This window comes from Triticum dicoccoides, chromosome 5A (genome assembly GCF_002162155.2).
Source record: "Triticum dicoccoides isolate Atlit2015 ecotype Zavitan chromosome 5A, WEW_v2.0, whole genome shotgun sequence".
In the NCBI taxonomy this organism is placed as follows: Eukaryota; Viridiplantae; Streptophyta; class Magnoliopsida; order Poales; family Poaceae; genus Triticum; species Triticum dicoccoides.
Genome location: NC_041388.1, coordinates 606589011 through 606659163, shown reverse-complemented (window position 1 = coordinate 606659163; position 70153 = coordinate 606589011). Strand labels below are relative to the sequence as shown.

Below are 70153 nucleotides of genomic sequence, written 5' to 3'. Positions count from 1 at the left end.
CGTCGGCAATCTGCAGGTGGCACACCTGGGAGGTCACCGTGCCGAGCTGCACGGAGTGAGTGGTGGCCGGCCTTGGAGTGTGGCGAGCGAGCGAGAGGGCCGGTCCCATGTCAATGTCGTCGTCGATGCCACTGCCAGCGCCCGCCTGGTCGGTGAAGCTGAGCGGCTTGTCCAAGGCGGCCGCTGCCGCCCTATCCACTGCCGCCGCCCTCGTGTCCACCCTCGGCGGAGGCGGCAGCTCCCTGACAACCCCGTCGAAGAAAGCGACCACCGGGTCATCGTCCTGCGCGTTGCCCGAAGCCTGGGGCAGAGGCCAGGGTGGCGCGAGCAGCGGGTTGGAGGAAGTCGCAGGCGTGCGCGAGGAGGACACACCGAGGGAGCGGCTTGAGCCAGCGGCGCCCTCTGGGGGCGTGGTCGGAGCACATGTTCTTGGAGGGGCCGTGTCCGCGGCTGCGACGGCGCTCAGGAGCGGGGGGTGGCGTGGCTGGCTCCATGTCGCAGCTTCGCCCGAGGAGCATGTCCCTCCATGACCTCCGTTGGACGCCACTGTCATCGCTGTTGTGGCTGCGCCTGTGGCCCACCGATGGCATGCCCTTGCAGCCTGAGGACGCGACTTGCGCAGGCGGGCGCAAGCGCAGCCCCAGGTCCTGCGCCGGCCTGCCGTCCTGCACGCCAGCCACCCAGCCCCCCGCGTGGGGGTAACGCGGATACGGACGATCATCGTTGGAGGAGGACGGGAGGCCGCTTTGCCTGCAGTGGGAGGAGCGCAAGGACAGGGGCGCCCAGTCTTCAACCCGGTCGATGTGCACCAGCACATCCCAGCGCAGCAGGTTCGACAGCGGCGCGACGGCCCGACTAGGGGGCGAGAAGCATATCATCTCCTCCACCCGGCCGGCACCTCTGGCGTGCTTCCACAGGGTTCGCTTGGCGGGGATGTGGTGCAGCTGCCACACCCACACCCATACGGCAAACATCTTCGTGTCCGCGCGCTTGAATGTACGGCTGTCGAGACGGTCGATGATGACCGCGTCGCCCAGCGCGTCCTTCGCGCCCTCCAGGGTCCAGAGCTGCATCGACAGCTTCTCCATGATGACGCGAACATGCAGCATCCATGTGTCATGGATGGCGTGCTTGTCCTCCCTCCATGGCTCCAGCAGGAAGGAGACGCCATCCACCATGATCGAGCCCCTCCGAACGGCGAGGTCCTTGTGGGTCGGCATGGTGAAGTGGATGAAGAAGTCTTCTGGGTCGTGGCTGGTGACGCGGAGGAGGTGCGCGGTACCCACTCGATGGCGATGAAGCGAGGACTTCAACAGCGCTGGCGGAGATGACAGCAAAAAAAGCCCAACGGACATAATAGACCAATGGAGGCGAGAAGCCGAGTTTTGCACTATCCAAAATCAACTTGTCTAAAAAATTGAAGTACAGTACACACGACATGTAATAGAAATGCTACTGCTCCCCGCTACGGAATTTTCACCACACGATATGTGCTTAAAAGTACTATACCTGCCACATCACTAACTAGAATACCTCAAACGATTCAAATACTGCAAGCGTACTAAGAGCTCAAACTTGGTAATTACACCAGATTTTCTCTGTCCGTTGTCCCTTGATTGTAACTATTTTCAAGTTAAGTGTCTCATGTCTGTCACCACTGCAGTGTTTTTACTTCAGTGCCTCCTGTGCCTTCAATGTCGTGCCTCATGTGCGTACTTCCACGTGCCTCGCATGACACTTATGAAGGAAATATGCCCTAGAGGCAATAATAAAGTTATTGTTTATTTCCTTATATCATGATAAATGTTTATTATTCATGCTAGAATTGTATTAACCGGAAACATAATACATGTGTGAATACATAGACAAACAGAGTGTCACTAGTATGCCTCTACTTGACTAGCTCGTTAATCAAAGATGGTTATGTTTCCTAACCATAAACAAAGAGTTGTTATTTGATTAACGGGATCACATCATTAGGTGAATGATCTGATTGACATGACCCATTTCATTAGCTTAGCACCCGATCGTTTAGTATGTTGCTATTGCTTTCTTCATGACTTATACATGTTCCTATGACTATGAGATTATGCAACTCCCGTTTGCCGGAGGAACACTTTGTGTGCTACCAAACGTCACAACGTAAATGGGTGATTATAAAGGTGCTCTACAGGTGTCTCCAAAGGTAGATGTTGGGTTGGCATATTTCGAGATTAGGATTTGTCACTCCGATTGTCGGAGAGGTATCTCTGGGCCCTCTCGGTAATGCACATCACATAAGCCTTGCAAGCATTACAACTAATGAGTTAGTTGCAAGATGATGTATTATGGAACGAGTAAAGAGACTTGCCGGTAACGAGATTGAACTAGGTATTGGGTACCGACGATCGAATCTCGGGCAAGTAACATACCGATGACAAAGGGAACAACATATGTTGTTATGCGGTCTGACCGATAAAGATCTTCATAGAATATGTAGGAGACAATATGGGCATCCAGGTCCCGCTATTGGTTATTGACCGGGGATTTGTCTCAGCCATGTCTACATTGTTCTCGAACCATAGGGTCCGCACGCTTAACGTTACGATGACAGTTATTATGAGTTTATACATTTTGATGTACCGAAGTTAGTTCGGAGTCCCGGATGTGATCACGGACATGACGAGGAGTCTCGAAATGGTCGAGACATAAAGATTGATATATTGGACGACTATATTCGAACACCGGAAGCGTTCCGGAGAAGTTTCGGATAAAACCGGAGCACCGGGGGGTTACCGGAACCCCCCGGGGGTTTAATGGGCCTCATGGGCCTAAAGTGGAGAAGAGGAAGGGGCTGCCAGGGCAGGCCGCGCGCCCCCTCTCCCCCTAGTCCGAATTGGACAAGGAGGGAGGGGCGGCGCCCCCCCTTTCCTTCTCTCCTTCCACCTCTCCTAGTTGGACAAGGAACGGGAGGGGAGTCCTACTCCCGGTAGGAGTAGGACTCCTCTTGTGCGCCTCCTCTAGGCCGGCCGCACCCTCCCCCCTTGGATCCTTTATATACGGAGGCAGGGGGCACCCTAGAACACACAAGTTGATCTTCATGATCGTTCCTTAGCCGTGTGCGGTGCCCCCCTCCACCATATTCCACCTCGGTCATATCGTTGCAGTGCTTAAGCGAAGCCCTGCGTCGGTAGAACATCATCATCGTCACCACGCCGTTGTGCTGACGAAACTCATCCCCGAAGCTTTGCTGGATCGGATCCCGGGGAACGTCATCGAGCTGTACGTGTGCTAAGAACTCGGAGGTGCCGGAGTAACGGTGCTTGGATCGGTTGGATCGGAAAGACGTACGACTACTTCCTCTACGTTGTGTTAATGCTTCCGCGTCGGTCTACGAGGGTACGTAGACAACACTCTCCCCTCTCATTGCTATGCATCACCATGATCTTGCGTGTGCGTAGGAAATTTTTTGAAATTACTACATTCCCCAACAACTTACCGTGACTCCTACGGGGCCCGTCGTGCCACACCCACGTCACTTCAGAACCATGGTTCTCTAACCGAGAAATCGGACCCATGCCTCTGCCGACACACTTTTGTGCATCCAGAGAGTGCACACCCGTGACTTGAGAAAACACACGTACGTGCCTGTTGTGGATTCACCATTTTTGCCTTCTATAACTGCACCCACATGCCTCACGTACCTAACGTAATAACATGCACCGTGAATCTTACATGGTCCCACTGCCACGCCCGCGTCGCTCCTGAGACTTCACAACCGTGCCTCTTTAACCGAGCATCCTGGCACGTGCGTCTGCCATTGCACTCTTTTTGCATCCGCAAGGTTGATACCCGTGCCTCGAGAAGAAGCATGTCCGTGCCTGTGTTCGCTGCATTTCCTTGCCTCTGATGCTTACATCCACGTGCCTCACGCAACACTTGCATGTCCCGTGGTTCTCTAACTGCATGTAGAACCCACAATTCAGTGCCTCCTGTGCCTGCGTCTATGTGCCTGTAGAACCTGCACTTCCGTGCCTCGTATGCCTGCATCCACATTCCTGTAGAGAGGCTACACTACAGCACTACCACGCGACTTCACAAACGTGGTGCCTTCATTTCTGTGCCTTATGTCCCTGAACCACGTGCCTCACGTGACACTTGCCGAGACTCTTACATACCCTGTAGTGCCACACCCACGTGACTTAACAGCCGTGGTTCTCTAACCGAGTAGTCGGACCCATGCCTCGCTGCCAGACTTTTTGTGCATATAGAGAGTGCACACCGGTGACTTGAGAAAACACACGTATGTGCCTGTTGTTGATTCACCTTTTCTGCCTTCCGTGCCTGAACCCACGTGCCTCACGTGCCTAAAGTAACATGCACCATGACTCTTACATGATCCCACTGCCACGCCCGTGTTGCTCCTGAGACTTCACAACCGTGCCTCTTTAACCAAGAATTCTAACACATGCCTCTCTCGAGACTCTTACGTGCCCCGTAGTGCCACACCCATGTGACTTCACAACCGTGGTTCTCTAACCGAGTACTCGGACCCATGCCTCTGCCACCACACTATTGTGCATCCACAATGTTGATACCCATGCATCGAGAAGTCGCAACCCCGTGCCTTGCGTACCTGGATCCAGGTGCCTCTCTCACATGACACTTGCCATGACTCTTACATGCCACATGGTGTCGCACAACCTTAACTCTGCACACTTCCAAACCGTGACCTTGTAACTATGTATTCGGAGCTCACCTCTGCTACTCCGTCCACGTGCCTCTCGATGCTTGTGATGCCTTCATTTCTGTAGAGACTTCCATTTCGTGCCTCCGGCCCCTGTTGTAACACACGCCAGTGGCTCTAGAGACTGCAAACTTGTGCCTCTCTAACTGCGTATTCCGACCCATGCCACTCCTGCCACACCTCAAGAAGCCGCGCTTGTGTGCACAACTAAATTGTACTTAGCGTAAAAAGACCGCTTTGTATTTTGTTGTTTTTAGAGTAAAAAGCAACATTACTACTTCAAAATCACATGATTGTTGAATAAACATAGTACTTAGCAAGCTAAATAACTTGTTCAATCACATAAACAAACTACAACTTGACATAAGCAAACTTGTTTAACTTTATATAGATGACATTAGAAACTGCTTCGTTCTAACAGAAGTAAACTACGAACCTGAAAGAATAGAAAGGACAACCATAAACACAAGCAACTCCACGACCAATTTTCTATGTTTTCGTCATCACTAGTAGCCGTAGTAAGGATTGTCATAATTCTTCTCTGCTTCTTTTACACTCTCCAGACCTTCTCTAATGTTTTCAATTCTCTTCCACGACTCGTAGGTGGCGTACAAATCTATCGCTGCATACTCGATGAGGTAATTTGGCAGTGGGCTGATCCCCCACAGTTTATGGTCTTCAACCCTGTCAATCTTATCCTTCATCTGTTCGTAGAATGGGTGGATCACGCTCCCTACAACATCAGACAAAGAGTGCTACCTCTTTCTTCCCTTGAACGGAATTCTCCATTTGCGCTGGATGTCGATGTACTTGTCGGGGTTGATCTCCAAACCAGAACTTCACAGCATCTCTTTGTCACCTTCAATACTGAAGTCGGCAAAGGTGTAGAACCTGTCCTCCTTCAGGAACGGGCGCAGGCTCTTGGGCCTGCAGGGGGATGACACATTTAAGGTGAATCCATCAAGTATCGATCAAGTACATGCTTATATAGTACATATAATTCATGGACGAAAAAATTTCAGAAACTGCTATGCAGAGTTCAGAAATAAAATACAAGCACGGCATGTTATTTTTATTTTTGGTATTTACGCTTGAATCAATGACCTATCTACTTCTTAGCCACATTAACACATCAATTCAAGAAACTGAACTACACTAGAACATCAAATATAGAAACTACACTAGAACAGAAAGTACACTAGAACATCAAGTTCAGAAAATAATCTCGTACATCAAATTCATAAATTAATCTAGTGCATCAAATACATAAACTGATCTGGTGAGTCAAGTCAAAATCTATTATGTTGCATCTACTTCAGAAACTTCACTGATACATCAAGTCAATAAACCAATTTAATCAAATCTCAGGGTAAAAAGATAATTAAACAGAAGCATGGAGAGGTTGAAACTGTAGGATGGTTCACCATTTTGTTGCCGCGGTGATGTGGTATACCAGACAGAGTTCCTCCACGCATAACTGTAGAACCGCTGCCCTCTGCGAAGGTTCGTCCTCCCTAGTATACTCGACATCAACACCGATATACTAAGGGTACAAGCCGCATACCCTCTTCAGGATCCTGCTGATCATCTTGTTGGCTTCGTCAGGATTGCTGGTGCATACGACATCCAACTTTTCCTTGCCGTGGATGTCAACCTCCTTGAGGTGCACTTTGTAGTCGTGCTTCTAACCGTGGACCTGAATGTCGTCGACCTTGGTGCTCTGGTCGGACGTCTCACCACGGGGACGCTTGGCAGATGGTTCCTCCGCCATTACGCTCCTCCAGCGATGGCCGCCTTGACACAGAGATTGTGAGGAGATGCTAGTTGAGATGGAACGGCAATAGTGTTTTTGGAATTGAGCGGCTATGGAAGCGCAGTTGCCCTTTTGTGCCAAGGTCTGGGTCGGGGAGGAGGCGACTGGACGCGGCCTCGTCGTGGTAGTGAGGGTGGAAGACATGCGCTCGCCGTTGCTGTGCGTCAAGGCAACCGCCGAGTGGCAGTGCTCGCGGTTGCCGAGAAAAAGCAACCGTCAAATCGTCCGATTAAGCACGTAAAAATGTTTTTGCATAAACCATTTAAGCACACACTGCAACACCTCCTTTTGTTCAGATACTAAGCACATACTATGTTGAACTGCTCACACCTTTCCCAACGCACGCCGCTACTACCACACGACCAATGTTGCACAGACTTCACACATGTGGACCCACAACCGATACTTTCTGAGTACTATTCGCACCGAAGCCTCTACTACCAAACTTCCCGACGCATCACTCTCACGTGCCCGTGGTGACACACGCTCGTAACTCTAAAGACTTCACAACCGTGACTCTCTGAGTAAGTCTCCGAATGCATGCCCCTGCCACCACACATTTGTGCATCCACAGAGTTGATACCAGTGCCTCTATAATTCAAACGTTAGTGCCTGTAGAGCCTACTGTTCCGTGCCTCACACGTCTATTAAGATGATATAGCGAACGAACAAAAAACAAAGTCAGGCGGCATGAATCTTGATGCTAAAATCAGACCGTCGAAGATTACAGACGGTTCCATCATTTCTATCTCTCCCACCTCCACTACTCTCTTGCTTCCTCTCTTCCACACTAAATCTCGAAACATTCCACCACTCACACAAGTTCTCCTCCTAGGTTCAGTACACGGGCCCAAATTCTAAGTAGAGTTCACCTCACAAAACAACCGCCACCACGCTTCGCCAACCACCCTCCCACTTCGAGATACACACCGTCAAATTGTGCGCCCAACAACACAAAGTACCCACTCGACGGCGATGAAGCGAGGACTTCAACACCGCCGGCGGAGATGACAACAAAAAAATACGAACAGACAGAATAGACCAATGGAGGTGAGAAGCCGAGTTTTGCACTGTCCAGAATCAACTTGTCTAAAAAATTGAAGTACCGTACACACCACATGTAATAGAAATGCTACTGCTCCCCGCTACGGAATTTTCACCACACGATATGTGCTTAAAAGTACTATACCTGCCACATCACTAACTAGAATACCTCAAACGATTCAAATACTGCGAGCATACTAAGAGCTCAAACTTGGTAATTACACCAGATTTTCTCTGTCCGTTGTCCCTTGATTGTAACTATTTTCAAGTTAAGTGCCTCATGTCCGTCACCACTGCAGTGTCTTTACCTCAGTGCCTCCTGTACCAGCATTCGTGCCTCCTGCGCCTTCAATGCCATGCCTCATGTCCGTACTTCCACGTGCCTTGTGTGACACTTTCTATGACTCCTACGGGGCCCGTCGTGCCACACCCACGTCACTTCAGAACCGTGGTTCTCTAACCGAGAAATCGGACCCATGCCTCTGCCGACACACTTTTGTGCATCCAGAGAGTGCACACCCGTGACTTGAGAAAACACACGTACGTGCCTATTGTGGATTCACCATTTTTGCCTTCTGTAACTGCACCCACGTGCCTCACGTGCCTAACGTAATAATATGCACCGTGAATCTTACATGGTCCCACTGCCACGCCCGCGTCGCTCCTGAGACTTCACAACCGTGCCTCTTTAACCGAGCATCCTGGCACGTGTGTCTGCCACTGCACTCTTTTTGCATCCGCAAGGTTGATACCCGTGCCTCGAGAAGAAGCATGTATGTGCCTGTGTTCGCTGCATTTCCTTGCCTCCGATGCTTACATCCACGTGCCTCACGCAACACTTGTATGTACCGTGGTTCTCTAACTGCCTATAGAACCCACAATTCAATGCCTCCTGTGCCTGCGTCTACGTGCCTGTAGAACCTGCACTTCCGTGCCTCGTATGCCTGCATCCACATGCCTATAGAGAGGCTACACTTCAGCACTACCACGTGACTTCACAAACATGGTGCCTTCATTTTTGTGCCTTACGTCCCTGCACCCACGTGCCTCACGTGAAACTTGTCGAGACTCTTACATACCCCATAGTGCCACACCCACGTGACTTAACAGGCGTGGTTCTCTAACCGAGTAGTCGGACCCATGCCTATGCTGCCAGACTTTTTGTGCATACAGAGAGTGCACACCAGTGACTTGAGAAAACACACGTACGTGTCTGTTGTGGATTCACCTTTTCTGCCTTCCGTGCCTGAACCCACGTGCCTAACGAAACATATGTCGTGACTATTATATGGTCCCACTGCCACGCCCGCGTCGCTCTTGAAACTTCACAACCATGCGTCTTTAACCGAGCATTCTAACACATACCTCTGCCACCGCACTGCCTGTAGAACCTACACTTCCGTGCCTCCTGTGCCTGCATCTACGTGCCTGTAGAACCTGCACTTCCGTGCCTCATGTGCCTGCATCCACATACCTGTAGAGAGGCTCCACTTTAGCACTACCAGTCTCAACACTAAAAAAATAATAATACTGTAGCACACAAAAAAACCCAAGCCAAGCATAACGAATCTTGATGCTCAAACGGACGGTTGAAGATTAGAGACGGTTCGATGGTTTCCATCTCTCCCTCTTCTACTAGCTTGCTTCCCCTTCCGCAAAGTAAATCTCGAAATCTTCATCACTCCCGCACGCTCTCCTCCTTCCTTCTGCACACAAACACAAATTTGAAATCGAGTTCGCGTCACCGGACAACCGCCACCCCCTTCGCCAACCACCCTCAAATCCGACATACACATAGCCACACACTGCCTGCGACAACACCAATAACCCCGCCGGCTGCGGCGACCGACGGCGAGGACTTCAACAGTGGCGGCGGAAATCGCAACAAAAAAAGTGCAACGACACAATAAGGGGATGGAAGCAAAGAACACCACACAAGTAATTGAAGGTAATTATCATTCTATCCCACTCCATTCCACCGGGTAGATCGTAGTGATTTTTCCACTTCCAGGAACAGCAACCCTAGCCACCGCTACCAAGGAGTTTTCCAATAACCTAAATTAATTTGCCTAACAAATTGAACTAGCGCAAAGATGAGATTTAATAGAAATGCTACAGCTCTCCGCCCTGGAATTTTCGCCATACGATTTGCGCTCAAAGGTAAAGAACCTGAAACATCAGTAACTAGAATATGTTGATAGATCCAAACCCCGCAAGCATCCTGAGAGGCCAAACCTCATAACCGTACGAGATTTTCTACATCCCTTGTCTCATCAATGTAACCGTTTTTCAAATTAAGTGCCTCTGGTGTGAAAAACCGTGAACAAAGAATAGGTGTACCATTTTCGGCCTTAAGTTATGAGATTCACTTCGTGGTTGGGCTTTTGTCTCTGTTTTGCATTTTGTTCATGTCATGCATTTCATATCATGTCCTCACGTGCATCGCATTTGCATACGTGTTCATCTCTTGCATCCAAGCATTTTCCCCGTTGTCCATTTTGCAATCCGACACTCCTACGTGCACCGGTGCACCCCTTTCGTCTCTTTTCGTGAGCAGGTGTTAAACATTCTCGGAATGGACCGAGATTTGCCAAGCGGCCTTGGTACACCGCCGGTAGACTTCCTGTCAAATTTTGTGCCATTTGGAGTTCGTTTGATACTCCAACGGTTAACCGAGTAACCCGGAAGGCCTCTTTTGGGTTGCAGCCCAACACCCCTCCAAAATGGCCCAATAACCCTTCCAACCCACTCACATGTCCTCCATCGTCGGATCTCGATCGCGTGGGCGAAAACTACACCCCATTTGGACACTCCTACCTCCTCCTAGCTATATATATGTGCCCTCCCCGAAATCCTCGCGCAGATGAAACCCTAAAAATCGCCCCCGACGCCACCGAACGAAATCGCCGCCGCCCCGCAACCATTGGCATCGCGCCACGTGGCATCCCCGCCCCGCCAGCCACCGCGACCCGCCGATGCCCATCGCCGGCCCCCATGGGCCCGCGCGTCCGCCGCCCGCCGCCCATTTCTCCTCCGCCACGCCTTCGCCGGCCGCCGCCTCTCGCCTGCACCGGCCACCTCCACCGCCGCCGCCGACACACTTCGCCGCGCCGCCGTCTCGCCTTCTCCTCCGCCCGACGCCACCGCGCCGCCCTCGTCGCCGGCGAGCGCTCCAGTGACCGGATCCGGGGCCGCCATCGTCTTCCCCACCTCTGGCCTCCTTCCCCGTCTCCTCCGGCGACGAACTCCGGCGAGGATCCGACAAACCTCGGGAAGAGCACCGAACCCTAGATCTGTTCACTCGAGGTCCAAATTTCCCAAAGTCCCTTTTCTGCATATTTTATGGCTATATTCATTGCATCCTAACTCCATGACCATAGATCTGTTTCATGCGCATGATATATCAAAATGTTCATTGTGAGATTCTCTTCATTTCATTGCATTGTGGCATGTTTGTTTGAGTCCATCTTGATGCCCAAATCATGGATGCAAGAGTGCTATAAAATGTTTGCTCCTGTTGTTTATCAGTTTAGGGTGATTTGTCATTTTTTGCCACATTTGTTGGGTGCTTCATATGAACATGAGCTCTACATGTGTTTTGATCAATGCCATGTCATCTTTACAGGGGTTCTTGCCATGAATTTTTGTGATCAATGTGGTGACTAGAACAAGCATGCAAAGTAGCCTTCGTGTTATTGCTGATTTCAGGGACTTAGGATTTTACAAAGTCATTTTCCTATTGTTATTTTTATCCCATGTAACCATGATGCTATAGTGAGATCCATGCTTGTTTTGAGTTGCTTCAGTAAGTATGATTTGGACATATGGTTGTGTTCTATCCATCCATGCCCCTGTTTGCAATTATGGAGTGCCCTAGCATGTTTTGATCTTGCTCTACTTTTGCTATAAAATGTTCCTGGAAGATTGTTTACATGTTATTCAATTTTGCCATGGTTGTTGTAGTTGATACATGCATGTTATGAACTTGCTCTTGCCATGGTTAGCTTCATGAACATGTCATCTTGCTGTAGGTATGCTTGTTTTGTCATGCAAGGCCTTGTGATGAGTGTTTTGAGCTCGCAAAGATGCCTTCATAATGTTGTTTATGCCTTGCTCAGTTTTCTGCTAAGTCTGAAACTGTTAATAAAACTTGCTATGTTTACATGGGTGCCATCATATCTTTTGTGCCTTTTTGGCTCATGATCAGTAAGATACTTTTATTCTATGCATTTAGTAGATTCATGCCATGCCTTTGTTTTCTATGATATGTTCCTGTAGCATGTTGTTTGCTTCCTCTAAACATGGCTTCCTGATGTTATTTTTTGGCATGTTATTATTTTCACCAAGTCTGTGAAGCTGTTATCTTTTGCACTTTTGCCATGCTTGTTTGAACCTGCTCCTGTGTGATTTAGCCATAGCTCAGTGTTCATGTTTTGTCAAGCATCTTGAGTAGATAACTACCATATGCTTTGTTGCTATGTTGGAGTGCAGTAGCTTAGTTTCTTGTTGCATTCTAAATGGCATCGTGCTGTTAATCGCAGAGTTGTGCAATTCTTGTTTTGCTCGCCATTTGCAAACCGTGCCTCCGATTCTGGTGATCTTTATATTGATTTCGACCGAAATCATCTCATCTTTCCAGCGGCACACTTGGTTTTCCAAGTTGATGCCTGGTTCAATCTTTCCCTTGCAAAGCACGCATATGCATTGCATATCACATCTCATATATCATGCCATGTTTTGCATCATGTTGCTTGCGCATTGCACCGTGATTGATTGTTGGTCCTTTGCTTGTGTTCTTGCTTTGGTAGAGCCAGGATTCGAGTACGTGATCGAGGAACCTGTTGAGTACGCTTACGAAGATCAAGCTTTCGTCAACTCTGAGAACATTGCAGGCAAGATGACCATACCCTCGAAATCACTTCTATCTTTGCTTGCTTAGTTGTTCGCTCTATTGCTATGCCGCGATACCTACCACTTGCTACATGCCTCCCATATTGCCATGTCAAGCCTCTAACCCACCTTTCCTAGCAAACCGTTGTTTGGCTATGTTACCGCTTTTGCTCAGCCCCTCTTATAGCATTGATAGTTGCAAGTGAAGATGGAGTTTGTTCCTTGTTGGAACATGGATATTGTTTTGGGATATCATTATTATCTCTTATTAACTTTAATGCATCTATATACTTGGTAAAGGGTGGAAGGCTCGGCCTTATGCCTGGTGTTTTGTTCCACTCTTGCTGCCCTAGTTTCCGTCATACCGGTGTTATGTTCCTTGATTTTGTGTTCCTTACGCAGTTGGGTGTTATGGGAACCCCTTAACAGTTCGCCTTGAATAAAACTCCTCCGGCAAGGCCCAACCTTGGTTTTACCATTTTCCTACCTACCACCATATACCTTCCCTTGGTTTCTGCAGACTCAAGGGTCATCTTTATTTTAACCCCCCCCCCTCGGCCAGTGCTCCTCTGAGTGTTGGTCCGAACCGGGCAGCCTGCGGGGCCACCTTGGGGCAACTTGAGGTTTCGTTTTACTCATAGCTTGACCTATCCGGCGTGCCCTGAGAACGAGATGTGTGCGACTCCTATCGGGATTTGTCGGCACATCGGGTGGCTTTGCTGGTCTTGTTTTACCATTGTCGAAATGTCTTGTAACCGGGATTCCAAGTCTGATTGGGACTTCCTGGGAGAAGGAATATCCTTCGTTGACCGTGAGAGATTGTGATGGGCTAAGTTGGGACACCCCTGCAGGGTTCTGAACTTTCAAAAGCCATGCCCGCGGTTATGGGCAGATGGGAATTTGTTAATGTCCGGTTGTAGAGAACTTGACGCTTAACTTAATTAAAATGAATCAACCGCGTGTGTAACCGTGATGGTGTCTTTTCGGCGGAGTCCAGGAAGAGAACATGGTCTCGTGTTATGCTTGAACGTAAGTAGCATTCAGGATCACTTCTTGATCACTATTAGCTTCTCGACCGTGCTTTGCTTCTCTTCTTGCTCTCTTTTGCGTAAGTTAGCCACCATATATGCTAGTGCTTGCCGCAGCTCCACCTCACTACCATGTCCTACCTTTAAGCTTAAATAGTCTTGATCGCGAGGGTGTGGGATTGCTGAGTCCCCGTGACTCACAGATACTTCCAAACAGATGCAGGTGCCGATGATGCCAGTGCAGGGGACGCTACCGAACTCAAGTGGGAGTTCGACGAGGATTCGGGCCGATACTATGTTTCTTTTCTGGATGATCAGTAGAGGAGCCCAGTTGGGTCGATCGGGGATCTAGCATTTGGGGTTGTCTTTCTTTATTTTGGTTCCATAGTCGGACCTTGATTGTATTATGGATGATGTATGGTTTTAATTATGTATTATGTGTAGTGGCGATTGTAAGCCGACTCCTTATCCCTTTCTTATTGAGTACATGGGATGTGTAAAGATTACCCCTCTTGCGACATGCCTACCATGTGGTTATGCCTCTAAGTCATGCCCCGACGCGTGGGAGATATATAGCCGCATCGTGGGTGTTACAAGTTGGTAATTAGAGCCTTCCCCGACTTAGGAGCCCCCTGCTTGATCGAATCGCTGACGTTGTTGAGTCTAGAGCAAAAATGTTTTGAGTCTTATAGGATTATATATCAGAGAGTAGGATTCTTTTTACTCCTCAGTCCCTTCGTCGCTCTGGTGAGGCCTCCTGACGTAGAGTTTTGACTCTTCTCTCCTCAAATTTCACAAAAAAAAATTAGGATCACGCGGGTATCTTGGAATCGTTCCGATGGTTTTGTGACATGAACATTGTTCTTGGTGCCTCCTGACATTAAGGGGTTGTGGCAGTGTCCCGGGGAGTTGAGCTCTGAGTTGTCGTCACAATTTCATCATTGCAGTTCTGGAATACCTAAGTTCGCCGACATCAAAAACTCTTTTATGCAATTGTTGGTGAGATAACCTCGACGCCACCCAGTATTGGGGTGGGAGTTCATGAGTATTCCCATAACTCGTATAACGGATTCTTTTCGAAGGTTGAGGTAAATGATTTCTGAAGGTTTCTTGGTGATGTGTTGAAGGATGGATACAGCTGGATGTAGGATTTGCTAGTTTTGGGTGAGATATTATGCTTCCCCTGTATCCCCAACACCTGATTGCATAACCAGAAAGTTTCGGGAGTTTCATAGGTGGGAATTCAAGTAGCTCTAGTATTTCTTCCCGCAGATAGTTGGTTTTTGATTGGGTAATCCTTACCACTTATTTGTTCATATCCGTACCTTGTTGTTTTATTCATCTACCTTTATCTAAGTGGCTTCTCAACTTAATGGAAGTGTGATGATTTACTTTGGAATTCATTCGTTCATTCTTGTTCGAATGTTAAGACTATATGTTGCAATTTCGATCCATTGATTCGGCATGAATATATGTCTTTCAAGATGCTAACGGATGTCAACCTCTTCAGGATGGCTCCTCCAATGCGTCAGAATCCGGACCCCACGCCACCACCTCCACCTCCGGAGGCATGGCAAGCTGTCGTGGAAGCCACCAACGCCAACACTCGGATGCTTTTGCAGCTCTTGCAAGAGCACAACCAAGGGAAAGGCAACCAAGGAAATCAAGGCCAAGGCAACAATCAGCCTCAGTTTGCTACCCTCAACCAGTTCCTCGCAAACCAGCTGAAGTCCTTCAGCAACTGTGTCGAGGCCACAAACGCCGACAACTGGCTCATGGATATTTGCAAACACTTTGAGTGTAGCAATGTCAGTCCTAAGGACTTTGTCAAGTTTGCTTCGTTTCAACTCAAGGATCAAGCTGCTGAGTGGTATCAACAATACAAAGATTCTAGAGGAGGTTGCGTGATTACCTGGGATGATTTCCACCGAGACTTCAAAGCTCATCACATTCCATAAAGTGTTGTTGAGAGCAAGCGTGAGGAGTTTCGCAGTCTCAAGCAAGGCAGCATGTCCGTGTATCAATAGAATATCCAGTTTCAGAAACTCGCTCGCTTCGCTAAACAAGACGTCCCTGATGAGAAGAGCATGATTTATCAATTTAGAGGTGGCCTCAGAGAAGATCTGCAATTAGCTCTCGTTCTTTTTGAGCCGACTAAGTATGATGAATTCTACAACATGGCACTAAAGCAATAAGATGCTCAGCTCAAGTGTGATGCTTCTAAGAAGAGAGTCAGGGATGCAGTTCAATCTTCTTCTTCAACTCAAGTGGCAGCTAAGCAACAGAAGTTCTGGTTGCCTCCTCCTCCTCTGTTTCATCAGCCTTATCAGCAGAAGAGTAAAGGTGGCAATCGATCTTCCCACCCACCCAACCCAGGCTATTAGAACAAAGCTCAGTCTCATGCTCCAAGGTCAAGTGCTCCTTATCACCGTCCGCTCTCAGAGGTTACTTGCAACAAGTGTCAACAGAAAGGGCACTATGCGAACAAATGCTTCAACCAAAGGGCACTATGAGATCTACCAGCAATGCAGTGGTCAAGCATAATCCCAAGCATGCTAAGGTTAACTTGATGAACGCAGCTCAGGCAGAGGATTCTTCAGAAGTGATCATGGGTAACCTTCCAGTCAACTCTATTCCTGCAAAAGTTCTTTTTGATACTGGTGCATCGCATTGTTTCATGTCAAGACCATTTTTTGCCAAGAATGAATTCACTTTTTCTCATTTGGGTAAATCCATGGATATCGTTTCTCCGGGTAAACGGTTGAGTGCCAGTTTGGTGGTTCCGGATGTTTCTATCAAGATGGGAGACTATAGTTTTCTGTCTTCTCCAATGGTCCTTGGTGACTCGGATATTGATCTAATTCTCGACATGGACTAGCTTTCTAAACACAAGGCTCTGCTTGATTGTGCTGCCAGAGAAATTCAATTGACACACTCTTCTGAGGAAGTGATCATTTATGCCGCTTGTGATGAAACCATTCGGTTGTTTTCTCTCAACGAGAAGGGCGAGTTGAATGCCATCTCTCAAATTACAGTCGTTTGTGAATATCAATATGTCTTTCCAGAAGAGCTTCCGGGAATGCCTCCTCACCGTCTAGTTGAATTCATCATCGATCTTGAGTCTGGCACAGAACCTGTTTGCAAACATCCTTACAAGCTTGGACCAGAAGAGTTGAAGGAGTTGAAGAAACAACTCGATGAACAAGAGCGTATGGTCCTGATCAGACCGAGTTCATCTCCATGGGGTTGTGGTGTTCTTTTTGTCAAGAAGAAGGATGGCACGGACCAACTTTGTGTCGACTACCGTCCATTGAACAAGAAAACAATAAAGAACAAGTACCCACTTCCCAACATTAATAAGCTATTCGAACAACTCAAAGGTGCCCAAGTATTCTCCAAGCTTGGCCTCCGTATGGGCTACTATCAGATTCGCATTCGTGAACAAGATATCCCCAAGATAGCATTCAGAACAAGCTTTGGTTCTTATGAATATACGGTCATGTCTTTCGGCCTTGTCAATGCTCCTCCAACGTTCTCTCGCATGATGAACTTCATCTTCAACCCTTACACAAATGATTTCGTCTTGGTGTATCTCGATGACATCTTGGTCTTTTCCAAGAACAAGGAGGATCATGCCAAGCATTTGAGATTGGTACTCGACAAACTCAGAGAGCATCAATTCTATGCAAAGTTTTCAAAGTGTGAGTTCTGGCTTGATGAGGTTCTTTACCTTGGCCATATCATCTCCGCTAAAGGCATCGCTGTTAATCCCGAGAAGGTGTCTGCAATTGTGAATTGGGAACCGCCTCAGAATGTGAAGCAGCTCCGCAGCTTTCTTGGGCTTGCAAGCTATTGTCGAAGATTCATGGAGAATTTCTCTAAGATTGCAAAGCCTCTTTCCAACCTCCTCCAGAAGCATGTGAAGTATGTCCGGACGCCTGAGTGTGACGTTGCTTTCAATACCCTAAAAGAGAAGTTAGTCACGGCTCCTGTTTTGACTCCTCCTAATGAATCCAAACCATTCGAAGTTTTCTGTGATGCTTCCCTGCAAGGCTCGGTGTTGTGTTAATGCAATAGAAGAAAGTTGTGGCTTATACCTCGCGCCAGTTGAAGCCCGACGAAAATAACTACCCCACTCACGACCTCGAGTTGGCGGCAGTTGTCCATGCTCTATTAACATGGAGACATCTCTTGTTGGGAAGGAAAGTGGACATCTTCACTGATCATAAGAGCCTCAAGTACATCTTCACTCAACCCAACCTCAACCTCAGACAGACTCGTTGGGTCGAAATGATTCAAGAATACAATCCGAGTATTGAATATACTCCAGGCAAGGCCAATGTCATTGCAGATGCTTTGAGCAGGAAGGCTTACTGCAACAGCCTAATTCTCAAGCCCTTCCAACCGGACCTTTGTGAAGCTTTTCGCAAACTGAATCTCCAAGTTGTTTCTCAAGGCTTTCTTGCCAACCTCCAAGTCTCTCCTACTTTGGAAGATCAAATTCGTGAGGCACAACTTCTTGATGCAATGGTGAAGAAGGTGAAGAATGGGATCGTCAAGAGCCAACCCAAATACAAGTGCTATCGCCTTGATGACAAAGATACTCTATTCTTCGAGGATCAAATTGTGGTTCCTAAAGGTGATCTACGAAAAGTCATTATGAACGAGGCGCACAATTCCCTCCTATCCATTCATCCTGGAAGTACAAAGATGTACCATGACCTCAAGCGGTCGTATTGGTGGACTCGAATGAAGCGAGAAATTGCTCAGTTCGTGAATGAATGTGATGTCTGCAGAAGGGTGAAAGCAGAACACCAATGACCTACTGGTCTCCTCCTACCTCTTGCCATTCCAGAATGGAAGTTTGACCATATTGAGATGGACTTCGTGACTGGATTTCCCAAGTCCAAACGTGGAAATGATGCTATCTTTGTTGTCATCGACAAGCTTACAAAAGTGGCTCATTTTTTTCCTATCAAAGAACCTATTACAGTAGCTCAGTTGGTAGAGCTATACACCTCCAGGATTGTCTCTTTGCACGGCATTCCGCAATTGATATCTTCAGATCGTGGAAGCATCTTCACTTCTAAGTTCTGGGATTCCCTCCAGAAGGCCATGGGCACTAACATTCGCTTCAGCACAGCCTTCCATCCTCAAACTAGTGGCCAAGTCGAGCGAGTCAATCAAATCCTTGAAGATATGCTCAGGGCTTGTGTCATTTCTTTCGGTGTGAAGTGGGAAGATTGTCTTCCATATGCCGAGTTCTCCTACAACAACAGCTTCCAAGCAAGTTCGGGCAAGGCCCCATTCGAGATTCTCTATGGCAGAAAGTGTCGTACTCCTCTTAATTGGTCATAGACTGGCGAACGCCAACTTCTTGGCAATGACTTAATCACAGAAGCTGAAGAAATGTGCAAAGTCATCTGTGAAAATCTCAAAGTCGCGCAATCACGCCAGAAGAGTTACTATGATAGCAAGCACCATGACTTGGCTTTCGAGATCGGAGACCATTTCTACCTCCGTGTCTCTCCAATGAAAGGCACTCATCGCTTCGGTACCAAAGGGAAGCTTGCCCCTAGATACATGGGTCCTTTCAAGATCATTGGCAAAAGAGGCGATCTCGCCTATCAACTTGAGCTTCCGTCCAACTTCACAAATGTGCACGATGTGTTTCACGTGTCACAGCTTCGCAAGTGCTTCAAGACTCCTGAGCGCAACATCAACTTTGAAGAGATTGATCTCCAAGAAGACATGTCTTATCATGAGCATCCTGTTGCTATTCTTCAAGAAACTGAGCGCAAGACTCGCAACAAGTCTATCAAATTCCTGAAAGTGAAGTGGTCACACCATTCCGACCGAGAAGCCACCTGGGAATGCGAGGACCACCTACGTTCCGAATATCCAGAGTTCTTTTAGTCCTAGATCTCGGGACGAGGTCCTTTCATAGTGGTGGAGTGTTGTAACACCCCGGATGTAACTTGCCATATTTGTAACTTTGACTCTGCCATTTTCGACCTTAGGTTATGAGATTCACTTCGTGGTTGGGCTTTTGTCTCCGTTTTGCATTTTGTTCATGTCATGCATTTCATATCATGTCATCACGTGCATCGCATTTGCATACGTGTTCGTCTCTAGCATCCGAGTATTTTCCCCGTTATCCGTTTTGCAATCCGACACTCCTACGTGCACCGGCGCACCCCTTTCGTCTCTTTTCGTGAGCGGGTGTTAAACATTCTCGGAATGGACCGAGATTTTCCAAGAGGCCTTGGTACACCACCGGTAGACCACCTGTCAAATTTCGTGCCATTTGGAGTCCGTTTGATACTCCAACGGTTAACCGAGTACCCGGAAGGCCTCTTTTGGGTTGCAGCCCAACACCCCTCTAAAACAGCCCAATAACCCTTCCAAACCACTCCCATGTCCTCTGCCGTCGGATCACGATCGCGTGGGCGAAAACTACACTCCATTTGGACACTCCTACCTCCTCCTAGCTATATATATGTGCCCTCCCCCAAAATCCTCGCGCAGATGAAACCCTAAAAATCGCCCCCGCCGCCACCGGATGAAATCGCCGCCGCCCCGCAGCCACTGGCATCGCGCCATGTGGCATCCCCGCCCCGCCAGCCGCCAAGGCCCATTGCCGGCCCCCGCGGGCCCGCGCGTCCGCCGCCCGCTGACTGTTTCTCCTCCGCCACGCCTTCGTCGGCCGCCGCCTCTCGCCCGCACCGGCCACCTCCGCCGCTGCCGCCGACCCGCTTCGCCGCACCGCCGTCTCGCCTTCTCCTTCGCCCAACGCCACCGCGCCGCCCTCGTCGCCGGCGAGCACTCCGGCGACCGGATCCGGGGCCGCCGTCGTCTTCCCCACCTCCGGCCGCCTTCCCCGTCTCCTCCAGTGACGAACTCCGGCGAGGATCCGGCGAACCTCGGGAAGAGCACCGAACCCTAGATCTGTTCACCCGAGGTCCAAATTTCCCAAAGTCCCTTTTCTGCATATTTTATGGCTATATTCATTGCATCATAACTCCATGACCGTAGCTCCGTTTCATGCGCATGATATATCAAAATGTTCATTGTGAGATGCTCTTCATTTCATTGCATTGTGGCATGTGTGTTTGAGTCCATCTTGATGCCCAAATCATGGATGCAAGAGTGCTATAAAATGTTTGCTCCTGTTGTTTATCAGTTTAGGGTGATTTGTCATTTTTGCCACATTTGTTGGGTGCTTCATATGAACATGAGCTCTACATGTGTTTTGATCTATGCCATGCCATCTTTACAGGGGTTCTTGCCATGTATTTTTGTGATCAATGTGGTGACTAGAACAAGCATGCAAAGTAGCCTTCGTGTTATTGCTGATTTCAGGGACTTAGGATTTTACAAAGTCATTTTCCTGCTATTATTTTTATGCCATGTAACCATGATGCTATAGTGAGATCCATGATTGTTTTGACTTGCTTCAGTAAGGATGATTTGGATATATGGTAGTGCTCTATCCATCCATGCCCCTGTTTGCAATTATGGAGTGCCCTAGCATGTTTTGATCTTGCTCTACTTTTGCTATAAAATGTTCCCGGAAGATTGTTTACATGTTGATCCATGCATGCTATGAACTTGCTCTTGCCATGGTTAGCTTCATGAGCATGTCATCTTGCTGTAGGTATGCTTGTTTTGTCATGCAAGGCCTTGTGATGAGTGTTTTGATCTCGCAAAGATGCCTTCATAATGTTGTTTATGCCTTGCTTAGTTTTCTGCTAAGTCTGAAATTGTTAATAAAACTTGCTATGTTTACATGGGTGTCATCATATCTTCTGTGCCTTTTTGGCTCATGATCAGTAATGTACTTTTGTTCTATGCATTTAGTAGATTCATGTCATGCCTTTGTTTGCTATGATATGTTCCTGTAGCATGTTGTTTGCTTGCTCTAAACATGGCTTCCTGATGTTATTTTCTAGCATGTTATTATTTTCACTAAGTCTGTGAAGCTGTTATCTTTTGCACTTTTGCCATGCTTGTTTGAACCTGCTCCTGTGTGATTTAGCCGTAGCTCAGTGTTCATGTTTTGTCAAGCATCTTGAGTAGATAACTGCCATATGCTTTGTTGCTATGTTGGAGTGCAGTAGCTTAGTTTCTTGTGGCATTCTAGATGGCATCGTGCTGTTAATCGCAGAATTGTGCCATTCTTATTTTGCTCGCCATTTTGCAAACCGTGCCTCCGATTCCGGTGATCTTTATATCGATTTCGACCGAAATCATCTCATACTTCCAGCGGCATACTTGGTTTTCCAAGTTGATGCCTGGTTCAATCTTTTCCTTCCGAAGCACGCATATGCATTGCATATCACATCTAGTATAGCATGCCATGTTTTGCATCATGTTGCTTGCGCATTGCACCGTGATTGATTGTTGGTCCTTTGCTTGTGTTCTTGCTTTGGTAGAGCCAGGATTCGAGTACGTGATCGAGGAACCTGTTGAGTACGCTTACGAAGATCAAGCTTTCGTCAACTCTGAGAACATTGCAGGCGAGATGACCATACCCTCGAAATCACTTCTATCTTTGCTTGCTTAGTTGTTCGCTCTATTGCTATGTCGCGATACCTACCACTTGCTATATCATGCCTCCCATATTGCCATGTTAAGCCTCTAACCCACCTTTCCTAGCAAACCGTTGTTTGGCTATGTTACCGCTTTTGCTCAGCCCCTCTTATAGCGTTGATAGTTGAAGGTGAAGATGGAGTTTGTTCTTTGTTGGAACATGGATATTGTTTTGGGATATCATTATTATCTCTTATTAACTTTAACGCATCTATATACTTGGTAAAGGGTGGAAGGCTCGGCCTTATGCCTGGTGTTTTGTTCCACTCTTGCGGCCCTAGTTTCCGTCATACCGGTGTTATGTTCCTTGATTTTGTGTTCCTTAAGCGGTTGGGTGTTATGGGAACCCCTTGACAGTTCGCCTTGAATAAAACTCCTCCAGAAAGGCCCAACCTTGCTTTTACCATTTGCCTACCTACCACCATATACCTTCCCTTGGGTTCTGCAGACTCAAGGGTCATCTTTATTTTAAACCCCCCCCCCCTGGGCCAGTGCTCCTCTGAGTGTTGGTCCGAACAGGCGGGCCACCTCGGGGCAACTCGAGGTTTGGTTTTACTCGTAGCTTGACCTATCCAGTGTGCCCTGAGAAAGAGATACGTGTGACTCCTATCGGGATTTGTCGGCACATCGGGTGGCTTTGTTGGTATTGTTTTACCATTGCTGAAATGTCTTGTAACTGGGATTCCGAGTCTGATCGGGTCTTCCTGGGAGAAGGAATATCCTTCGTTGACTGTGAGAGCTTGTGATGGGCTAAGTTGGGACACCCCTGCAGGGTTTTGAACTTTCGAAAGCCATGCCCGCGGTTATGGGCAAATGGGAATTTGTTAATTTCCGGTTGTAGAGAACTTGACACTTAACTTAATTAAAATGAATCAACCGCGTGTGTAACCGTGATGGTCTCTTGTCGGTGGAGTCCGGGAAGAGAACACGGTCTCGTGTTATGCTTGAACGTAAGTAGCATTCAGGATCACTTCTTGATCACTATTAGCTTCTCGACCGTGCTTTGCTTCTCTTCTCGCTCTCTTTTGCGTAAGTTAGCCACCATATATGCTAGTGCTTGCCGCAGCTCCACCTCACTACCCTGTCCTACCTTTAAGCTTAAATAGTCTTGATCGCGAGGGTGTGAGATTGTTGAGTCCCCGTGACTCACAGATACTTCCAAATAGATGCAGGTGCCGATGATGCTAGTGCAGGGGACGCTACCGAACTCAAGTGGGAGTTTGACGAGGATTCGGGCCGATACTATGTTTCTTTTCCGGATGATCAGTAGAGGAGCCCAGTTGGGTCGATCGGGGATCTAGCATTTGGGGTTGTCTTTCTTTATTTTGGTTTCATAGTCGGACCTTGATTGTATTATGGATGATGTATGGTTTTAATTATGTATTGTGTGAAGTGGCGATTGTAAGATGACTCCTTATCCCTTTCTTATTCAATACATGGGATGTGTAAAGATTACCCCTCTTGCGACATGCCTACCATGCGGTTATGCCTCTAAGTCGTGCCCCGACACGTGGGAGATATAGCCGCATCATGGGTGTTACAGTGTACCCTGTGCTTCTAGGGTAAAACAAGTCGTGCCTCTCTATCCATGCAAATTTGTTTTCACACCATGCATGTTTTTTTCCTGTGACACTCGACTCTACTTCTAACAACTGCCCATTTTTTATGCACTAATGACAAATCCTCACGAAGAAGCTAAAACCCAGCAAAATACTGACGAAGACCCTGCTGAAGAGCATGCAATCCAGCAAGCTCCTATCAAAGGTTTGAGCAAAAGTGTCCATTGTCCATCTACAAAAAACTATATTGAGACATTAACAACTTAACTGCTATCTTTGACAACAATAACTTAACTATGTCTACAAATAAAAGTACCTGCCACTTTTTATATATTTCTTTATAGAAAACATTAAAAATGTTCACACACTATCTTATTTTTAATTCAAAAACAGTTTAACTTACCCAATAAATCTTCAACTATCATTGATGATATTCCTCCCAGTATGAAATATACCAGCAGAGTGCATTTTTGTCTCAGAAAATGCTTCACCCTAACTTCACTTCCCGAGCTGCACTGATAACCATAATTAATATTTTCTTCCATCCCCTGATTAGCTCAATCGGTAACAGTAGTAGTAACCTTTCTTAACCCAAAAAAAGAAAACTAAAAATCCCCTTTGGGAGTTTCACATTCCTTATGCATAATCGTGGAAGATATATATTTTAAATGTGTATCAATTATTTTCGAACAAAAGAATATCCTTTTTTGTTACCTGGTCATTATACAGGACACGAAGACGGTGATATTGAAAGCGCAAAAACACACAGCATGTCTCCTCATTCGTCAGGAAAGGACACAGAACAAAACATGAGGAACAAACCACCTGCAGCAGAAATGGTAACTTACACCAGGCTCAACAGGATTAAACATCTACCGACAAGCAAAAAAAAGAGAAAATCATATACCAGCACTGTTTTTACTCCTGGAGCAAAAAGGTAAAAGCAAAAGGACAATGCTGAAAACATCGTCGACACTAGTACCTTGCAGCATCAGCCATTACCTCTAATGGTACTTCTGCCAACAACACCTACCACCACGATGAAACAAGGTGAACGCAAGAAGAAAAACAAACGACAAAGGGTAGAAAAAGAACAAGACGATACTAACAGCAAAGGTTCAGATACCAATGATGACAACGATGACAGAGAACATGATGCAGATTTCATTCCTACAGACGGCGATGATGCCGAAGAGCACGACAGCGACGCAGAACATGACGACGATGTAAAAACACACTTATGTACCAATTTTGAATACCACTATTCAGCACTCAGGATCTAACGTTCCTTTCTAACAAAACCCTTTATTTTTTTCTGAAACAGCCCAAATCAGGCCAGAAGGACAGAAAGAGGAGAAAGACAAGCGGAAAAGAATTGGCAGCACCAACAGTTGACGAAGAACAACAAGAAACAAATGAAGAGAAATGCCAAATCAAGGCAGGGGCAGCATTCGCTCATGTCAAGAAAGCATCGAATTTACTTAAAGACCGTCACAAGCAAGATATTAGGACGGCAGGATTTGGCAGCATAGAGAACTGCAAAATAACGGGCTCCATCTGCAGACCGCTTGCAGCACACATCTACAACAACCTGGACACAGAAAGCATGACATAACCTTCGGTGATGGTTCCGGAGACAAGAAAATCAAGATTACCAAGGAAGCTATACACAAGGTGTTTGGATACCCAAACGGCACGGAAATGTCAGCACCAAGGCCAGCGAAGAGCCCAACTTCAATGAAAGAACTGATGTCAGACCTTGGCTTCAAACATACAAATTTCATGCCAAAAGAACTATTCATGGAGCTAAAAAATTGGTGGAACTAGATGACGAACAGTCAAATAGGAAATCAGTTAAAATATTGTTCCTTATTTTTTCCACAACGTTGTCTGCGGGTAAAGCGCCACTATCTTCGCCCGACAAGCTATAATGGTAGAGGACATGGACTATCCAGAAATGGCAAAGATGGATTTCTGCGAGGTAATCGTCGAAAGTATTAAGGAAGGAGCCAAGATATGGTAGAACCACAGAAATTTGCCTCAAAAAGAAAATAACAAAAAGCATGTCAATGGTTTGGCACAGGGGCTAGTAATCATGTACCTCGACTCCCTGCTGCTGCCAACCGACACAAAAGAAATGCGGATGATTGCAAATACAATGGATAATACCTCATTACCACGAGCAAACCATCTCAAAGAGAGTGACCTAGCAAAAATAGGTAGAGCAGACATGAAAAGGGACGGAAAAGCACGACCAGATGACTACAAATTTGGCAAAATACGGGTATAGCTATATTGTACATAAATCAGTCTTTCCCTTTTTGAAAATGGTTTCCATTCTAATCAACTCCATTCCACCGAAACGATGCAGACATAGAAAGAACAGTAGAGAGGATCTTCTTGACAGCACAACATCAACTTTGTCTTCAATTCACCAGATAGCAGGAGAACATCGCAAACAATAGCAACACCAGAACAGGACCAAACTGCTACCACCTCCACCCAAACGCCGGCGTGAACCACGTGTCCGCACTAGTGGAAGCAGGGAACTAAACAAAAGCATCAGCACGGGACCAAAAGAAAGATTCCAAAAGATAATGAAATTGTTGAAAAAAGTGCTCCATGGAGCAGAACAGATACCCGCAGTAACCACCAGGGCTGAACACCAATGCAACGAAAAAGAAGAGAGATTGGATGAAAAAAACAAGAACTCAGTCATGCAACAAACAATTGCCCTGATGGATACTTTAGAACAACTCATACAATTTCAAGACATAGTTTGCACAAGGTATCTGACAGACAACGCGACCCTACAGACATTAGAGCAAGCAGATCCAGCAACCTCAAGTAGACTAGCCGATGAAATCAAAGCCACAACAGAACCAAGAGAAAGGAGAAAACGAAAGAAAGAAAGAAAGAAGAAGAAGAAGAAGAAGAAGAAGAAGAATAAGAAGAAGAAGAAGAAGAAGAAGAAGAAGAAGAAGAAGAAGAAGAAGAAGAAGAAGAAGAAGAAGACAAGAAGAGAAGAACAAATCAAGGGACATGGGCAATGAACGCAAAAACAAGAATGAACGCAACAAACAAAGCAACCTCACAACAGACAATGCTACAACAACAACAACTACCCCAACACAAGCACAAGATACGACCGACGTCAGAACCAGTGAAGAGGTCAGTATGAACATCCATTTTTCCTTTCGAAACTGAATAGAGTTATAAGTTAACTGACAAACTTCCAACAAAATATAGGCTCAGCTGGAGAACAATCAAGTCAGCAGTCCCGCCAACCAAATGCAAGAGGTTGAGCCACAATCAACCGTTAGCATAACAAACGACAAAGAAAAAGAAAACAATGAAGAGGAGGTAAACTTCCATGCCCACTATACCCCACACCGGAAACTCATAATGGCAGGAAAGAAAGTCAAGAACAAACTCATATTGTTTGATCTCCAGGTATCACAAGCACTTCAAGACCAAGAGACAACCCACGTTGAAATTGAACCCCATAGTGAAATTCAAACAGACGAAGGCGTCACAGAACAGGAACTTTGTGTACAAGAGATTTCCAGTGCCACAACATTGCAGATCACCATCACGAGTACAAAGGAGAAAGCCCAAGACATCCCAGACGATGAGAAACTAGAGACTATTATACCTGGCAAAGAAACAGTCGATGCAGGCACGAATAACCCAGTCATCAACACAGAGGTAAAAATTCAACAACAACAACCACTTTTCAAAATATTTATGATGTCTGAACTACCTAATACACCCCGCCACTGCAATACAAGGATTATAAGGGATGTCTCACCCTTTTCTTTGAACAAATTTAGGAAACAAACGAGTACGCTGATCTCGAAGATCAAGAACTTCAAACAATAACATCTGAAGAGGTGAGGTTACAAAGCTAAGACACAGATGAAGTTCAATCTATAATTTCATTTTTTTATTTAAAAGGAAGAGGAAGCAAGCAAAAGCACTGGCATAGACATTCGACAAGAAAAACAAGAGGACAACACGAGACAAGGAGAAGCCGTAGTTCCAGCAGTAGACAGTCCTGCAACTCCAGAGAAAGAGGTCTTATAAAAAATTGTAACTGAATAGTCAGAGAAGCACCCATTTCTTAAATATATTTTTGTTGGTGCAGGCACAAGAAGCTCAAGAGACCACCAACAATCAAGACCATCAAACACAACCAGAGGAGCCCAATGAACAACCCGAACATATTCTTCAAACGGTAGACTATAATGCCACTGAAGACAAAGCCACAAAAAATTCACTCACCAAACAACAGGTACCAAAGACAGCAGCACCATCAACGACTGAAAAGGTAAACTTACGAAACCTGCAACTATGAAATTATAAAATTGATGCGTGCACAATCAAATAAACTCCAACCTACCACATTTGTATTCACTCCAATGCACTCTCACTTTGCCACCTCTATGTTTGAACAACTGCAAGAAAAAAACAGGGTCAGTGATGATGAACAGCAAAACAAAGAGCAAGAGAAGGACCCAAAACCACCACTCAACAAAGAACACGTAGAATAATCAACAGTAACAACAACAAATACAGAGGTGAAAACACATAATAACTCTTCATGGACTTATAGTTCAAAAACACGCATTTGACATTTCACTACTTTCCTGCATCACAGAGAGAGGAGACCAATGAGCAAAAGGAGGGCACTGAAGAAGGGCAACATGTTCTTCAAATGGTAGTCATCAACATCACAGAAGACCAAACCCCAAAATATTCACTCACCGAAAAACACGCAGCAGAGACGGCAGCAACGACAACGACTGAAAAGGTAAAGTTACATAAGTTGATCCTATCAAAGTATAAAATAGCTATGTGGAACCACAAATGCACTGCCACTTAGCCACCTGTGTGTTTCAAAAGCTACAAGACAAAAACAACGGCAGCGGCGATGAACTACAAAAGAAAGAAGAAGAAGAAGAAGAAGAAGAAGAAGAAGAAGAAGAAGAAGAAGAAGAAGAAGAAGAAGAAGAAGAAGATGCCCAAAAACCTCCACTCAATGAAGAACAAGCACAACATTCAGCAGCAGCAACGAGAACAGTAGCAGAGACAACAGAAGCAGCAACGATTGAGGAGGTAAAGTTACATATAGTAGTCCCATGAGAACTCAAATGCACTCAAACTTAGCCACCTTTATGATTGAACAGCTGCAAGACAAAAACCATGACAGTGGCGATGAACACCAAAACAAAGAACAGGAGGATCCCCAAGAAACTACACTCAACGAAGAACGGGTGGAACAGCCAGCATCACCAACGACAGCTCAACAGGTGAAGTTGCACAAAATGTTTCCACAAAGTTACGACTTAATCACAATCAAAATAGCTCAAACCATGCACAGAACGCTTCGCTATTTTCCCATAACAACTGCTATAATTAAAATAAAGTAGCAAGTTAAATTATTTCAATGATAACGCAGAAACACGGAGAAGGCGGCCGCAGAGATACAACCAGTCAAGCAGACACACACATTGTTCCAGAGAAAGAAGCATAAACCATCGAAGAAAACCCTACACCGTCGTACGATGCCAATTCCCCTGGCAGAGAGGTCAGTACCAACCAGGTCGAGACTGAAAAACAAGACAGAAAAGACCACCAACAAGACATGGCAGTTGACAAGGAAAAACATGATGCTAAGAAAGGCACAGACGACTCAAATGAGGATGGAGCAGAAACTGAACAAAATGGTACAACGCAAAAAGAAGAACATAACATGCCGCAAGAAGCAAAAGAAGAACAAGAAAGGAACAACACTGGACAGGACATATCTTCTAGCATCGAAGCAGGCAAGACAATAGAAACTTAATTGCTATCTTGTGATCTTGTGACTTGGAATTATCTACATTAAATTCAAAATCATCGCAGGCACAATGGAGAAAGGGGGCAAAGATAGTGATTCCGTCAACAAAGCCATCGAAGACCTGTACAACGGTGTATGCCAGCCATGGACACGGAAAGAAATGTAAGTTCATGCAACTAACACAAAACACATTATTACACACGATCAATTTGACTGTATCATGTGTAAACTAAAACATTTTTCTAAATATACTTTGCAGGGATAAGCTTTTCAGTACAATGAACAAGTTTGATGTCAATCTAGGCCATGTTGCCGAAAGCTTCAAGGTCGGTAAATCAATACGCACCGAAGCAATCGAGCCCATGCTAACAATCTTGAGAAAACAACTAAATGGCACAGGAAGAAAGATTATGTCGTTAAGCAACACTGTAAGTAAAGATCACGGCAAAAGAATCATGATTAAAACAATATATATGAATTTATATATAGATAAACTTCCCCTATAACTAAACTGACAAATTCCCTTTGTGTATCTGTGACAAAACAAGCAGCACTCGATAAAGGAAGCTGACGACGAAGATCCAATGTGCTACAGAAATAATGATCAAGAACACATTAGAAAAAAATTACTACCTGTCAGGCTTACATCATTTTTCAACATGCAAGAAGAAGAAAAACTGCAAGATTATAACATGGTAAGCAGATCAGCTTGCGTATATGTTATGCAAAGTTCTCTTTTTATTTTATGTTTCTAAATATAAGAAGATTTCCAAATGTTTCTTTTTATTTTTTGTTTTGCAGTTTCTTCTACCATGTTCGTTGCACGGGTTTGAGCAAGACGAAACTATAAGTCATTACTTCACCATTACAGTTAACATGCAAAAACAGCACTTTGAACTCCTTGAGTCTTCAACTGCATATCCAGGCACAATACAATTCTTCAACAATGTAACCAACAAATTAATGAAAATATGGAAGCACGTAAGCATAGAGCTACAGCTTTCACAAAAAAGCATCGACCATTTTAAAAGGGTCAAACTGCAGGTGCCACTTCAAGGAGAAGACACGTAAGCACTTCCAAGATTTCACTTCTTTCTTTGTTTTCAATGCAAGATTTACTACTACAATTACTAAAATAATTCTGTTTTTTCGTCTTTTCAATGGAACAATTACCACTACCATTGCTCCAACATTTCTCTTCTTTCCGTTTCTTGAATACAATAATCCTCTACATGCAGAACGGATTGCACATTCTATATGTACATGAACCTGAAGCACTACTCCAATGATGGAACAGCAGCAACCTTAGAGCCAGAACAAGTACCAGAGTTGAGGAAAAAAAATTCTATATCAACTAATCAATCAACACAGAGGGAATACCAAACTGTCATTAATCAAGTGTACAACAGGTTAGTCTTTTCAAAAACTAAATTTTACAATTTTGTCACACTAGAAGAAGTAATATTCTTTTTTTATTATTATTATTTGATTCTAACAGATATGCTGAAGTATGAAGTCAATATGGGAGACAAAGAAATGCAACAGATAGAATGTTGCATTCTAGAAGAGTTTCTGCCAAATCCCAAGCCAAAAGAACATATTATGCGTGCGACAACCACAAAAGAGCATGAAGTTATTGATATATCCAGTAAACACAAAGAGGTTATGGATGTCAGCAGCCACGCCGTCGCCCAAAAATCTTGCACAGACCATGAAGAAAAGGATCCACCAATAGAACCAGATCAACCACCACCAGACGACAAGATACCACAGCATGCTGAAGAGGAAACGGACGAGCAAAATATTAACAGCAAAATCCCGAGCACAGAACAACTTGAACAAACAGGAACTGATTTAAAAGAGGATGACAGAAGCAACGACGTACCAAATACACAAGAACAGGTTTCCGAGCAGAAAAAACAACATGTTCTTCTTCAAGAAGAAACAGACTCGACAAGCAATTAGCAAGGCACCTCCAGCACCATCTCTTTAGACTTCCTAAAACACAAAACAACGAAAAAGCATGAAGAAGTTGATGAATTTATTTTAAGCCTTGACCCGGACCAACTGAAGCAATACGATATGCTTAAACAGATGGGGCAGACATTAGATGAAATCAAAACAGCAATGATTTACCAGGAAGACTTTGAGTTCAATAAAAATGCCATGTCGTATCTGACAAGTTTGCAGGAAGAATCAGGAGAACATTCAATCGGTCAATCATCTAAGAACAGCTCAGACAAGAAAATCTCGGTCAAGAAGAGGCCGGCAAAGCCTTCAAGCAGGCTCCATGGAAAAATCATGAATCCTACTTTTGTCCCATGAGATTTCAAATTTATGAACAAAGCCAGAGCACTTCATGAATACCTATTCAGCAAAGAAGGACAGAAAGAATGCGGAGAGTAAGTACTACAAAATACCTATTCAGCAAAGAAGGACAGAAAGAACAGGGAACCGACCGCGCGAACTGATATTTTCTTTGTGTTTTCGCGCGGAAAGGGAAAACGAAAAATTCTGGTAGTTCAAGGGTAAAACTGCAAAATACAGGAAACCACAAACCAAAAAGGGAAAATCGGGAACCAACTGCGCCAACTGGTTTTCCCTCGCGGAAGCGCTCCGCGCGCGACACTTGTCACGCGCGGAGTGCTCCGAAACGAGAGCTCCTAACCGGCGCCTTCAGCGTTGGTTGGAGTTTCTGGCGCCCACACGCCTGCTGGTATGGGCCAAGCCCACGAACACACAGGTAGTAGCGCGAAAAAAGAAAACTCGGACATGGCGCTGCACATGGAATCGAACTCGCGATCAATACCTCCAGCAAGTGGTTGGCTGACCACTCGAGCTACTACGAATATATGAAACATTGCAGCGCGACGATACATAAGAACAGTAGATGCGTAGATATTTAAATTATATGAAAACATTTTAGAACAGCGTGATTTCTTTTGACAAAAATGTGTTTTTTCTCGGAAATCCACAGATTTTAGAAAAAAACACGAATTAGAAAAAAAAATCATCATTTTTCCAAAAAGTTCACAAAAATCTGAAAAGGTTCATCGATTTTTAAAAACTTCCAGAAAATCTGAAAAAAGTTCATTAATTTTGAACAAAAAATTCATCTATTCTCAAAAAGAGCTTATCAATTTTCAAAAAAGTTCATCAATTCTCAAAAAGAGTTTATCAATTTCAGAAGAGTTCATCGATTGTAAAAAAGTTCACAAAAATCAATTTTGAAAATTAGTTCGCAAATTTGAAAAACACTCATCAATTTTGGAAAAGAGTTCGTCGAATTTGAAAAAAACTTCATTGAATTTGAAAAAACTTCATCGATTTTGGAAAAAAGTTCATCGAATTCAAAAAAACTTCATCGAATTTGAAAAAAGTTCATTGATTTTGGAAAAAAGTTCATCGAATTCAAAAAAAGTTCATCGAATTTTAAAAAAAATTCATCGAATCTGAAAAAAGTTCATCAAGTTTGGAAAAAAAGTTCATCCAATTCAAAAAATGTTCATTGAATTTGGAATAAAGTTCTTCAATTTTGAAAAACGTTCATCGATTTTGGAAAAGTTCATTAATTTGAAAAATAGTTTATTGAAATGAACAAAAGAAAAAAAAACACCGAACAAAACCCTATTGAATAAACAAGAAAAACGAAAAAAAGACATGAGAAGAAAACAGTGAAGAAGATATTTTTGAACACATGAGGTAAGAGTGGTGCGGTGGTTACCATTTTTGTGCTTTTTAACAGAAAAAAAGGAACGATGGGCTGGCCCAAGAAGACACGTGAAGGAGGGAGAGGTGTGCGCCCGTTTGCGCGGTTGCCTGTAGCGGGCGCAACGGGCGCCGTTTAGGGAATGCCCTCCGGAACCGAGCGCTCCTTAACTTTGATGTGACGGACCAACTCGTCCCGGAGTAGTTTGTTCCAGGGCCGGCCCAGTAGGTAGGCGACGCTCGCTCGAAGTTTGTGGGCTCTTCTTTCGTGTCGCCGGCGCTGCTAGTGCTATTAGTATATACTTCCGTTCCGAATTACTTGTCATAAGTATAGATGTATCTAGATGTATTTTATTTTTAGATACATTCGTTTCTGCGACGACTAATTTGGAACGGAGGGAGTATAATACCCTTCCTTCCCCGTCCATCAGTTCCCCACCAAAAACCTAGGGTTAGGGTTAGGGAAGCGGCGGCTGCTTTTCCCCTATTCCCGATCCCCATCCCCATCCCGCCCGATCGCCATGGCCACCGGAGTCGCGCAAGAGCCGGAGGAGGAGGAGACCGCCATGGACACCGAAGTCGCGCAAGAGCCGGAGGAGGAGACCGCCATGGACACCGGAGCCGTACCAGATCCGGAGGAGGGGACCGTCGTCATCCTCGATTCGGTGATGCTGGATCGCATCGGCCGCACCCACTGCCACAACGGCCTAGGCGCTGCTCGCAAGGCTGTCAAGGGGAACAAGACCGCCGTTCAAGTCGACATGGACAGCGGCCGCTCCTTCTACGTCTCCTTCACCCTCGCGGCTCCTCCACAAGGGGGGGCCTCCTACCTCGATCTCCACTTGCCGGAAAGCTCAGCCAAATCCGTGCCCCCCTTCGCGCAGCCCGCCTATCCCTACGTCAGGGCAATCGACAAGGACCTCGTCCTCTTCCACGTCTCCATCCCGAGCCAGACTCGCCACTGCGCCTTCACGACACATCTGTTCGTCTACACCGCCGCCGGTCATTCCCCCTCGGTGCAGCAGCTCCCTCTGTACCATGATGACAGGAGGATAATGCCGTTCCTGGGGGATAAGTCCACCACAGGCATCCTGCGGCGCCAAGAAGGCCGCTACATCGTTGCCGACCTCAACCTCTACGGGAAAGAAAATGCCACAGGCAATTATTACATGTGTGCCGAACTCTGCATCTTCAACTCCAACTCCAGGTCACGGATGTGGAGGCTCTCTATCCAGGATGCCCCAAAGCCGCAGGACCAGAGCAATGGCCAGTTCCCCACCCTCTGGTCAACCGATCATGTGCTCGCTCTTGATGGCCGTTTCATGTGCTGGGTTGACTACTTCAGCGGCGTCCTGCTATCTGACTTCTGTAATATGCGCTTATCTCGGGTGCTCCACTTCGTGCCTTTCCCTGGAGAAGAAGAGTACACTGCAGAGGTACGTGAGGAAAGGTGCTTCGCGCAGAGATTCCGTAGTGTGTCCATCAGCCAAGGCAAGATGCGCTTCGTCCACATTGACAATGACTTGCACACCGAGTTACACACTGGCTGCCAAGGGCAGCGGCCTAGCCAAAAAATCACCATTTGGACTTTGAACATGATGGATGCTAACTCCAGGTTCAAGTGGGAGCCACATCATGTGATCGACCTGGATCGTCTTTGGCTGACACCTAGTGTACCTCGGCGTCTTCCTGAGTATCCAATCATCGCCCCCAATAACCCGGATGTTCTGTACTGCCTGTTAAGGAAGCAGGAATTTCATGGTGAGGCCTCCATGATCATGGTTGACATGAACCCTGCATCTCCGTGGTTGTGTACTCCATATATCAATCGGCGGTCTGTGCATGTGAAAGATCACAAAAGCGAGTTTCCTAATATGCCCCTCCTTCCAACTGTCTTCTTCAAATACCTTGAAAGTTCAACAGGTAAGCTCTCTTAATATTCAAATGATGTCCATTGTACGTTCTTATACATTACGTGACATGCATGATTGCCTTTGCTTAGCTCTCTGTTGGGTAGGGTTATTTATCGTACCAATGATAGCAACACATATGCTGCCTGTGCCTGGTTGGTTGTATTGATTTTGAAAGGTAATTGAACCGTGACTTTGGTGCATGCCTAGTAGCTAGCTAGCGTACACTGTCAACACTCTGCCTGTAGTGCTCTACTGATCAGCGTTGTTTGCCCCATGTTATTCTCTATTATTCTACCCCTGTCTCAATTTTTTTAATTTGCTCCTTTCTGAGCTTGCGTCCCGGACCTCTGGTGGTGCTTTTTTATTGTAATTTATTAATCAACTGAAGCATTTAATATATTGTTACCATGAATCTTCTCTTTATCTGTTCAAGTGTTTGGGGTTTAGCAGCTCTCAGTTGTGTAGGTGCACTACACTGTATACCAGTGGTCCTTCTGCCATCAAGTTGTCCTTGCGAGTCTGGAATCCTCTATTTCTCTTTGTTTAATCGTTTGCTCTTTATGGGACTCCATTATCTAACATGTAGTTCTTGATTCACCGTGCAGCCTTTTCTGTTGCCCACTAATTTGGTGTGCTATTTAAAGTGAAGTCTTCTAGGAACTGCTTGCTCTTGTGTAAAGCATAAAACTGGATGGTCCTCTAATTTCTGCTCCCTCCGTTTCTAAATATAAGCCTTTTTAGATTCACTCATTTTGCTCGTATGTAGTCCGTATTGGAATGGAATCTCTAAAAAGGCTTATATTTAGGAACGGAGGTAATACATCGGAGCAAATCTCTTGTACCTTTTGGAGATAATATATATGAAGCTTCAACACATATTTCTCTGTTGGTAAAACTTTCAGAGTGTGCCTCTTTGGGTCAATGAGGTCACATCTTTTTCTGTTTCTGTCAGAATCCTTTTATTCCAGATAGTGTGTGCTACTTATATCGTGTAACTGGATACTGGGCCAGTTAAAAGCAATCCTCTAGGTAAAACTCCTGTAGTATTAGCCTCTTTGGCCTTCTCATGTGACTTTCTTCATATTGATTCTGGCGACAAGCCGTCCAACTGTTTTGGTCGTCCTCTCATGCCTCATCGGGCATCCTTACACCTGGACTGCTGTCATGTTTCTTGAGTCCACCGCTCTTTGGCTGATTTAAGCCTTCTTGTGCCACCTGAACACACACACAACAATGCCGACCAGTCTGTGGCTGGTCACCACCAGTCCCCTGTGCGCCAGCTGTAGCCCTTCCAGCTAGTTTAACAAGGCCTCCCCAAGCTCCCCCTTCCTCATAAAAATCTTCGATTTCCCCGGCTACCGCCGCGCTCTGCTCCGGCTGCGTAGGAACCGGCGTTAGTGAGCCCGGAGGCGTTGGATCCTGACCATCACCAACAATCTAAAGGTCGATGAGGCCGACGAGCCCCATGGCGACAGGAGATGCAACAAGGTAAACGCCGATGAGCCTAACGACGACAGCAACCTAAAGCTTGTGGATTTGCGAGTGTTGAAGACGGCGACGACAACTCCACTAGGAATACGACCGCGGCGGCTTCTTCTTCGTTGTTTCTCTGGTGGAAGACCCGCGCCTGCGACACCGCGGCAGCAGCGGCGGCTGTCCAGTGGGTCGTCCCTGCTCACTTGGCAGCAGCGGCGGCGGCTACAAATCTTCTCCAGCCTGGGTCATCTCCGTCACCAACGCCTACAGCCTGGGTATGAACCTCTCTTCTCTACTCATCTACTGAATGTACTGAACGTGCGTAGTCTCTGAACTGAATTTTACTGAATGTGTGTATTCTCTGTCTACTGAATTTTAGTGAATGTACTCCTGTAAACTGAATGTACTCTTGTAAAGTGTGCTGTCAACTTGTGAATTTTAGTGGATGTGATTAAAAGTTACTCCACGATGATCCTCCTTGCATGTTGAGCAAGTTACTGGCTTGAGAAACATGGTGGAGGCCATCATTGTTTACTGGCTTCAGAAACATGCCGAGCAAGTTACTGGCTTTAGAAACATCCTGAGCAAGTTACTTGCTTCAGAAACAATGATCCTCTTTTTGAAGTGGAGGCCACCGTTGTTTACCATGTTCTGGGTGTTGGTGGCCTCGCTTCTTCTTACGGCATTTATTTTTTGCCAATTAACTGAGAAAAGGTTTTGATTGCAACGGTATCCATAGTCCATCACTTCTCATGTTGGGCTCCTCTCATTCTTTCCCCCAATTCAGTATTGTTGTGTAGAAATTGATTCAAATTCTTTACATAGCCATTGATCAAGATCCACCAGTAAAATAAGACCCCCCCTTCTATTTGTGTTGCAAATATAACATGTGCGATATTTTTAAATCTGTCCATTTTCTGGTTGTAAACATTAGCTTACAAGAGCCTCTAGATTACTAGTAGTAGTCCTACTATTAGTAGGAGTACACAGTTCTGCTAGTTGAAAAGAGCCTCTAGATTATCAACACTTTTGCACTAGTTCTGTTAGTTTAGAGTTTGGGGTATTTTGCACAGTTACAATCTTGCATGCATATGAACAGTAGTACTCCATCATTTTTGGAGTATCATGAACAATTCAACAATTGGGGTCTAATCTAGAGCCACATGAGAGCTGGCTGGGTTAGTTATTTTTCTGACCAATCAACCATGCATGGAAATCTGCTAGATAACCCCTAGTCCACAGCAAAGGAGGAATAAAGTGAAACATGAGGCTGATCAACTAGATAACCCCAAGTGCCATTTAACAGTAAACTAAAGTTCAGTCAGAGTATGCAATAAACTTGCTGGAGTACAAATTTATGCATTACTCCATATTTTCCGAAGTACTGTCATTTTACTCAAAATTTACTCAAATAACTAAAATTAATCCAAAACAAAAAAGGACTGCTATTGGACTAATTTGTTCTCGGTTGCTTTTCATACTACAGTTTTTATAACATAACAACAGTGCTTTTTATTAACAGTAAGTTCATCATGTCAACTGACCGCAAGTTCATCATCTCAAGACTTGCTCAAATTAACTCAACTGGTTCTACAAATTTGCTATCCTATCTACAGTACCTAGCTATTGTCAGAACATAACACTGTATATCTATAGCTTCATTTTAGAAATTTAATTAGTGCATTTCTAAAATGGCCAACATTATGGCACAAATAATTAAGTAAGTTAGCACAAATTGCAAAGTAAGTTAGCACAAATATTCAGCTTTAATCCAAATTATTCAAATTAATCCAAATATTTTAAATTAATTCAAATAACTAAAATTAATCCAAATCAATTCAAATTCCAAATAACCCAAATTCCAATAAATTCCAACAAGGAGTTTATATACAAGGATTAGACAAGGCATACACAAGGGCATGACATAAGGTCCTCTTTGTCCCCTCTTGACACAAGATTACACATGACATAAGGGCATCTTTGTCCCCTCTTGACACAAGATTACACAAGACATACACAAGGAGCACCTGACTACATGACATAAGGGCCTCTTTGCCCCCTCTTGACTACATTCTTTTCCTTTCTCTGGCCACTTCTTCCCTTCCCTTCCCTTTACTTTTCTTCTCCCTTCTTTAGCCAATTCTTTCCTATCATTTTCTTTTCCTATTGCAATTTCCATTTCTTCTATAATGGCCCTAGTATCAACAACTACCCGATTGTCGCAATATACACTGATGATTTCCCCGCCAGCATTCTGAATGCGATCCTTGTGCAAGTGGGGCAACTTATATTGATTTCCTCCTTTGTCTTTCATAACTTCAAACATAACTGCTTCTAATGTGATAAAGCTTCTGTGCAACTTGTCGGGATCGTAGTTCTCGAATTCCTCTTCCACACCCTGTACCAGTTCCTGGATGTTTGTGGGTGACCTGCAGTCGGTTAGAGACTGGAGAGAGGTATGGAAGCAGAGGTCCAAACAATTTAACTCAGGGCTATTTGGGGGCTGTTGTAGCAATCGGATGTCAAGATCAGTTTGTTCCACAGCTTCTCGAAAAGCTACATCATTGGGAAGGACATGGGGCTTTGCATTATCCTGTTGGATGAATATTGTTGCTCCCTCGTCATCGTCAGGCCACTTATCCTGAATTGCCGGGATAACCTTATTGATTAGATAATCTCTGCACACAGGCCTAGTTACCTTCACTGATGTCAACACTTTTGTTCCCTTTGTTCTGTTATGACTTGTCCGCTTCGCCTCAGTCTCTTCAACGAATACCCAAATGCCAATCTTCCTGTCGAATGTTAGCTCCCCCTCATTGTTATATCGAGGCCTGGCAACAGCTGTTAGGAACATCACCTTCCCAATGCTGTGAGTGTTTGACACGGTGCGCTTCGGCTCAGGTTCTCCTGGAAGTACATAGTAACTATTCTTCACTCTCGTCATGTCAAACCACTTCTCATCGATGTGAACCATATTCGTCATTGGTTTAAACATAGCCCGAGAAGTTGAGATTGAATTGTCATCGATCATGGACATACAAAATTTCAATCTCGCAAGCTTGTTCTCTAGCTTGAGGTGAGGCTTCACGGTGCTTGTGATGCGGTTGAGCTCATTCAGCTGGAACCTCTTATGTAGGGTCGATCGGGCCACACCTAGAGACCGTGCCAGAGATCGAATTGTCCTTCTTTTATTTAGTGGGATTGTTGAGGTCCTCTCTAGATCCAGCTCCTTTCTCTTTCGGCCAGACCTTCCTGGCTTCTTGCTTGAGACATCTACTTCTTTGCCATCGGCAATTTGCTTTTTGGCTTCTTCCCAGATTCTTTCAACAGATCGTACACTTATGTCCAACAGGTTTGAGACTAGCAGCTTGTCGTCTGGTTGAACAGACCCATCTCTGAGCTCGATTACCAGCAAGGCAAAGTAAACACCGTGCCTCTCCTTATCTGACAATTCTCTTCTTTTCTCTTGAAGTATCCAATTCATAACTTCATCCTCTTCCTCTTGAGCTTCATTCTCTTGAGCTTCATCTTCTTGAGGCATCCAATTCATAGCTTCATCGTCTTCCTCTTGAGGCATCAAGTTCAAATCCATATCTCCATTCTCTGCCACTTGAGGTTCCTCCTCTCCAGGGACCCAATTCAAATTAATGCATTCATCGTCTTCCTCTTGAGGCATCAAGTTCAAATCCATATCTCCATTTTCCGCCACTTGAGGTTCCTCCTCTCCAGGGACCCAATTCAAATTAATGTCTTCATCGTCTTCCTCTTGAGGCATCAAGTTCAAATCCATATTTATGTGTTCCTGCCATCAATGACAAAAGATAAGTACACCATGGTACCATAACAAGAATACACACACACAAAGTGGTAGGAGGAGTACTAATGTCAACACTTCTGCTAGATATGGTCATGAGTAGATAGCTACAGTTTTAACACTGCATTTTAACTGAATTTTCATTAATGACAAGATGCCAGTTTTAACTCAATCAACAACATTTTAACTGAATTAAAAGAATTATTGGACTTTAAATGACAGGACTGACAGAGTTCCTAGGACCTCTATATATGAGCATGGGAGCTTAGATAAGAAATTGATTGAGTGCAAAACAGAGTGTTGTAAATCACTCCTGATTTGATGTGATGTGATGTAGCATATCATAGCAGTAGAGTAGAGTAGAGAAGCATCTAAGGCAATAGTCCTGCTAATTGCTGTCAAGATAGCATGACTAGTTGCTCTTGGTGCATTTACTGATATCTTCTGAACATTTGGTACCCCTGAACATATGAGCATTATGCATTTTTAGTACCCCTGAAAATATGTAGTGTCAAAGTATGTAGTGCTATTTTGATCAAGTTACAGAACAAATAATTCTGTTCTCATTATGAACTGAAACTTGTGCATTCTGTCTATTTCTTCAGAAATTAATTCAATCCCTTTCTCTGTGTGATGAAAATTTGATCAAAGACTGTTAACTGAAACTGTTGACTGTTAACTGTAATTCACTGTAATTCAAAAACTGTTGACTGTTAACTTTAAAAATTTGATCAAAAACTGTTGACTGTTAACTTTAAAAGTTCACTGTAATTCAAATGAAACTGTTGACTGTTAACTGAATCAGTGTTAACTGAATTGCTGCTGCCATACTCCTCTGTTTAGTGTTACTAAATCAGTGTTAACACTAAATAAGTGACACTATTTAGTGAATTACTCCCATTGTTCATTTAGTGATTCAGTACTAATGACAGATAAATGAGGAAGAAGCAAGCATGTTCTGCTCTTCTACTGTTGGAGTAACTAGTAGACCAACAAAACTGAAACTAAGTTGTGGTTCATGTACATTTTCAGTCAGATTTGTATCCGCTGGGCACCATAAGCAGAAGTATTTTTCTGCTCCATCACACACAGTTTTACATCACCATCATAAGCCGAATTATTTTTCTCCAATTGAAGTTTTACATCACCATCACACATTTTTACTGTACCTTCTTCAGGGTGCAGAGTAGAGCAACATCAGCACGGGCAGGGTCAAGGAGCAGCAGCACAGGCAGCTCAGTGGAGCAGCAGCAGCACGGGCAGGGTCAGTGGAGCAGCAGCAGTACGGGCAGGGTCAGCGGAGCAGCAACAGCACGGGCAGAAACCACCGGCGACAGGGGAGAAGCAGCGCTGGAGATTGAGGATCACGTGCGCGTGCTCCTGGTCCACCGGATCGTGGAGGCAGCCTCCGGCGACGCCGGTAGGAGATCACGGCAGCGCACGCGCCGGAGCTCGAGGAGGACGCGCTGGAGCACGAGGAGGACGTGCGCGGGCTTGAGGAGGATGCGGGCGAGCTCGAGGAGGAACGCGTACGGCCTCGAGGAAGACGTAGTGGGAGATTCCGGCGACGCCCGCGGGTAATCGCAGCGGGAGGGTACCGCGGCGGCGCAGATCTGGGCTGCAGCGGTGGAGGAGGTAACTGCCGATGGCGGCGAGAGCATGTACTTGGCGACGGCGGAGGAGCTCAGCTGGGCTCGCCAGCCCCTGGCGAATCACGCAGCTGGGCGGCACCGGCCCCTGGCGACGTGCAGGCGACGGACGGAGGAAGAAGACGGGGTGGAGGGACTTGTTTGAAACGCTTTTCAAACCACGAGGTTTTTTTTGCAAAATTACCAGTTAACTACGCCTACGACATGTTTTTCGGGACGGAGGGAGTACTAGTGTATGCATAGACTGGTCATAGTGGGGAGTAACTTATACTAGTGTATGCATAGACTGGTCATAGTGGGGAGTAACTTATACTAGTGTATGCATATGACATTAGTCTAGGAGGGTGGATTTAAGGGACTTATTTTAGTCTGACTAAAAATAGTCTCTTTGAGGCTAAAGTTCCAAGCACCCCTGACTAAAGAGAGGCTAAAACTAGTCTTGAGACTAAAATTTTTAAGTCAGGGGTACCCCTACTAAAATGTGGATTAGTCCTCTCTCTTCTCATTTAACTCCTCTGCTTTAACACATGCGAGTTCTGAATTGGAGGGTTTGGAAAATAATAAATGCTCATTAACTTGATTTTAATCTCTTTAGTATTTGGACGCCTTCACATATATCTTATCATCTCAAACAAATTTTACTCCCATTACTTTTAGTCATGAGATTAAAATGTATCAAGCACCCTCTAAGTTACTATCTTCATAGTGCAAAGTAACATATTAGGCTAGTCATAATGGGAGTAAATTAAGTAATAACATAGCGCACTTTGAGAAATTTTTGCTTATGTGGCATGTAGTTAATGAGAAGTGGTAACATAATATGTTACTGTAACATAGCGTTTCCCAACACAAGATGAGTCTACAAGCCATTAAATGAATCTACATATGACACTACTAGTATGTTACTCCCTCCGTTTTTGTTTACTCCGCATATTAACTTTGGTCAAAGTCAAGCTTTGTAAACTTTGACGAAATTTATAGAAAAAAATATTAACATGTACAATAACAAAACAGTATCATTAGATTCATTATTGAATGTACTTTCGCATCATATAGATTTGTTATCGTAAATATTTATATTCTTTTCTATAAACTTGGTCAAAGTTTACAAAGTTTGACTTCAGTCAACTCTAATATGCAGAGTAAATAAAAACGGAGGGAGTACTTTGCACTATGAAGATAGTAATTTAGACTAGTGTCATATGCATGACACTAGTATAAGTTACTCCGCACTATAACCAGCCTTAGTAGTGTCATATGTGGCTTTATTTAATAGTTTGTAGACTCATTTTGTCTTGGCAAGCGCTATGTTACAGTAACATATTATGTTACTACTTCTCATTAACAACATGCCACATAAGCAAAAATTTCTCGAAGTGCGCTATGTTACTACCTAAGTTACTCCCACCAATACAAATTCCAAAGTATCTTACTAGATGTCATTATATTGAGATTCAATGCAAATTTTAGTTTATCGATGTCCATGTATTTCGCATTTCAAATCCAAGAGGAGCAACAATTTCAACTATTGTTGGGATGGCTGACATGTGCCTGGCTGGGTGAATAAAGGTCAAAAACCATGTTTGGCACATACTTTGTTTGCCTGCATCCCCTTCCCCTCTAGCCTCGTTGAGCAGCAACAATGCAACATAAGCACCGATCGAGACGCAAAAAACTGTTTGGTTACATATAACACAAGTACTCCTGCTTTTACTAGGAGTGTTAACATAATACACACACAACAACATACATAAGGAAACGTTGCGGGCCGAATGACCGGACGAAACTCCAAGCTGGCAACAGTCCCATGCACACACCACTTCAGCTTTCCTTATCCTATCACTCATACGCTTCCTAGCCATTCATTTTTCCACCGCTGAGTCTCCTCTTATCCCCTCGCTTGTCTTTCTTTCCTCGGGCTCTCAGATAAATCTCGCCGGCGATTAGCGCTGCCGATCCCATGCCCCAACATGACGGCCTCCATCCGCGAGTCCTCCCTCGCAAATGGGCGCTACTTTGGGAGACACCACCACCCCGCGCGGCGAGAGGAGAGGACATGGCCGGCGACACCGACGAGGTGCGGTGCTAAGGGATCGGACAGGGCCAGCGACACCATATTTGATTTTTGCTGGAACCAGCATTTGATTTTGCTGCGACATGCGAGTCGCCATGTTTTATTTTTTCCTGGAACCACTTAAGATTTTTGCTTGAACCAATTTTCTATTTTGCTACAAATCAAGAAGATGTTGCCGTCGCCAACATGATTTTTGCTACAATTATTTTTTTGCTAGAACCATATTTGTGCTGGAACTAGCAATCGTTTTTGCTACAACCAGGCGAAGCAGAGCTTGAACGGTTACGGCAGGCCTGCGCCCGGGCACAATGCCGTCGACGGCGAGGGTACCCACCGGAGCTGCAAGCAGGCGGGGGTGAGGTGGACGGAGGCAGAGGCGAAGGTAGAAGCGGGAGGGCTCGCGGGGAGGAGGAGGCAGAACCAAGATAGAGTCAACCCCGTACGAGACGAGGTGGACGAAGTAGGACGCCAAATCGGACGGGTGTAATCGTTAAAATTGGGTGGCTACGTGTGGACAGCCCAAATTTGGGCCGGTCGATTGGCGCCTTAGTACTCACCTCAACCATAACCATATGATAAACCATAATTATAACAGTCATAACACATATAGTCTTTAAAGTGGATAGCGGAGATAGCAGAGATAACACTCTAAGCACCCTCAGCACCACCAGCACCCTCGACATCCATGTCAAATGCTTTGTGCTGTGGCCCACACTTTGCCACCGCCTTAATGACCTCGTCCTTGAGACCTTCAAGTCCGCGGAACTCAACAACTTTAAGGTGATAGGGCACCCGATCGTGACCTCGTGAACTTCATAGAAATCGACCCAACTCTTATCAAGGGTGAGCCTGCCGCCGATCATTCGGGCGGTGACCTTCCAGATGTTGTCATTGTTTGTTGTCCGTAAATATGGGACGGGGACGAGGTGCTTGCTGAAGCCAAGGGCATCTGTAGAACTCCAATTTAGGTCCAAAGACGGTTTCTGGAAGTGCGTTGAGCTGGTATTCTCCTCATAATGGTTTATCTCTTAACCCTTTTCGGAGGGCTGCTGATCTTGTCCTTCTTTCCCGAGGTGATCCCTTTGCCCTTCTCGTCAGAGGCGACCTCCTTGTCCTTCCTGTCAGAGGTGACCTCCTTGGCAGCCTCGTTGCCCCCTCCCATGATGAGCTTGTCAATCTGCATTGAACATACCCATATGAACTAGTGCTCCAATAAATAACACAATGTTCAAAATATTATCCGATTCAACGATTTATCGGTGGGTGACCACTAAGATTACACCTTGTCTTTGCATATAACATTATTTGAGTTGGATATACATACCTTAGTCAAGGGGAGCTTGAGCTTTTCTCCATCCAAGTTATGTGCGATGTGCACAACGCATGCTCCTGTATCATCTCATCAGAAAAACACATAAAAAGAACAATTTGGAGCGGTGGGATTTCGACGGCAGCAATGGACGTAGTCGATCACGTAGGTATACCTCCACCTGAGTACTTGTGCTGAACTGCGGTCCTAAGAGGAGAGTTTGATACCTAATTCTAATTGTCCTGCCGCCTGAACAATAACATCCGCACAACTAGGCGGCGAGGCCTCTGGCCGCTCCCTTTCGGTGGTGAGGGCTCGGATCTGAGGCGGCGGCCTCACTGGTGCGGACGGCGCTCCTCCGGCGGCGGCGGGGAGTGCTCGTCGGTGAGGTTGGCCGGATCCCCTCGGCTGCGCGGGTAGCGAGGTCCCGGTGGGCGATGGTCGTGGCGCGGGGAGGGTCCGGACTCCCCTCGTCAGATCTGAGGCGATCTGGTCTGCTCGTGACGCATGACCTTCGGCCGGCCTGGATCTCCGGCGTGCACGCGCCTGCTGATGCTGTGGCTGGTTCGGAGGTGGCGGCAGGATGCTTGGCCGGGGGAAACCCTTGGCCGCCGGTGGCGGTCACGGCGTCGATGGCGTCCCGGACGCCATTCTCTCCTTGATGGCGGTGCTGAGGCTCAACTTCCCCTGCCTCCCCCCTTCCCCTGCGCCCGGGTGAAAACCCTAGCCCCGGTGGCTAAGCGGCGGCGGCGCCACAGCGTCGTCACCTTCTTGAAGGCGCCGACTTGGGCATGGGGATGCTGGGCGTGCATGGCGAGCTTGTCTGGTTCCTGGTGGCGGCCCGTCTGATCTACCGCGCCGCAGCTCCGGGCAGGTCTGATTTGTCTCGTGGTGCTGTGCTCCTCTTCCGGTCGTGTCTCCAATGGGGACCTCGCCCTTCCTTACCTTGTACCTGCCGTGGTGGAGCGGTACTTCATCTCACACATTGATGGTGATGGAGATCGGCGGCATGGCGCTGTGGAGGCTCGGCGTCCGATATGCGGAGATGGACTCGCGCAGGAGGAGGTAGCTGTCTGGCGTCATGGTGACGTCGATGGCAGAGTGGCCAGACAAGGTAGAAGCCTCAATATAATCTGAAGATGGACTTGTGGAAGATGGTTGCGACGACACATGAATGCGTTTGACCGGATTGTGCCCCAGACCCGGTATGTGGCTCGGCTGGGGCTTCCGGCTTTTGATGTTAGGTTTAAGTGAGTGGTTTGGATAGTGGCCCAGCTAGCATTCCTTCATCATATGGATAGGAGTAGCGGCATATGTTGCCAAGATGGTGGATTCGGGTATATTGTTTGTAATACTTTGTAAGGTCCTCGAGAATAATTAATAAAGTGGCCATATGCATCTCCCAGATGCAGAGGCCGGGGGTCATCCTCCTTTTCTTAAAAAACAACTAGGCCAAGCAGAAGATTGGTGCCCGCAAGGAGCAACACGATCCACTGGCCGTACAAATACATTGAGCAAGATGCTGCCTATGCACAGGCAAAGGGGTGCGGTCCTCCATTCCTTCGGGTAGGCCCGAATGCTTGTAACATTCCATGTTGACTCGCGCTTTGCTCCGTTTATAATAAAATGGAGCAGGGGGAACCCCTTTCGATCAAAAAAAACAGGCAAAGGGGTGGTGCTTAGTCTGGTGCGAGGTGAGATTTTGAAATAAGATTGAAGGGAAACAAATTACCGAGTGTTGGAATCTTACAACTTTCAATACACTTGTATAACCTGGAGCCGGGGCTAGATCCGTCAAAAAAGATCCAGTTGACAACCCTGCCGCCCGCCACAAGCAGGGCAGGGGATCAGAGGGAGGGCATTGGTGCCAGCGGATGAAGGAGATGCAAGCAGCCATGAGGTGAAGCAACTGGTGTGTTTGAATCCGGGAAAGGCAAATAGATTAGGACGGCGGCAGCGGAAGATGAAGATGAGTCGTGCTTAAGTCCAAGCCAAGCAACTAAAATAGCCTAAAGCTTACCAAAAGGAACAAGTTTACAAGGACACACAGTGAAAGTGTAGTGACCACATTATGGGTACAAACATGCATGCCACAAACTCCATGAAATTCATGGTACTAGAAACTAAAAATCCTGCCCCTTGTGAAAACTTGTCCTTGGAAGCAACCTCTCTTTGAGAACTTAGTGCTAAAAAAACTCCACATGGATCTCTATCTACAAGACAATGGAGAACTCTTCTGCAAAGAACCAGGATTAAAATAAAAAGACAAGTTGTTCAAAGGCAAATTCGGCTGTGGAATCTAAAACTTGCCAACCAATTTGGTTTTGGATTCTGGACAAGCCCGAGTGCAAACCAAGAGAAGCTCAAACAAGTTGCTCCTCTGACTTGAATCCAGAACCAAAATAGTACACCAGATCCCAGCCACAAAGCCAAAAAAGAATCAAACTTAAAGAAGCCAAAGATCAGAATAGCACAGAACAATATGGCAAGTAGCAAAACCACTTGGTAACTTGAACCACTTGCATAGCATAGGATAGGTCCGAAGTAGAGTTGAAGGTAACAAAGACGGGGTCATAGATATCCTGGCTACCACGAATTGAACCACATAACTACGAGCAACAAGCTCCACGGCAAAACAAAGTCATCGCCATCTGAGGCTTCTCTCACACACAACTCAGGGTAGGGTAGGGCAGGGCGCACATGGAACAGCTCCACAGGAGCTCAGCAGTAGAACATGACGTCCTTGACGTTGTCCTTGATCTTTGGGAGCTGGCGCACCTCCACATGGCCCTCTCACGCAATTGCTGTTTGCATGCACATGTGAGAAACGAAATGGATAAGGTATGCAGATGAAGGCTCGTGTGCAAGCTTAATGGGAAAAAATCATCATCACCTTACTGCTGAATAACGTCAATCATCTCAGGGAACTCCCCAGAACTTAGGACTCTCTCTATAACATCTGGAACGAAATCTCCAAGAATCTTTCCAATATGTATGTGAGAGTAATTATGAGGAAGCTGTTTAAGACAACAAAACAATTTACCTTAGAATGACTTGTTGAAGAAAAAAACAAAATACCAAAATAAACACTCTCTCAAGCAAGAAACAAAGAACCAATTTCTAAGACATTCGTTTTGTTAAAGAAGAATGATTTGTTAAGGGAACTTACAGTTTTTCCATGGACCTCATAATTTCTAAGGCACTGGAAGCACCCCCAAGAGTCGTCCGTGTATTCTTTCCCAAAAACATTCCGACGGAACAACACGATAGGTGAAAGATGATAATTATTCTTTGCGTCTGGCCAAAAAGGGCAATGAACCTGGTTAACAAGAGTACGGAATCTAGCCTTCCTGTCATCTGACAATCCATTATACATTTTAAAAATGCCTATGACAGTTTTCCCTGCATTCATCAAAAAGAAACACATAGAAAATAAGTCAGGAAAATGAGCTTGTAAATTTCTAAAGAAACATTTAAGAGCAGTTTGAAAGAGAAAAGGATTAATATACCTTTTTGATAGGTGGTCTTAAAAACCATGGGGTTCTTTATATATTCTCTTGCCCAACGCTGGAGTACACGAACATGGTCATTTAACAAATTAAGGAACCGTTCCATGTATTGAACTCTCCTCCGTACCGGAGGAAGATCAGCCTCAGGATTCCTTTTAGTGCACATTTGTCCTTTATGTACATCTCATCATTACCCTTAAATGGTGGCGGCGTCCGGAGGACAGGAATCCCATTGATGATCATAAAATCTGTCGTTGAGATCTTGCCATTCCAAGATTGTTGTGTATCCTGAGCGTCGACGAAAGTGCGAGTCAACGCAAGCGCCATTATACATCCAGCATCATCTATTAAGTTAACGTCTTCTTTTTGGCCCTCAATCTTATGATGATTAAATACCCACACATCAGGAAAAGTGTAATGTTTCTGAACATGGTCCCAAAGATTCTCCTGAGTCGTCAATGGGACCCTTAGCTCAGGGGGTATGGGAGATGGCTCTTTGCGTACCTGCCTCCTATTTGACATGCAACCGAAAAAATTGGTCAAGTGAAGTGATAAAATCCTAATGGAAAGTGTCAAGTGAAATGTAAACTACTCTATGTGTTCATCAATAAACTAGCAGAGGGTGTAAAATAGAACAACATCTATATTGTTAAGTATACTAATTCTTAAAATACCAATGGGGAAAGATGCTGTCTTGTTAAATTCAATGTAACATGGATGGACATAGAACAGATGGACGAAAACTACTGAGTGTAAGATTTACCTTCTGCATCCTCCCAACAGTAAAATCTTTGGAAGCGACTGACCACTAATCCTGGGGTTCAATCCAGCATTTAAGCTGTCCCCTTCCACGTAGTAGCGCGCACGAATTATACCCTTCAGGTGGGCATAGTACGCCGGTGTGACTGCATTACAAGTTCAGCCAAGTTAGCTTCTTCTGGAGGTAAATGTCACAGGGTGTAGAAATAGAACAACGGCTATGTTAACCAAGTAATAAGTCTTAAAACGGCCAGTTACTATTGCCATAATACTGATAGTAACATCTTTACTAGATCATATATGCCTGGTTACTGATGGTAGGAATTAACAGTTCGGCTAGGCATTTTACGATGTTACGATGGCAATTACGATGAAGTGAAAGTTTGGTGTACGAGGGATGGCTCTTCTAATTAGCGCCCGGTAACTTGTTACTACTAGCGGTTTTGGTCGTAAGACGTTACATCCAATTTTCCCCACAACGTGCACGCCCTTCGGCCTGGTTAACTCGGGCTACTTAACGCGTACTGGCTGGAGCGTAGGATAGAACAGCATGTGCGCAGGCATAGTTTAGCAAGCCTATATATATATATGTATGTATATCCACATAACTAACGCTGCCTTTGTTTTTATTTACTCCACATATTAACTTTGTCTAATGTCAAAACTTTCTAAACTTTGATCAAGGTTGTAGAAAAAATCAACATATACACCACCAAATCAATATCATTAGCTTCATCATTGAACATATTTTCACGTTATATGGATTTGTCATTGTAAATGTTCATATTGTTTTCTATAAACTTGGTCAAAATTTAGGTCGAAGTTAATAAGCGGACGAGTTTCCCCTACGGCGTGGCTAGGGTTCCTTTCCTCCATGGCCAAGGGTTTGGACGATCATGTGACGTCCGTCTTCTCCGACAACCCATGTGTGATGTTTTCGGACGCCAGTCTACAACCAGCTGCGATGGTGTGGCCATTGAAAATTCTAATCTAGGTGAATTTTTACCAGCTCGAACTGCACGATGAAGTCTTTGATGATGTTGAGATAGATGAGGATGATCCAGCATTCAACTATAGTGTTCATTGGCTTGCCCTAGCTAGATTCCATACAGAGAAGTCATTTAGTCAACCGCTTTCTATAGAGATATGAGAGATGCATGTAGCCCGACGGAGGAAGTTAGATTCCGCCCGGCAAGACCAATTTGTTAACTGTCCAAGCGTCTTGCCTGGGAGATTGGGAGCGCATGATGGAGCAAGGTCCTTTGTTATTAGCGGTCTTGGTGTGCCCATATGGTGGATTTACCAAATCCAAGGAGGTGAGCATCGTTTACATGCCGGTTTTGGGTCATGTCATGGGTGTCCCCAATGTCACCGCGTGACAACCTACCACCGTTGTGGTCAAACTAAATTGTACCCGTGTCATGGCATGGCAATCAGTTTTTTTTCCGTTCACTTTTTATACAGCCTTTTTGTCATGGCCAATTTTCCATAATGTCCACATGGCATTTATATATTTGTCAACTTGTCACATGGCAGTTTTTTATATATTCATGCGAAAATCCTAATTTCCCCTCTTTTGAAAGAAGAGTATCCGTTAGCCATCCTTTTGAAAGAACAAAATGTGTCCGTGTTTGTTTGTAAATTTTGTACTACACTAGTGCCAAAAACGCTCTTAAATTATGGGACAGAGGGAGTACCTATTAGACCATGGCGTTTTTAGCCACCATCGAAATTTTGTTATGTATAGCATGGCAATTTTTATATAAGTAGTTTCAATTTTATGCCGCATGGTAATTTTATTAATTAGAACATGGCAATTTTATTAATTAGATGATGGTGAATTTATTGTCTTATAAATATTTGTTCTTGCTTCGATTCCTTGGTTGCGTTTGGTTGCAGAAGAAGACAACAGAGGGCAACGGCATGCATGCAACGCCCATCGCCTCGCCAATGGGCGAGAGAGGGGAGCAGGTGATCACGGGCGAGGAGGAGAGGTGCGCATCATCTGGTGCAGAGAATGCAATGGCCGAGCCGAGACGGCTGGCCCGCGCTGCGGAGCAAAGTCTGGGTGAAGTGGAGTTTGGTGGGTCCCCACGCCAACCGGCGACTCCCAGTCCCAGCTTGATCCCCAGGACCCCCACCCAATCCCGATGGAGGACAGAGAAGTACGTAAAATATTGCGGGGGAGGGGGCGAAGACACCTGTCCCTCCCTGCTCCTCTTTCTCTCTCCCTCGGTCTCCAGGCCACACAGAGCATATAGAAAGCCAAGCAGGGTCCGGTCTGCTGCTTCTGGTAGAGCCGTTTCGGGTCACCGATCCGCCTAGCCTCTAGCCTAGGCGGCGGCAGCAGCAGCAGCAGGTCCGGTGCATGCGCTCGCCATCTCCACCTTCACCTCCACCTCCACCTCCACGGACGCCCCTGCCACACACCCATCCATGTCATCCATCCCTCCCTCACTCCCGCGGAGCGCGTACGATCCACGCCACCTCCATCTCTCTCTGTTTCCCTGGCCGCCCGCGCACATGGGCAGGAACGTACGCACACGCACGTCACGGCGCAGCAGCCCACGCACCTCGCCGCGCGGCTTCCTTTAGCTTTGCTTTCGCCCGCCCGGCCGGAGCAGATCACGATCAGGGCAGCGGTCGGAGGGCGCAGGCCGTGCATGTCCCCCGCCGGGCCACGTCTTTTTCTTCTCCACCAACACTTTCCTCTCTCGCAGCCCCGTTGCACCGGAACGGCTACTGCTCGCAGCGGGCGTACGTGTGTTTCCTCTCTTCTCTCTTCCACGCTCGCTCGCGCGCGCGCCACCCCGGCTCGGCCGTCGATCGTATCACGCGCCCGTCATGCCCGCACCGGTCACGTATCGCCCTCAGACCTCGTGTACATGCATGACTGTACCGTATGCACGGCCACTCCCGTGCACCTGCCTTCTAGTCGTGGCTCAAGGTTTCAAACCCACCTTAACATATATATACTCCCATCCTCACACTCTAGGCCCAACGATTGTTAAAACCCAGCTTCACCACTCATATTTGCCTTCCTCGCGTCGAGTTCAAAGCACGCCAAGTATTCTTCTTACTTCCTTTAGACGCCAAAAAATATATTCAGTAATCACATTTAATTTACCAGTGATGACTATACCAGGCAAGGAGTACAGAACAAGGACTATGTTACTTTCTTGCTCCGACAAAGCGACTGACAACACGCGGGAAAACCTACCGTCGCCGCCCGGGACACCACCCTCTGCCCACTCCCTTGTCGCCGTTGCCGGAGGACTGGTGGCGGCAGGGCAGTTTCTTCTTCGACACGCCCCAACCCCTCCTCACCCCCACCCCACCCCTCGAGACTCGGTCTCAGGGCGGCACGATCGCCACTGGTAGAAAAAGGGCCTGTTGTCCCGGTTCGTAAGGGCCTTTAGTCCCGGTTCCTAAACCGGGACTAAAGGGTCGGTACTAATGCCACGGCGCTTTAGTCCCGGTTCAATCCAGAACCGGGACTGATGGGCCTCCACGTGGCCTATGCGCGGAGCCCAGGCAGGAGACCCTTTGGTCCCGGTTGGTGGCACCAACCGGGACCAATAGGCATCTGAAGGAAATATGCCCTAGAGGCAATAATAAAGTTATTATTTATTTCCTTATATCATGATAAATGTTTATTATTCATGCTAGAATTGTATTAACCGGAAACATAATACATGCGTGAATACATAGACAAACTTAATGTCACTAGTATGCCTCTACTTGACTAGCTCGTTAATCAAAGATGGTTATGTTTCCTAACCATGAACAAAGAGTTGTTATTTGATTAACGGGATCACATCATTGGGTGAATGATCCGATTGACATGACCCATTCCATTAGCTTAGCACCCGATCGTTTAGTATATTGCTATTGCTTTCTTCATGACTTATACATGTTCCTATGACTATGAGATTATGCAACTCCCGTTTGCCGGAGGAACACTTTGTGTGCTACCAAACGTCACAACGTAACTGGGTGATTATAAAGGAGCTCTACAGGTGTCTCCAAAGGTAGATGTTGGGTTGGCGTATTTCGAGATTAGGATTTGTCACTCCGATTGTCGGAGAGGTATCTCTGGGCCCTCTCGGTAATGCACATCACATAAGCCTTGCAAGCATTGCAACTAATGAGTTAGTTGCGAGATGATGTATTACAGAACGAGTAAAGAGACTTGCCGGTAACGAGATTGAACTAGGTATTGGATACCGACGATCGAATCTCGGGCAAGTAACATACCGATGACAAAGGGAACAACGTATGTTGTTATGCGGTCTGACCGATAAAGATCTTCGTAGAATATGTAGGAGCCAATATGGGCATCCAGGTCCCGCTATTGGTTATTGACCGGAGATATGTCTCAGTCATGTCTACATTGTTCTCGAACCGTAGGGTCCGCACGCTTAACGTTACGATGACAGTTATTATGAGTTTATGCATTTTGATGTACCGAAGTTAGTTCGGAGTCCCGGATGTGATCACGGACATGACGAGGAGTCTCGAAATGGTCGAGACATAAAGATTGATATATTGGACGACTATATTCGGACATCGGAAGGGTTCCGGAGAAGTTTCAGATAAAACCGGAGCATCGGGGGGTTACCGGAACCCCCCGGGGGGTTAATGGGCCTCATGGGCCTAATGTGGAGAAGAGGAAGGGGCTGCCAGGGCAGGCCGCGCGCCCCCTCTCCCCCTAGTCCGAATTGGACAAGGAGGGAGGGGCGGCGCCCCCCCTTTCCTATTCTCCCTCCACCTCTCCTAGTTGGACAAGGAACGGGAGGGGAGTCCTACTCCCGGTAGGAGTAGGACTCCTCCTGCGCGCCTCCATAGGGCCGGCCGCACCCCCCCTTGGATCCTTTATATACGGAGGCAAGGGGCACCCCTAGACACACAAGTTGATCCACGTGATCGTTCCTTAGCCGTGTGCGGTGCCCCCTGCCACCATATTCCACCTCGATCATATCGTTGTAGTGCTTAGGCGAAGCCCTGCGTCGGTAGAACATCATCATCGTCACCACGCCATTGTGCTGATGGAACTCATCCCCGAAGCTTTGCTGGATCGGAGCCCGGGGAGCGTCATCGAGCTGTACGTGTGCTAAGAACTCGGAGGTGCCGGAGTAACGGTGCTTGGATCGGTCGGATCGGGAAGATGTACGACTACTTCCTCTACGTTGCGTCAACGCTTCCGCTGTTGATCTACAAGGGTACGTAGATCACACTCTCCCCTCTCGTTGCTATGCATCACCATGATCTTGCGTGTGCGTAGGAAATTTTTTGAAATCACTACGAAACCCAACAGTGGCATCCGAGCCTGGTTTTCTGGTTTGATGTTATATGCACGAGTAGAACACAAGTGAGTTGTGGGCGATATAAGTCATACTGCCTACCAGCATGTCATACTTTGGTTCGGCGGTATTGTTGGATGAAGCGGCCCGGACCGACATTACGCGTACGCTTACGCGAGACCGGTTCTCCCGACGTGCTTTGCACATAGGTGGCTTGCGGGTGACTGTTTCTCCAACTTTAGTTGAACCGAGTGTGGCTACGCCCGGTCCTTGCGAAGGTTAAAATGGCATCAACTTGACAAAGTATCGTTGTGGTTTTGATGCGTAGGTGAGATTGGTTCTTTCTTAAGCCCGTAGCAGCCACGTAAAACTTGCAACAACAAAGTTGAGGACGTCTAACTTGTTTTTGCAGGGCATGTTGTGATGTGATATGGTCAAGACATGATGCTAAATATTATTGTATGAGATGATCATGTTTTGTAACCGAGTTATCGGCAACTAGCAGGAGCCATATGGTTGTCGCTTTATTGTATGCAATGCAATCGCGATGTAATGCTTTACTTTATCACTAAGCGGTAGCGATAGTCGTGGAAGCATAAGATTGGCGAGACGACAACGATGCTACGATGGAGATCAAGGTGTCGCGCCGGTGACGATGGTGATCATGACGGTGCTTCGGAGATGGAGATCACAGGCACAAGATGATGATGGCCATATCATATCACTTATATTGATTGCATGAGATGTTTATCTTTTATGCATCTTATCTTGTTTTGATTGATGGTAGCATTATAAGATGATCTCTCACTAATTATCAAGAAGTGTTCTCCCTGAGTATGCACCGTTGCGAAAGTTCTTCATGCTGAGACACCACGTGATGATCGGGTGTGATTGGCTCTACGTTCAAATACAACGGGTGCAAAACAGTTGCACACGCGGAATACTCAGGTTATACTTGACGAGCCAAGCATATACAAATATGGCCTCGGAACACGGAGACCGAAAGATCGAGCGTGAATCATATAGTAGATATGATCAACATAGTGATGTTCACCAATGAAACTACTCCATCTCACATGATGATCGGACATGGTTTAGTTGATTTGGATCACGTGATCACTTAGAGGATTAGAGGGATGTCTATCTAAGTGGGAGTTCTTAAGTAATTTGATTAATTGAACTTAAATTTATCATGAACTTAGTACCTGATAGTATCTTGCTTGTTTATGTTTGATTGTAGATAGATGGCTCGTGTTGTTGTTCCGTTGAATTTTAATGCGTTCCTTGAGAAAGCAAAGTTGAAAGATGATGGTAGCAATTACACGGACTGGGTCCGTAACTTGAGGATTATCCTCATTGCTGCACAGAAGAATTACGTCCTAGAAGCACCGCTGGGTGCCAGGCCTGCTGCTGGAGCAACACCAGATGTTAAGAACGTCTGGCAGAGCAAAGCTGATAACTACTCGATAGTTCAGTGTGCCATGCTTTACAGCTTAGAATCGGGACTTCAACGACGTTTTGAACATCATGGAGCATATGAGATGTTCCAGGAGTTGAAGTTAATATTTCAAGCAAATGCCCGATTGAGAGATATGAAGTCTCCAATAAGTTCTATAGCTGCAAGATGGAGGAGAACAGTTCTGTCAGTGAGCATATACTCAAAATGTCTGGGTATAATAATCACTTGATTCAATTGGGAGTTAATCTTCCAGACGATTGCGTCATTGACAGAATTCTCCAATCACTACCACCAAGCTACAAGAGCTTCGTGATGAACTATAATATGCAAGGGATGAACAAGACTATTCCCGAGCTCTTCGCAATGCTGAAAGCTGCGGAGGTAGAAATCAAAAAGGAGCATCAAGTGTTGATGGTCAACAAGACCACTAGTTTCAAGAAAAAGGGCAAAGGGAAGAAAAAGGGGAACTTCAAGAAGAACAGCAAGCAAGTTGCTGCTCAAGAGAAGAAACCCAAGTCTGGACCTAAGCCTGAAACAGAGTGCTTCTACTGCAAGCAGACTGGTCACTGGAAGCGGAACTGCCCCAAGTATTTGGCGGATAAGAAGGATGGCAAGGTGAACAAAGGTATATGTGATATACATGTTATTGATGTGTACCTTACTAATGCTCGCAGTAGCACCTGGATATTTGATACTGGTTCTGTTGCTAATATTTGCAACTCGAAACAGGGACTACGGATTAAGCGAAGATTGGCTAAGGACGAGGTGACGATGCGCGTGGGAAATGGTTCCGAAGTCGATGTGATCGCGGTCGGCACGCTACCTCTACATCTACCTTCGGGATTAGTATTAGACCTAAATAATTGTTATTTGGTGCCAGCGTTGAGCATGAACATTATATCTGGATCTTGTTTAATGCGAGACGGTTATTCATTTAAATCAGAGAATAATGGTTGTTCTATTTATATGAGTAATATCTTTTATGGTCATGCACCCTTGAAGAGTGGTTGATGGAGTCATGTACCTAGGGTAGGGTCACAGACCTGATCTAAGTACCCTGCCCAAGGACACCCTTAGAAGAGATCACCTTCCAGTCGACCTACGAGGGACTCACTTGACTGACTTGAAGGACTCGACCACAAAGACTCACTCGACCACCAGAAGGTCAAGAGGCACTCTGCACTGCAATGGTCTGTAATTAAGTAGACTTTATGATAGTAAAGACACTTTATGTGGGGCGTTACCAGTAACGCTCCGGACTTAATGTACCTTAAACCCTTCATTACGTGGGTTGTCTGGGGTCCTGGCGCACTCTATATAAGCCACCCCCCTCCACAGGCAGAAGGGTTCGGCACCTTGTAATCCATATACACATAATCCACTCGACCGCCTCCGGGCTCTGAGACGTAGGGCTTTTACTTCCTCCGAGAAGGGCCTGAACTCGTACATCTCTTGTGTTTACAACCTCTCCATAGCTAGGACCTTGCCTCTCCATACCTACCCCCACTCTACTGTCAGACTTAGATCCACGACAGTTGGCGCCCACCTTGGGGCAGGTGTTTTAGCGATTTTGTGGAGAAGTTGCGATTCTTCCGAGTACTTTCATCATGGCAGCTGCTGGAGTTTTGGTCGAGGGTCGAGAGATTCGTCTCGGTGCTCTCACCTCGTCGCCGACGACTCCGCCTGGCTCCAGGAGGCTCCACTCGACGTCGATGCGCTCCCCGTCCGCGGTGCGACGCATTTTCGTGCATGTGTCCGCGGCGTTCTGCTGCGGCAACCGTCGACCCCATATCGGTCGACTCCCCTATCGACCACCCTCCCGGTCTCCCGCCAGCGCAAGCGCTCGGGTCGGTCGAGGCTTCAGCGGTGGGTGAGACACGCGGTGGCTCGCCAGACGGCCACCACCCAAGTTGCGGCAATCGAGCCCGACGAATCTCTCTACGGCCTGTTCGATCTGTCGACTGGCTCCGTAGAGACTGCATCCGAATGCGATAGCAGTGATCCAGCGGCGGAAATCTTGATGGTCGATGGGCCTCGCAGCCCCCCTGGCTTCGCCCGTGATGGTGGGGCAGGCGACGGAGGCGACCCCGCACGAGACCACGAAGAGTACCAGCCCGAGCCACTCGACTCTCTGCAAAGAGAGGAACTTCGCCGCAGGAACATGGATGCCCTGCATACTCCCATCGCAGGAGAAACCCCCGAGGCTCGCGCCTTGGAGGAGGCACGTTTGGCCAATTTGGCCGAACACGCTCGCCTGGAGAATCTTCAGTGAGCACTCGACGAGCGCGCGCGGCAACGAGTTCCCGACGCCAGTCGACGTCAACTCTTCCCGCCGACTCAGGTATATCGAAGCCCAATCCAGAATTTAGCAGCTGCGACCCGTATAGCAGAGTCCATTCAGCCCTCTCAATCGGAAGCTGGCAGAGGCTTGATGCAGATCAGGGATCTGCTCCGGGCAGCAGGAGATCAGAATTCAGCTGTGTCGCAGTCGCGCAACAGAATTCACAGTCGATCCGTCGCTACGAATACGGTTCAGTCGGCTCACAGTCCCAGATCGCCTCCATGGCGTGAAGGGCGCGAGAATCGGCGAGACCAATATGGAGACCGACACAAACCGAGATGATAGGCGTCGAGTGCCCACTTCCCCTCCGAGGGGTGGGTCTTACGCTCCTCGGCAGCAAGATGACAGACGTCAGCTCAATGCGGGGCGAAGAGTTCCAGTCGACCCCAGAGAACCAGGCTTCGACGCGCGATCCATTATCGTGCAAGGCTTAGTCGACCGGAACAGAGCCCATCGAGGTGGACTCGACAGAGATGCGCCTACAAGCAGTCGAGTGCACATTTCTGGTCCGGAATGTTTCAGCAGAGCTATCAGAGCCGTAGTGATTCCTCCCAATTTCAGGTTGGCAACAGGAGTCAGCAAGTTCACCGGTGAGTCTAAGCCTGAAACTTGGCTTGAGGACTACCGAGTGGCGGTTCAGATTGGTGGTGGGAATGACGAGGTGGCCATGAAGCATTTGCCCCTCATGTTGGAAGGTTCTGCCAGAGCGTGGTTGAATCAGTTACCTCCTAGCAGCATTTACACTTGGGAAGATTTGTCCCGAGTGTTCTCAGAACGTTTGAAGGAACTTGCAAGCGACCGGCTGGATTGACGGAGCTGCAAGTCTGCGTGCAGAAGACCAATGAGACTCTCAGGGAGTATATTCAGAGATGGATCACTTTGCACCATACTGTGGAGAATGTGTCTGATCATCAGGCAGTCTGCGCCTTCAAGGATGGTGTCAAGAACAGAGAATTGAGTTTGAAATTTGGTCGAACCGGAGACATGACCTTGAGTCGGATGATGGAAATTGCTACCAAGTACGCCAACGGCGAAGAAGAAGACCGACTCCGAAGCGGCAAGCACAAGCCAAGCCAGTCGGAGAAGGGAAACACCAGTCGGAAACAGAAGCGGAAGGCTGAACCGGCAGCTCCTGGAGAGGCTCTGGCCGTGGCTCATGGAAAGTTTAAAGGGAAACCAAAAGGATCCTGGAACCCTAAGAAGGTAAAGGATAAAGAAGGGAATGACGTGATGGATATGCCGTGTCATATCCACACGAAGAAAGACGAAGAAGGGAATATCATTTACCCAAAGCATACCACTCGCCAATGTTGACTCCTGATCCAGCAGTTTCAAGGAAAACAGTCTAAAGACAAGGAAAAGGAGTCGGACAAGGCCGAAGACAAGGAGGAAAGTGAGGAAGGATATCCGCATGTCAACTCCACTCTGATGATCTTTGCAGATGTGGAAAGCAAGAGTCGATTGGAAGTCATTAACCGCGAGGTGAACATGGTTACCCCAGCAAAGGCAAATTATCTGAGATGGTCCCAAACACCCATCACATTCGACCAATCTGATCACCCGACTCATATTGCCACCCCTCGGAGGCAAGCTTTGGTGGTCGATCCAGTTGTCGAAGGCACTCGACTGACGAAAGTGCCGATGGACGGTGGTAGCGGGCTGAATTTGTTGTATGCAGACACACTGAAAGGAATGGGCATTCCGATGTCCCGACTGAGCACCAGTAACATGAGCTTTCATGGAGTTATACCAGGGAAGAAAGCCGAGTCACTCGGCCAAATAGCTCTGGACGTGGTGTTTGGTGATTCGAAACATTTTCGCAAAGAGAAGTTGACGTTTGAGGTCGTGGATTTTCAGAGTGCATATCATGCCATTTTGGGGAGACCAGCTTATGCACGGTTCGTGGCTCGACCATGTTACATGTACCTCAAATTGAAGATGCCCGGCCCCAAAGGAGTGATCACTGTCACCGGTGATCGGAAAAAGGCAGAAGAGTGCTTTCAGAAGGGCTCAAAGATTGCTGATTCCCAGGTGACAGCGGTCGAGTTTGAAGAATACAAGCAAAACGCAGATCCGAGTGATTTGCTGCGATCCAAGAAACCCGCCACAGAATCTGCATTTCAGTCGTCCGGTGAGACGAAGCCTGTTCACATTCACCCGACCGACCCCGATGCAGCTCCGACCCACATCTCCACAACACTCGACCCGAAATAGGAAGAAGCGCTCATCCAGTTCCTCCGTGAGAACTGGGACATTTTTGCATGGAAGCCCGCTGACATGCCAGGTGTTCCCAGGGGACTGGCTGAGCATCGCCTAAGAGTCAACTCATCAGCAAAACCAGTCAAAGAGCATCTTCGGCGGTCCGCCGTCCAGAAGAGAAAAGCCATTGGTGAGGAAGTGGCTCGACTGTTGGCGGCAGGATTTATCCGAGAGATATACCACTCCGAGTGGCTCGCTAATGTCATCATGGTTCCTAAGAAGGACAAATCGCTCCGAATGTGCATTGATTTCAAGCACATCAACCGGGCCTGCCCCGAAAGATCATTTTCCTCTCCCTCGCATAGATCAAATTGTTGACTCGACCGCGGGATGCGAGAGATTGTCTTTTCTAGACGCCTACTCCGGGTACCACCAGATCCGTCTGTACGGACCCGACGAGGTAAAAACAACTTTCATCACTCCATTCGGGTGCTTCTGCTATATCACCATGCCATTCGGTCTCAAGAATGCCGGAGCCACATTTATGCGAATGATTCAGAAGTGTCTACTCACTCAAATCAGTTGGAATGTGGAAGCGTATATGGATGATATCGTCGTCAAGTCACAAAAAGGTTCCGACCTGCTCGCTGACCTCGCCGAAACATTTGCCAACCTCAGAAGGTATGATATCAAGCTCAATCCATCAAAGTGCACATTCGGAGTTCCTGGTGGCAAGTTACTCGGTTTTCTCGTTTCCGAGCGAGGGATCGACGCTAATCCAGAGAAGATCGGCACTATTCTCCGAATGAAACGCCCTGTGCGAGTGCACGATGTCCAGAAGCTTACTGGATGCTTGGCCGCATTAAGTCGATTCATCTCACGACTCGGTGAAAAGGCATTGCCTCTTTACCGACTGATGAAGAAGGCAGACAAGTTCGAGTGGACTCCAGAAGCTGATGCAGCGTTTGCCGAGCTAAAAGCTCTGCTCTCCACCCAGCCGGTGCTTGCTGCTCCAATCAGCAAAGAGCCTCTGTTGCTTTATATCGCAGCCACAGGACAAGTCGTCAGTACTGTGCTTACGGTCGAGCGGGAAGAAGAAGGAAAAGCTTTCAAAGTTCAGCGCCCAGTGTATTATTTGTCTGAAGTCTTGACTCCATCCAAGCAGAGATATCCTCATTATCAGAAGCTTGTGTATGGAATATACATGACCACAAAGAAGGTTGCTCATTATTTCTCTGATCATTCCATCACAGTCGTCAGCGACGCTCCACTATCAGAGATTTTGCACAACAAAGATGCAATTGGTCGAGTGGTGAAATGGGCGATTGAACTTCTTCCCCTTGATATCAAGTTTGAGGCAAAGAAAGCCATTAAGTCCCAGGCAATAGCAGATTTCCTCGCCGAGTGGATTGAACAGCAGCAGCCGACTGAAGTTCACTCGGAGCATTGGACCATGTTTTTTGATGGCTCTAAGATGTTGAATGGTTCCGGTGCTGGGGTTGTCCTGGTTTCCTGCAGAGGAGATAAGCTCAGATATGTGCTCCAGATTCACTTTGATTCCTCCAACAATGAGGCAGAGTACGAGGCCCTCTTATACGGATTGCGCATGGCCGTTTCACTCGGCGTCCGTCGCCTGATGGTCTATGGTGATTCAGATTTAGTGGTCAGCCAAGTGATGAAGGAGTGGGACGTGAGAAGCCCAGCCATGACTGGATACTGCAGTGCAGTGAGGAAGCTGGAAAAGAAGTTCGAGGGGTTAGAGCTCCATCATATACCCCGACTGAAAAATCAAGCAACTGATGATCTAGCAAAGATAGGTTCCAAGAGAGGAGCCATTCCGAGTGGTGTGTTCTTGGAGCATATACACACTCCGTCAGTCAAAGAAGATCCTTTCACCGAAGAAGCTCCACAGCCCAAGAGTGCCACAGATCCGACTGAGGTTGAAGTCCCAGCAGTGGTCGACTTGGTCATGGAGGTCTTGGTGGTCATTCCCGACTGGACAGTTCCATATATCGCGTATATCCTGAGAAAAGAGCTTCCGGAGGATGAGGAAGAGGCTCGACAGATCGTCCGTCGATCTAAAGCCTTCACCGTAATCAAAGGACAGTTATATAGAGAAAGCGCGACTGGAGTTGGTCAGAAGTGCATAACACCAGAAGAAGGTCGAATCATCCTTAATGATATCCACTCGGGGACCTGTGGTCATCATGCGTCCTCTCGGACCATCGTGGCCAAAGCATACCGAGCCGGATTTTACTGGCCAAAGGCGAATGAGATGGCGAAGGAAATAGTGGATAAGTGCGAGGGATGTCAGTTCTACTCGAATATGTCGTACAAGCCTGCATCAGCTCTGAAGACCATTCCACTCGTCTGGCCTTTCGCAGTATGGGGGTTGGACATGGTCGGTCCTTTGAGAATAGGTCGAAGTGGCTTCACGCATGTACTGGTGGCGGTCGACAAGTTCACCAAGTGGATTGAGGCTAAACCAATCAAGAACCTTGACGCCGGTACTGTTGTTAGCTTCATCAAAGAACTGATATTCAGATATGGAGTCCCACACAGCATCATTACGGATAATGGGTCGAACTTTGACTCGGAGGAATTCAGGGACTTCTGCAACTCTCAAGGCACACGAGTTGACTACGCTTCAGTCGCCCATCCGCAGACGAATGGACAAGCCGAGCGAGCCAATGGCCTGATTCTCAAGGGATTGAAACCCCGACTGATGCGTGATCTCAAGCATGCAGCTGGAGCGTGGGTCGACGAACTTCCCTCGGTGCTTTGGGGACTGTGGACCACACCTAATCGATCGACCGGAAGAACTCCATTCTTCTTGGTCTACGGAGCTGAAGCAGTCTTGCCGAGTGATCTTCTCCACAATGCTCCTCGAGTTGAGATCTACAACGAAGCAGAAGCTGAACAAGCGCGGCAGGACGCAGTCGACCTTTTAGAGGAAGAAAGGGAGATGGCTCTGATCCGATCGACCATCTACCAACAAGATTTGCGTCGTTTCCACGCCAGAAATGTGAGGGGTCGAGCCTTCCAGGAAGGAGATTTAGTTCTCCGAGTGGATCAGAAGAAACATCACAAGCTTGCTCCTTCTTGGGAAGGACCCTTCATCGTCACCAAAGTTCTCCACAACGGGGCGTACCGTCTTTACAACGTCGAACATAATATCGACGAGCCCCGAGCTTGGAACGCGGAACTACTCCGCCCATTTTACACTTAAGTTTATCACTCGGATGAGTTGCAATAAAGTACTCCTGTAGTTCATGGAATTCAAAATAATAGTGTCATAGTTCCTCCATAATTTTTGTCACTTTTTATTTTGTCCAATAAAATTTTCCCCTCAGTGGGTGACTTAGCCGCGAATCCGTTTCGCCTAAGTTTGTAAAAATCCTTACCGAGTGGTGAGCCAGACTCCTACTCGGAGGCTTAGCTGCGAATCCGTTTTGCCTAAGATTAAATAAAATCCTACCGAGTGGTAAGCCAGACTTCCACTCGGGGGCTTAGCTGCAGTCCAAGTACTCGCCTAAGTTATAAAAATCCTACCGAGTGGTAAGCCAGACTTCCACTCGGAGGCTTAGCTGCAGTCCAAGTACTCGCCTAAGTTATCAAAATCCTACCGAGTGGTAAGCCAGACTTCCACTCGGAGGCTTAGCTGCAGTCCAAGTACTCGCCTAAGTTATAAAAATCCTACCGAGTGGTAAGCCAGACTTCCACTCGGAGGCTTAGCTGCAGTCCAAGTACTCGCCTAAGTTATCAAAATCCTACCGAGTGGTAAGCCAGACTTCCACTCGGAGGCTTAGCTGCAGTCCAAGTACTCGCCTAAGTTATCAAAATCCTACCGAGTGGTAAGCCAGACTTCCACTCGGAGGCTTAGCTGCAGTCCAAGTACTCGCCTAAGTTATCAAAATCCTACCGAGTGGTAAGCCAGACTTGGGCTTAGCTGCAGTCCAAGTGCTCGCCTAAGATATAAAAATCCTACCGAGTGAAGAGCAAACCTCTCACTCGGGGGCTTAGCTGCAGCCCAGTGCTCGCCTGTCACATCCCTGGCTTGCTATGCACCTGGGCTAGCTTGGCTATTGCGTCATGTCTAAATTTCTTTTAAACTTGAAATGGGGATGACAAAGCCTAGCACTAAATAAAATGCAATTAGGATCAAAAAATAAAAATATTTTCAATGAACCCAGAATGCCTTTAGAAAAGTTCATTATTTTTGTTAAAGGTGAAAACCCCTGCCAACAATGATGCACATATTTCTAGGCCATTCTGGATTTTTGAATTAAATCCTATTGTATTTGACTTTGGGCATTTAAATACTATAAATAATTTAAATGTTCAAATAAATGTTGGAAATTGTTAAGGGTCACTGAAATAATTCAGAAAGCACCCATAATTGTTTCCAGGATTTTATGAAATGGTTTGGTATTATTACTAAATCAAAACAAATAGCAAAAAAACTAGAAAACAGAAAGAAATAGAAAACAGGAGAGAGAGAACCCACGTGGACTTACCTGGCGCCCACTTACCTGGCCCAGCTCCTCCAGCGGCCCAGCCCACCACCGCCTCCTTCTCTGTCGCCTTCCTCCTCTGCCAGGAGGATGAGCGCGTGCCGACGCGCGCACGGCCACCGCACGCCACCTCCTGCTTCCCCCGGCCTCCCTAGTGACGCCACGACGACGCCCCGTGTCCCCTCTCTCCTCTTCCTCTCTCGCTGCTCCCTCTCTCCTCCCCTGGCTCTCTTCCCTGAGCTCACCCGAATGGAGCCACCACCGCCGACGAGCGCCGCCGTGGCCACAGCCACTGCCTCGCCTCGTCGTTGCGCCCAGAGGCTCCGCCTCGACCCCCTCTTCCTCTCCACCAACCCATGCCCCGCCGGACGCCCTGCATCGCCGCCCACGCCATCTTCCCCATCTCCGGCCGCCCGAGATCGCCGTCGTTGTTTCATGGTCACCAAGCCATCCCCGAGCCCACTAGCCTGCTCTGCGAGTTCACCGTGAGCACCGGAATCTTTCCCCTCTCTCCCCTGCCTCGTTTGCATCGCGTAGCTATCGAATCCGTCGGAGCCGAGAGCTCTTCGCCGCCGGCCATGTCGCCGCCGTAGCCACCGTTGCCTAGAGCTGCAACCGAGCACACGGCCCTGCTCAGTGCAACCCCAGGAGGTCGTAACACCCCTCCTTGCCTCCTGTCGTGCTCCCTAACCCCGAAACCCAGTTCACCCGAACGCCGGCGCCGCCGTGAGCTTCATTCCGGTGAGCTCCGGCCACCCCAGCTCGAGCTGTTGCCACTCCCGGATGCGCCTCACTGCCGGCGTCCCGTAGACACAAACCACGCGCAAAACGGAGCCCCATAGCGGATTTCCGGCAAGCTTCCGCCGCGGCTTGAGGTCGCCGCCGGCCAAACTCCGGCGGGCCGATGTGGCCACTTAGTTAGGGGCTAATCACCCTATGAGCCACTTCCATGTGGGCCCCTGCGCTAAATTAGGATTAGTATATTTTTCTGTTAAATTAGTGTTAATACCATGGACCCCACGTGCCGGTTTGACCTTGGCCAAGTCAACTTTGACCGGTCCCACATGTCATCCACCTAAAGTAGCCTGAGACGCTGACCAGTGGGACCCAGGGTCAGGTTTGACCGGACCAGCCCCAGTTGACTTGATGATGTCACACTGACGTCATGCTGGCGCAATTAACAATTTTCTGGATTTAAAATAAATGCAGGAAATTCCAGAAAATTGTATAAACTTCTAAAAATCATAGAAATTCAACCGTAACTCCAAATTAAATAATTTATATATGAAAAATTATCAGAAAAATTCAAGGAATCCATCTGTACCATTTTCATGCATGTTAGAACAACTTATAGCTTCTGTTTAGCACAAATCAATTAAATGGCATTTAAATAACCATATATGGAGTTGGAATTTGAATCATGTATTCAAACCAACCTCATTTAAATCATAGCTAGGTGCATTAGCCCAAAACACATTCATATTGCCATGTCATAGCATGCATCATATTGTGCATTGCATTGATTGTGTTCTTTCTTGTTTGCCGGTGTTTGTCCCCTCTCGATAGACGTGACTCCGACGACGAGATCGATGACACCGATGAAGAACTATATTATCTTCAGAAGTGCCAGGCAAGCAAAACCCCCTTGTTCATTCCGATACAATCCTACTCTCTCGCTCCTGCTCTCTTTTACTGCATTAGGACAACAACGATTCATCTGTTACTTGCTGCGGTAGCTGAACCCCTTTATCCTTTGCATGACCTGTCATTGCCACAGTAAATAGATGAAACCCACTAGCATGAGTAGGAGTTGTTTGAGCCCTGTTGTGCCTATTCATTCATGCTTGTTTGTCATGCCTGCTACTGCTTAGAGTTGAGTCAGGTCTGATTCATCGGGGATGAATCAGAGGTGTGTGAACATGTCCTACTGTGTGTGAGCTAAGTGTGTGAATACGATTTGGTAAAGGTAGCGGTGAGAGGCCATGTAGGAGTACATGGTGGGTTGTCTCATTGCAGCCGTCCTCAGGAACTGAGTTCTGTGTTTGTGATCCATGATTCAGCTACTACCACGCATTGGGCCCGAAACCAATGGACCCTCTCGGCTTCTTGATCACCCTTGTCCTCTGTCCAGGAGTTGCAAGTAGTTTCTGGTGTTTGTAGTATGCTGGAGGCCGTGGGCAGTGCTGACCGGAGGGGTGGGCTGTGATGCGGTAGGCACGTGGCACGGTGTACCGGGCGCCCGTTTGGTGTCTCGGGAACCCTGTTCACATCGTTTGGGGCTGTGAGCGAAACTCCGGCCGGATCTCCTCATGGATGGAACCCGAATAGGCGATAAACCTGGACTAGAGACTTGAGTGTTTAGGCAGGCCGTGGCCGACACCCACGTTGGGCTTCCGCTTGAAGGTTGCCGAGTACATGTCGTGTAAACGGCGGTAAGTGGTGAGAGCGTGTGTGAAGAAGTACACCCCTGCAGGGTTAACATCATCTATTCGAATAGCCGTGTCCGCGGAAAAGGACTTCTGGGTTGCTTATATCAGTTCATAGACAAGTGAAAGTGGATACTCTAAAATGCGCAAGATAAGCGTGAGTGCTATGGATGGCGTTCTCGTAGGGAGACGGGAGCGAATCCATAGTGGTGTATTGATATGGTGAATATGTGGACTCGTGTGCGCCACCTCAAAGAGTTACTTGCAGTCATAGTTCAGGATAGCCACCGAGTCAAAGCTGGCTTGCTGCAGTTAAACCCCACCATCCCCTTTGTTGATAATGGTGCATATGTAGTTAGTTCTGATGTAAGTCTTGCTGGGTACATTTGTACTCACGTTTGCCTAATTTATGTTTTTGCAGAGAGAGATTTCAGTCTCGCTAGTAGTTCTACGTGGACTTCGACGTTTAGCTTGTTACCTCAGCTACGATCTTGTGCCCTCGGCAAGATCTGATAGATAGTCAGGCTTCTCAGCCTTTTTCATTTATAGATGTCTGTACTCAGACATGATAGCTTCCGCTTGTGCTTGATTTGTATGCTCTGAGTGTTGGGTCATGAGACCCCTGTTTGTAATATCTCGCTCCTCGGAGCCTAATGAATAAATACTTGAGTTGTAGAGTCATGTTGTGATGCCATGTTGTATTTGCACATATCGAGCATATTGCGTGTATGTTATTGAAATGCTTGGTATGTGTGGGATCTGACTATCTAGTTGTTTATCCTTAGTAGCCTCTCTTACCGGGAAATGTCTCCTAGTGTTTCCACTGAGCCATGGTAGCTTGCTACTGCTCTGGAACACTTAGGCTGGCCGGCATGTGTCCTTCTTCGTTCATGTGTCTGTCCCTTCGGGGAAATGTCACGCGATGAATACCGGAGTCCTGTTAGCCCGCTACAGCCCGGTTCACCGGAGTCCTGCTAGCCCAGTGCTACAGCCTAGATTCACTCGCTGATGACCGACACGTTCGTTGCTGGGTCATGTATGCCTGTCCCTGTAAGTTAGTGCCACTTTGGGTTCACGACTAGCCATGTCAGCCCGGGTTCTTTGTCATATGGTTGCTAGCGGCACTATCATATACGTGAGCCAAAAGGCGCAAACGGTCCCGGGCCAGGTAAGGTGGCACCCGTGGGAATACCGTGCGTGAGGCCGCAAAGTGATATGATGTGTTACATGCTAGATCGGTGTGACTCAGGATCGGGGTCCTGATAGCTTTGGTATCAGAGCTTGACTGCCTGTAGGATTACCAAGCCAAACTGGTCGAAGTTGAGTCTAGAAATTCTTTAGTTATATAAGGGAATTGATTGTGGGATGGAACGTAAGGCTCTTTTTACTCCTTATACCTTATGCCTTCTGATCTGAGTCATCTTATCTTTCCTGCGGGGTTAAGGAACTAGGCTATCTCCTCTTTCTATCAGGATCACGTGTTTCTAATCTGTAGACTTGTAAGATTGTTGGACTTAAGCCTCGTTTTAGTTCCTATTACTTCCGTATGTTAACTGTTGATCTCGAAACCTTGGTATTGTGCTTCTGAGTGGCTATGCCACCATTTTTGTAGCATGTCTCAAATCTTTTTGAGCATTTATAGCCGTTATGCTGTCCGAGTCATCCCAGGTTTCTAAACAGTCTGATGCATTTGCAAATCCGTTCTTCCCGTTCCCGATGTCCTTTTGGTCAGATTAATCACACAAATTAGTGAGTTGAGGTACTTTATTGCCTCGACATATATGTTGGAATAATTATTATGACCCTAGGTGTTTTAGGGAGTCACCTAGTAATCTAGCAACGTTTTGTGTTCCCAGTGTGAAGATTATGGCCTTTATTATCGAAAGCATCCTGTGATGCCATTTAGTTAGTAGGCATTCTATTCCTGGGTTCTTGAACCCGAGATTCACCCTACTTACATCATGTTGATAGTGTTGCTAGTTCCTTTAGGATATTAGTAACCTTTGCGATAGTCCTCAAGGTTCGTGGTACATCCTTCTTCCAATTACCATGAACCATTCTTGGCAGGAGTTCTTCTGAACCAAAAGATGACAACAAGAGTGCTCTCGATGAGCTCTCCATGCTATGTTGTGACTCTGCCAGCTCAACCTTTCTGCATGGGTTATCCGGAAGAATTATGTTGAACTTGGTTCGACATACTAATCTA

General features: G+C 46.6%; 1 protein-coding gene and 1 pseudogene across 1 annotated transcript; one reads left to right on the top strand and one right to left on the bottom strand.

Annotated features, from left to right (window-relative positions):
• The first annotated feature begins 33633 nt into the window (after nt 1-33633).
• Nucleotides 33634-37056, top strand: LOC119303340. The gene is made up of 2 exons (XM_037580461.1): nt 33634-35125; nt 35721-37056. The coding sequence occupies exons 1-2, from the start codon at nt 33724-33726 to the stop codon at nt 35738-35740; spliced, it is 1422 nt and encodes a 473-aa protein (XP_037436358.1). The 5' UTR covers nt 33634-33723; the 3' UTR covers nt 35741-37056.
• Nucleotides 37057-44776: 7720 nt separating this feature from the next.
• On the bottom strand, nt 44777-52370 carry LOC119300129 (annotated as a pseudogene).
• Nucleotides 52371-70153: the final 17783 nt, after the last annotated feature.

Excerpts from the sequence above, each read along its gene's own strand:
- LOC119303340 (XM_037580461.1), top strand. The coding sequence starts at position 33,724 with ATGGCCACCGGAGTCGCGCAAGAGCCGGAGGAGGAGGAGACCGCCATG. Across the intron at positions 35,126-35,720 it reads ATACCTTGAAAGTTCAACAG|CCTTTTCTGTTGCCCACTAA; the intron begins GTAAGCTCTCTT and ends TTCACCGTGCAG.